General features: G+C 46.6%; 1 protein-coding gene across 1 annotated transcript; it reads left to right on the forward strand.

Annotated features, from left to right (window-relative positions):
* Window positions 1-20,277: 20,277 nt before the first annotated feature.
* LOC121546662 (M-phase inducer phosphatase 2) lies at window positions 20,278-57,734 on the forward strand. Its single transcript, XM_045207442.1, has 10 exons — window positions 20,278-20,779; window positions 21,602-21,684; window positions 22,053-22,104; window positions 27,258-27,299; window positions 27,651-27,969; window positions 28,152-28,343; window positions 29,267-29,449; window positions 32,813-32,974; window positions 41,408-41,752; window positions 57,531-57,734. Exons 1-10 carry the CDS (start codon window positions 20,565-20,567, stop codon window positions 57,669-57,671), a joined length of 1,734 nt encoding a protein of 577 aa, XP_045063377.1. The 5' UTR covers window positions 20,278-20,564; the 3' UTR covers window positions 57,672-57,734.
* The last annotated feature ends 14,355 nt before the right edge of the window (window positions 57,735-72,089 follow it).

The raw sequence follows: 72,089 nt of genomic DNA on the forward strand, positions 1-72,089 counted from the left end.
CCACGGGGGGCCAGTATGAAAAAATCAATAATAATAATGTATGCACTCACTAACTGTAAGTCGCTCTGGATAAGAGCTTCTGCTAAATGACTAAAATGTAAATGGTAATGAGACTCTGGTAACCTGTTAGCGAATGAGACTCTGGTAACCTGTTAGTGAATGAGACTCTGGTAACCTGTTAGTGAATGAGACTCTGGTAACCTGTTAGTGAATGAGACTCTGGTAACCTGTTAGTGAATGAGACTCTGGTAACCTGTTAGCGAATGAGACTCTGGTAACCTGTTAGTGAATGAGACTCTGGTAACCTGTTAGTGAATGAGATTCTGGTAACCTGTTAGCGAATGAGACTCTGGTAACCTGTTAGCGAATGAGACTCTGGTAACCTGTTAGTGAATGAGACTCTGGTAACCTGTTAGCGAATGAGACTCTGGTAACCTGTTAGTGAATGTGACTCTGGTAACCTGTTAGTGAATGAGATTCTGGTAACCTCTCATAATAGCCTCCTCCCAGGTGGTCTGGGGTTCTCCATATAAACAGCCTTTAATGGAGGTGAGAATTGGAGGGCTGGACTTTAACACCAGACCTGTATTGACGCTTCCTGTGGGAATCAAATGGCACCCTACTGCCTTTATAGTGCACTCATTTTGACCAGGGCCCATTAGTGAACTACTGTATGTAGGGAATAGGATTCCATTTGGGACACAGTCCATAAACCGCCTCCTGTAGGGCTCTGTAGTGAAAGGACAGAGGCAGCACCCTGGAGATGAGAGCCGAATGCTGAATGCTCTGTCCTTCTCTAACCAGGATTATACTGGAAGGCCATTTCCTCCCTTCGCATTCTCTGTTTGCTTGTAGTGTATCTCTTCCTCCTGGTGGGTTCATAGTGAAATGGAGCCGCTGCATTGTTCAGCTCCATGGAACAAAATGCAAACATCATATCTTCACCAGAAATATAGAGACCCCTATTCTGGACAGCATTGGATATTGGCCATGGATAAGAATGAGTTGAACGATGATCGGAAACTGCTAACCCCCCTATCTCTCTCTCTCTCTCTCTCTCTCTCTCTCTCTCTCTCTCTCTCTCTCTCTGTATCTCTCTCTCTCTGTCTCTCTCTCTCTCTCTCTCTCTCTCTCTCTCTCTCTCTCTCTCTCTCTCTCTCTCTCTCTCTCTGTCTCTCTCTTTCACTAACATGTATGCACATACACACACCTGATTGAAAGACAGCTGTCCTGTGTAAAATGCGGAGGTGGCAGACAATAGGGTGGGGAGGTGATGTGGTGTTACACTAATCCATTGAATGTGACAGAATACTGATAGAACTGAAAGAAGAGAAGACAAAGAGTCAAATTCTGACCCTGCTCATTGTGGTTCTGGAAAGATTTAATAGATTCATATCAAGTTGCACTTAGCATAGAGATCTGTGAATGATATGAATGAGCACTGTCTTTCCATAGACCCCAGCCTCTGTCCATAGCTAATTATCTTTCCATAGACCCCAGTCTCTGTCCATAGCTAATTATCTTTCCATAGACCCCAGTCTCTGTCCATAGCTAATTATCTTTCCATAGACCCCAGTCTCTGTCCATAGCTAATTATCTTTCCATAGACCCCAGCCTCTGTCCATAGCTAATTATCTTTCCATAGACCCCAGTCTCTGTCCATAGCTAATTATCTTTCCATAGACCCCAGTCTCTGTCCATAGCTAATTATCTTTCCATAGACCCCAGTCTCTGTCCATAGCTAATGATCTTTCCATAGACCCCAGTCTCTGTCCATAGCTAATTATCTTTCCATAGACCCCAGTCTCTGTCCATAGCTAATTATCTTTCCATAGACCCGTCTCTGTCCATAGCTAATGATCTTTCCATAGACCCCAGTCTCTGTCCATAGCTAATGATCTTTCCATAGACCCCAGTCTCTGTCCATAGCTAATGATCTTTCCATAGACCCCAGTCTCTGTCCATAGCTAATTATCTTTCCATAGACCCCAGTCTCTGTCCATAGCTAATTATCTTTCCATAGACCCCAGTCTCTGTCCATAGCTAATTATCTTTCCATAGACCCCAGTCTCTGTCCATAGCTAATGATCTTTCCATAGACCCCAGTCTCTGTCCATAGCTAATTATCTTTCCATAGACCCCAGTCTCTGTCCATAGCTAATGATCTTTCCATAGACCCCAGTCTCTGTCCATAGCTAATTATCTTTCCATAGACCCCAGTCTCTGTCCATAGCTAATTATCTTTCCATAGACCCCAGTCTCTGTCCATAGCTAATTATCTTTCCATAGACCCCAGTCTCTGTCCATAGCTAATGATCTTTCTATAGACCCCAGTCTCTGTCCATAGCTAATGATCTTTCCATAGACCCCAGTCTCTGTCCATAGCTAATGATCTTTCCATAGACCCCAGTCTCTGTCCATAGCTAATTATCTTTCCATAGACCCCAGTCTCTGTCCATAGCTAATTATCTTTCCATAGACCCCAGTCTCTGTCCATAGCTAATTATCTTTCCATAGACCCCAGTCTCTGTCCATAGCTAATGATCTTTCCATAGACCCCAGTCTCTGTCCATAGCTAATGATCTTTCCATAGACCCCAGTCTCTGTCCATAGCTAATGATCTTTCCATAGACCCCAGTCTCTGTCCATAGCTAATGATCTTTCCATATACCCCAGTCTCTGTCCATAGCTAATGATCTTTCCATAGACCCCAGTCTCTGTCCATAGCTAATTATCTTTCCATAGACCCCAGTCTCTGTCCATAGCTAATTATCTTTCCATAGACCCCAGTCTCTGTCCATAGCTAATGATCTTTCCATATACCCCAGTCTCTGTCCATAGCTAATGATCTTTCCATAGACCCCAGTCTCTGTCCATAGCTAATTATCTTTCCATAGACCCCAGTCTCTGTCCATAGCTAATGATCTTTCCATAGACCCCAGTCTCTGTCCATAGCTAATTATCTTTCCATAGACCCCAGTCTCTGTCCATAGCTAATTATCTTTCCATAGACCCCAGTCTCTGTCCATAGCTAATGATCTTTCCATAGACCCCAGTCTCTGTCCATAGCTAATGATCTTTCCATAGACCCCAGTCTCTGTCCATAGCTAATTATCTTTCCATAGACCCCAGTCTCTGTCCATAGCTAATGATCTTTCCATAGACCCCAGTCTCTGTCCATAGCTAATGATCTTTCCATAGACCCCAGTCTCTGTCCATAGCTAATGATCTTTCCATAGACCCCAGTCTCTGTCCATAGCTAATGATCTTTCCATAGACCCCAGTCTCTGTCCATAGCTAATGATCTTTAGGTGCACATAAACTGCTGCATCCCGCCGAGAGACAAAGGTGTCCCTTTGAGCCAATCAGGACACTAGGAAGATCAAATACCCTGTTTCCATGTCGAAAACTGCTGCATCCTGCCGAGAGACAAAGGTGTCCCTTTGATCCAATCAGGACACTACATTTACATTTACATTTTAGTCATTTAGCAGACGCTCTTATCCAGAGCGACTTACAGTTAGTGAATACATATATATATTTTTATACTGCCCCCCCCCCGTGGGAATCAAACCCACAACCCTGGCGTTGCAAACGCCATGCTCTATCAACTGAGCTACATCCCTGCCGGCCATTCCCTCCCCTACCCTGGACGACGCTGGGCCAATTGTGCGCCGCCCCATGGGTCTCCCGGTCACGGCCGGCTGCGACAGAGCCTGGATTCGAACCAGGATCTCTAGTGGCACAGTTAGCACTGCGATGCAGTGCCTTAGACCACTGCGCCACTCAGAGTATCAAATACCCTGTATCCATGGAGAAACACCAGACAGACTGATGTTCATGTTCATGTTCTACAATGATAGGTAACTACTAGCCTGTCTGTCATCAACACAGACAAGACCACAGACCTCACTACAGGCCTCACTACAGGCCTCACAACAGGCCTCACCACAGGCCTCACAACAGGCCTCACCACAGGCCTCACAACAGGCCTCACCACAGGCCTCACTACAGGCCTCACTACAGGCCTCACTACAGGCCTCACAACAGGCCTCACTACAGGCCTCACCACAGGCCTCACCACAGGCCTCACTACAGGCCTCACAACAGACATCATAACAGGCCTCACTACAGGCCTCACCACAGGCCTCACAACAGGCCTCATCATATTGCTGGACCCCAGGAAGAGTAGCTGCTGCCATGGCATAATCAATTATTATTTAGGAGGAAGATGGTGGTCAGTAGTTTGACATCAAACAGGACCACACAGGCTGAGCTGGCTAAAGGACCGCTTTTAGACATCTAGGGACATCTAGTGGCCGCAGTAAGAGAAGTCTAGGGTGCACCTCCTGCTACTCTTCATCCTAATGGCCGCAGTAAGAGAAGTCTAGGGTGCACCTCCTGCTACTCTTCATCCTAATGGCCGCAGTAAGAGAAGTCTAGGGGGCACCTCCCGCTACTCTTCATCTAGTGGCCGCAGTAAGAGAAGTCTAGGGGGCACCTCCTGCTACTCTTCATCCTAATGGCCGCAGTAAGAGAAGTCTAGGGTGCACCTCCTGCTACTCTTCATCTAGTGGCCGCAGTAAGAGAAGTCTAGGGGGCACCTCCTGCTACTCTTCATCTAGTGGCCGCAGTAAGAGAAGTCTAGGGTGCACCTCCCGCTACTCTTCATCTAGTGGCCGCAGTAAGAGAAGTCTAGGGGGCACCTCCTGCTACTCTTCATCTAGTGGCCGCAGTAAGAGAAGTCTAGGGGGCACCTCCCGCTACTCTTCATCTAGTGGCCGCAGTAAGAGAAGTCTAGGGTGCACCTCCTGCTACTCTTCATCCTAATGGCCGCAGTAAGAGAAGTCTAGGGTGCACCTCCTGCTACTCTTCATCCTAATGGCCGCAGTAAGAGAAGTCTAGGGGGCACCTCCTGCTACTCTTCATCCTAATGGCCGCAGTAAGAGAAGTCTAGGGTGCACCTCCTGCTACTCTTCATCCTAATGGCCGCAGTAAGAGAAGTCTAGGGTGCACCTCCTGCTACTCTTCATCTAATGGCCGCAGTAAGAGAAGTCTAGGGGGCACCTCCTGCTACTCTTCATCCTAATGCTCTAGAAGTCCTTCCCACACATTTATAAGCATTGGATTGATGTAAGCCTGGACTGGAGAGAGTTTCTCCATATTTCTTACACCACTTCTTTCCGTTGAAATCTGTGAAAGGAAGTGTACGAGTGCACACTTCGGGAGAGAGTATTGGCAGAGAGGTAGAGGCGAAGCGAGAGGTTTCACTCTCGCCAAAATCAGTCCAAAATAAGACCAATGCATTTCTTTGAAATGTAATGTCATGTAATATTTTAAATTGTAAGTAACTGCCTTAATGTTGCTGGACCCCAGGAAGAGTAGCTGCTGCCTTGGCAGGAACTAATGGGGATCCATAATAAACCCCAGGAAGAGTAGCTGCTGCCTTGGCAGCAGCTTATGGGGATCCTTAATAAATGCAAATACAAATGATGGGGTATTCTGTGTAGGTCGGTGAGAAAAAAAAGTAAATTTAATCAATTTTGAATTCAGGCTGCAACACAACAAAATGTGGAATAAGGCAATGGGTTTGAATACTTTCTGGAGGCACTGTATGTTTTGTTTTGCTGGATGTCTACCCCGCATTTCCCCGTAGTTAACTCACATGTTATTCACTTTTCAATGACCTGAAAGCTAGATAGTTGGAGTCTGTGTGTGTACTTCCGTTTGTGTACCACCGTAGGGTAAAGCAACGCACGAGTTGAAAATATTGATCGCATGCAGTACACAGAACGCACCGCAGCCTAGTGCGGCACCCCCAACTAGTGTTGCGGACTGCTCCATTGACAATGAATGACTTCCTCCAGAACCAATGCATCTGGTGGACACGAGGCTTCATCTCGATATCTGCAGTGCTGCTCGTAGCAACGTCATTTCGCTGAGTCTACCTTTAACTCACTGAGTATGGTTACATGCACACAATAATGTGATTATTGTGGATAGTCAGATTAATATAATAGTTTGATTTAAAAAAATAACGTTTACATGCTTTGCAAGATGAATGATTTCCCTAATAATCCTGTTTACATGGACACATCTGAAATCAGGCTACCTAACGGCACTCTGATAAATGCGGAAAATCACCAATAAAAATAAACGTTTTACTACAGCGACCATGTTATTTTAGGGAAGCATATTTGATTCTGAGTTCGGACATATAATGTTTGTATGTGAAAACTACTTCTAACGCCTCATGTCCACCAGATGCGTCAAACTCTTTGCGTTCTGGAGGAAGTCATTAATTGTCAATGGAGCAGTCCGCAACGCTAGTTGGGGGTTCAGCACTAGGCTGCGGTGTGTTCTGTGCACCACATGCGATCAATAATTTCAACTGGTGTGTTGCTTTACCATGAGGTGGTACAAATGGAAGTGCACACATGGGTATTATTCCAAAATGCATACTTGTGTTCTATCTAGAGCGTATCGCGAGTACGTAAGTCAACCATTATTTTTCAAGTGCGATTTCAAACATAAGAATGTGAAAAGGCAAGTATGTACTAAGTTTACCAGACGTTCTATAATCATACTTGCGAGGGAGGTCTGGAAAACAAAGCATCATGGGAGCATACTTTTCCGTTCCCTTCGCCAAGGATCTATCCCATAACAAATTGCGACGTAGCGAAAACTCCCAAAACGTTTGAATTAATGGCGGATTGAAGTCACCGCTTGGGAGAAAATGTTCCAGAGGAATAAGGAATAACTTTGTAAAATGTAAGTATTACGTTTATTTATTCACCAAAATATATTAGTTGCATCCAAAGAACACCATACCTACTGTGAAGCATGGGGGTGGAAACATCATGCTTTGGGGCTGTTTTTCTGCAAAGGGACCAGGACGACTGATCCGTGTAAAGGAAATAATTAATGGGGCCATGTATCGTGAGATTTTGAGTGAAAACCTCCTTCCATCAGCAAGGGCATTGAAGATGAAACGTGGCTGGGTCTTTCAGCATGACAATGATCCCAAACACACCGCCCGGGCAACGAAGGAGTGGCTTCGTAAGAAGCATTTCAAGGTCCTGGAGTGGCCTAGCCAGTCTCCAGATCTCAACCCCATAGAAAATCTGTGGAGGGAGTTGAAAGTCCGTGTTGCCCAGCGACAGCCCCAAAACATCACTGCTCTAGAGGAGATCTGCATGGAGGAATGGGCCAAAATACCAGCAACAGTGTGTGAAAACCTTGTGAAGACTTACAGAAAACGTTTGACCTGTGTCATTGCCAACAAAGGGTGTATAACAAAGTATTGAGAAACTTTTGTTATTGACCAAATACTTATTTTCCACCATAATTTGCAAATAAATTCATTAAAAATCCTACAATGTGATTTTCTGGATTTTTTTTCTCTCATTTTGTCTGTCATAGTTGACGTGTACCTATGATGAAAATTACAGGCCTCTCTCATCTTTTTAAGTGGGAGAACTTGCACAATTGGTGGCTGACTAAATACTTTTTTTCCCCACTGTAAATGTTGAATTCAAATGTTGAGTCACTGTGGATTATCAGGCCGCTTGTCAAGGTGAGTCAGTTAGCTCGTCGGACACGATGGCTAGCTAGCAGGCGATCTCGCCCTGGTTATCAGTTGTTTAGGGACGAACAACTAAATTAACTAATCGTAAAATCAGCAGTGTCAATTGTGAAGACCTGGACAGTTTTTTAATTCCTGAATTGGTGAACTTGCTAGCCAGCTAATGACAAATATGGCTAATCGTTTTTTTCCTGTTTGTTTTCAGGACAGATGGCAACTGATGTGTTCATTTCACTCCATGGCATTGGCAGGACAAAACAGTTGTGCCCGACTGGTTTGGAGGTAAGACATTTTAACAACATCTGATTAAAAACCTAGGAAATGCAGCCAGCTGTGTTGTGTTCATTCTAGGCTCGCTAGCCAGCCAAGTTATTTGTGCATTCTAACATGATCAGTCAATACATGCATGCGGTGTCTGTTTACCTAACGTTAGCGAACTTTCTAATTGTCACTTCCCCTCCCCTCGTGTTTCACCATTGCATTTAAAGAAAATGTTTCAAATAATGAAATGATCAATTAGTAGTAAATCTGTGACAACTTGATCAAACCTATCGATATGCAAAACTGTTTACAAAACCATTACACGTTAACAAAGGTAGTTGTGGTTAACAGCAACTTGAACCAGCACTGACAGTGAGGTTTTCTCCCCCCTTGTGTCTGCTCTGCGCATCCCACCCTATCACCCGGACAGATGGAAACAACTTGGGAACCTCCTGTCCACCAGGAAAAACCCCCCTATCCCAGGAGTTTATTCAGCAGTGTGCAGCATCACTATATTAGACGTAGATCCACTCGTTATTCTCTATCATGTAGGATTGTCAGCTCATTGTAACTTAATGAAGCTCATTCTAAAATACAGACGTGGGTGATTTCTGCCCCCAGGGTACTGCACAGTGTGCACGTTTTTATTCCTGCCCTGCACAAACACCATGTTCAACTATTCATCGTCTACTATCTAGACCACAATTAGTTGAATGAGGTGTTAGTGAAGGGCTGGAACAAAAACCTTTAAACTCATGTCCTGTGTATAAAAAAACTCTGAATGTCATGATAATTTGCCATCATGTACTGAACAAGCTTATGAATGTTGGAGGTGAATCTCCTTGATGCCCGTCACTTAGGAATGTATTATTATCCTGTATTATACTGTATTATTATTATCCTGTATTATACTGTATTATTATCCTGTATTATACTGTATTATTATTATCCTGTATTATACTGTATTATTATCCTGTATTATACTGTATTATTATCCTGTATTATACTGTATTATTATTATTATCCTGTATTATACTGTATTATTATTATTATCCTGTATTATACTGTATTATTATTATCCTGTATTATACTGTATTATTATTATCCTGTATTATACTGTATTATTATTATCCTGTATTATACTGTATTATTATTATCCTGTATTATACTGTATTATTATTATCCTGTATTATACTGTATTATTATTATCCTGTATTATTATCATGCTGTATTATCCTGTATTATTATTATCCTGTATTATTATTATCCTGTATTATTATTATCCTGTATTATCCTGTATTATTATTATCCTGTATTATACTGTATTATTATTATCCTGTATTATCCTATATTATTATTATCCTGTATTATACTGTATTATTATTATCCTGTATTATACTGTATTATTATTATTATCCTGTATTATACTGTATTATTATTATCCTGTATTATACTGTATTATTATTATCCTGTATTATACTGTATTATTATTATCCTGTATTATACTGTATTATTATTATTATCCTGTATTATACTGTATTATTATTATTATCCTGTATTATACTGTATTATTATTATCCTGTATTATTATTATCCTGTATTATCCTGTATTATTATTATCCTGTATTATTATTATCCTGTATTATACTGTATTATTATTATCCTGTATTATACCGTATTATTATTATCCTGTATTATACTGTATTATTATTATCCTGTATTATACTGTATTATTATTATCCTGTATTATACTGTATTATTATTATTATCCTGTATTATACTGTATTATTATTATCCTGTATTATACTGTATTATTATTATCCTGTATTATACTGTATTATTATTATCCTGTATTATCCTATATTATTATTATCCTGTATTATACTGTATTATTATTATCCTGTATTATCCTGTATTATTATTATCCTGTATTATCCTGTATTATTATTATCCTGTATTATACTGTATTATTATTATCCTGTATTATACTGTATTATTATTATCCTGTATTATCCTATATTATTATTATCCTGTATTATACTGTATTATTATTATCCTGTATTATACTGTATTATTATTATCCTGTATTATACTGTATTATTATTATACTGTATTATTATTATCCTGTATTATACTGTATTATTATCCTGTATTATACTGTATTATTATCATGCTGTATTATACTGTATTATTATCCTGTATTATCCTGTATTATTATTATTATCCTGTATTATACTGTATTATTATTATCCTGTATTATACTGTATTATTATCCTGTATTATACTGTATTATTATTATCCTGTATTATACTGACGCTATAATGTTTCTTCTATTCTACTGAGTCAGTTACTTTATGTTAATATTCTTATGTTTTATTTGTTCTTAGTGTCGTTGTCTCCCCACGGTTCTGGTTTTGAGGCTTGGGGCATCTGGGGGCTGCAGTTCGTCTGCAAGGAGAGAGACAGGCATAATATTACAATACTGTATTCATTTCATTGAATATATATTCCTGTTTGATATGCGTGCATATAATTAAATTGGACATGTTCTCCTTTATAATATGCCAGTGTTTGTTTTGTGTCAAATTAATTTAGGTTACATCAGGATGATCAAGGCCTTAATTTAACCTTTATTTAACTAGTCAAGTCAGTTAAGAACAAATTCTTATTTACAACGACGGCCTACGCCGGCCAAACCCGGACGACGCTGGGCCAATTGTGCGCCGCCCTATGGGACTCCCAATCACGGCCGGATTGTGATACAATTGTATTGCATCATATCACCTTTCAATAGTAGTTATTAATGCAGAAGGTGAATATAAAACCAAGCTATTTTGAACATCAGTGCCATTTAATAATATGAATGGGTGTTATAGTTGTATGAATTGATCACAATGCAAGCCTGCTCATTGGAAATAAAACACCAGCAGTCCTAATGCAATAGTAGCTTCACAGTGAAACACCACTATTCTGGCTATTTATCATTCTTAAACAGTAAGCAAAATAGCTATTTTTTCTTTTTTTGCTTCAGCCTCTGTACAATGCATGAAAGTTTACCTGTAGCAGCAGACCAAGCAATTCGCGATGGGAGGAGATAAAATTATTCTGGTCAGTTTAATTCACTAACATTAACAGGGACTGAGAAAATTGATTCCGTTACTTGTTTTTTTGTTATTCGTGTTAAATATTTCCGTTACTGGGATAGTTGTTCACTGAATTGCAACTAGTTGCTTACGCTGCTACATCGGCTACAATGTAAACCAACGTAGCTGGGTCATTCCTACATTGAGTTGACTTTTGGACCTCATAACTTTTTATGGGATTAAAAAATATATTTTTAATATTCTATCAGAAAAAGGACGTTTGACTTTCAGAAAAACATATGCAAATCAATTTATAACATTTTTGACATGCGTTTTTCTGGATTTTGTTGTTGTTATTCTGTCTCTCACTGTTCAAATAAACCTACCATTAAAATTATAGACTGAACATGTCTTTGTCAGTGGGCAAACGTACAAAATCAGCAGGGGATCAAATACTTTTTTCCCTCACTGTACATTTCTGTCATTTAGCTGACCCCTTGGTATTTTTCCTACTTTGTTGCCTTACAACCTGGAATTAAAATGGATTTTTGGGGGGTTTGTATCATTTGATTTACACAACATGCCTACCACTTTGAAGATGCAAAATATTTTTTTATTGTGAACCAAACAGAACTTGAGAGTGCATAACTATTCACCCCCCATAGTCAATACTTTGTAGAGACACCTTTTCAGTCTCTTGTGGCATGTCTTTATAAGCTTGGCACATCTAGCCACTGGAATTTTTGCTCATTCTTCAAGGCAAAACTGCTCCAGCTCCTTCAAGTTGGATGGGTTCCGCTGGTGTACAGCAATCTTTAAGTCATACCACAGATTCTCAATTGGATTGAGGTCTGGGCTTTGACTAGGCCATTCCAAGACATTTAAATGTTTCCCCTTAAACCACTCGAGTGTTGCTTTAGCAGTATGCTTAGGGTCATTGTCCTGCTGGAAGGTGAACCTCCATCCCAGTCTCAAATCTCTGGAAGACTGAAACAGGTTTCCCTCAAGAATGTCCCTATATTTAGCGCCATCCATCATAAATTTTAGTCTCATCTGACCAGAGTACCTTCTTCCATATGTTTGGGGAGTCTCCTACATGCCTTTTGGTGAACACCAATTGTGTTTGCTTATTTTTTTCTTTAAGAAATTGCTTTTTTCTGGCCACTCTTCCATAAAGCCCAGCTCTGTGGAGTGTACGGCTTAAAGTGGTCCTATGGACAGATACTCCAATCTCCGCTGTGGAGCTTTGCAGCTCCTTCAGGGTTATCTTTGGTCTCTTTGTTGCCTCTCTGATTAATGCCCTCCTTGCCTGGTCCGTGAGTTTTGGTGGGCGGCCCTCTCTTGGCAGGTTTGTTGTGGTGCCATATTCTTTCCATTTTTTAATAATGGATTTAATGGTGCTCCGTGGGATGTTCAAAGTTTCGGATATTTTTTTATAAACCAACCCTGATCTGTACTTCTCCACAACTTTGTCTCTGACCTGTTTGGAGAGCTCCTTGGTCTTCATGGTGCCGCTTGCTTAGTGGTGCGCCTTGCTTAGTGGTGTTGCAGACTCTGGGGCCTTTCAGAACAGGTGTATATATACTGAGATCATGTGACAGATCATGTGACACTTAGATTGCACATAGGTGGACTTTATTTAACTAATTATGTGACTTCTGAAGGTAATTGGTTGCACCAAATCTTATTTAGGGGCTTCATAGCGAAGGGTGTGAATACATATGCACGCACCACTTTTCCGTGATCTATTTTTTCTGAAACAAGTTATTTGTTTCATTTCACTTCACCAATTTGTCCATTACATGAAATCCAAATAAAAATCCATTTAAATTACAGGTTGTAATGCAACAAAATAGGAAAAACACCAAGGGGGATGAATACTTTTGCAAGACACTGTACATGTAGGTAGAGTTATTAAAGTGACTATGCATAGATAATAAACAGAGAGTAGCAGCAGTGTAAAAGAGGGGGGGAGGGGCAATGCAAATAGTCTGGGTAGCTATATACGATTAGATTTTCAGGAGTCTTATGGCTTGGGGGTAGAAGCTGTTTAGAAGCCTCTTGGACCTAGACTTGGCATTCCGGTACCGCTTGCCGTGCGGTAGCAGAGAGAACAGTCTATGACTAGGGTGGCTGGAGTCTTTGACAATTTTTAGGGCCTTCCTCTGACACCGCCTGGTATAGAGGTCCTGGATGGCAGGAAACTTGGCCCCAGTGACACCAAGGAACTTGAAGCTCTCAACCTGCTCCACTACAGCCGCGTGGATGAGAATGGGGGCGTGCTCGGTCCTCTTCTTTTTCCTGTAGTCCACAATCATCTCCTTTGTCTTGATCACGTTGAGGAAGAGGTTGCTGTCCTGGCACCACACGGCCAGGTCTCTGACCACCTCCCTATAGGCTGTCTCGTCGTTGTCGGTGATCAGGCCTACCACTGTTGTGTCATCGGCAAACTTAATGATGGTTTTGGAGTCGTGCCTGGCCATGCAGTCATGAGTGAACAGGGAGTACGGGAGGGGACTGAGCACGCAACCCTGAGGGGCCCCCGTGTTGAGGATCAGCGTGCGGATGTGTTGTTACCTACCCTTACCACCTGGTGGCGGCCCATCAGGAAGTCCAGGATTCAGTTGCAGAGGGAGGTGTTTAGTCCCAGGGTCCTTTGCTTAGTGATGAGCTTTGAGGGCACTATGGTGTTGAACGCTGAGCTGTAGTCAATGAATAGCATTCTCACATAGGTGTTCCTTTTGTCCAGGTGTGAAAGGGCAGTGTGGAGCGCAATAGAGATTGCATCATCTGTGGATCTGTTGGGGCGGTATGCAAATTGGAATGGGTCTAGGGTTTCTGGGATAATGGTGTTGATGTGAGCCATGACCAACCTTTCAAAGCACTTCATGGCTACAGACGTGAGTGCTACGGGTCAGTAGTCATTTAGGCAGGTTACCTTAGTGTTCTTGGGCACAGGGACTATGGTGGTCTGCTTGAAACATGTTGGTATTACAGACTCAGACAGGGAGAGGTTGAAAAAGTCAGTGAAGACACTTGCCAGTTGGTCAGCGCATGCTCGGAGTACACGTCCTGGTAATCCGTCTGGCCCTGCGGCCTTGTTGACCTGTTTAAAGGTCTTACTCACATCGGCTACGGAGAGCGTGATCACACAGTCGTACAGAACAGCTGATGCTCTCATGCATGCTTCAGTGTTGCTTGCCTCGAAGCGAGCATAGAAGTAATTTAGCTCGTCTGGTAGGCTCGTGTCACTGGGCAGCTCGCAGCTGTGCTTCCCTTCGTAGTCTGTAATAGTTTTCAAGCCCTGCCACCTCCAACGAGTGTCAGAGCCGGTGTAGTACGATTCAATCTTAGTCCTGTATTGATGCTTTGCCTGTTTGATGGTTCGTCGGAGGGCATAGTGGGATTTCTTATAACCTTCCGGATTAGAGTCCTGCTCCTTGAAAGCGGAAGCTCTACCCTTTAGCTCAGTGCAGATGTTGCCTGTAATCCATGGCTTCTGGTTGGGGTATGTACGTACAGCCACTGTGGGGACAACGTCATCGATGCACTTATTGATGAAGCCAGTGACTGATGTGGTGTACTCCTCAATGCCATCGGAAGAATCCCGGAACATATTCCAGTCTGTGCTAGCAAAACAGTCCTGCAGGTTAGCATCTGCGTCATTTACATTTTACATTTACGTCATTTAGCAGACGCTCTTATCCAGAGCGACTTACAGTTAGTGCATACATTATTCTTTTTAATTTTCATACCCCATGGGAATCGAACCCACAACCCTGGCGTTGCAAACGCCATGCTCTACCAACTGAGCTACATCCCTGCCGGCCATTCCCTCCCCTAACCTGGACGACGCTGGGCCAATTGTGCGCCGCCCCATTGGTCTCCCGGTTGCGGCCGGCTACAGCAGAGCCTGGATTCGAACCAGGATCTCTAGTGGACCACTGCGCCACTCAGGAGACCACTCGTCATCTGACCACTTCTTTATTGTCACTGGTCACTGGTGCTTCCTGCTGTAGTTTTTGCTTGTAAGCAGGAATCAGGAGGATAGAGTTATGGTCAGATTTGCCAAATGGAGGGCGAGGGAGAGCTTTGTATGCATCTCTGTGTGTGGAGTAAAGGTGGTCTAGAGTCTTTTCCCCTCTGGTTGCACATTTAACATGCTGGTAGAAATGAGGTAAAACGGATTTAAGTTTCCCTGCATTAAAGTCCTCGGCCACTAGGAGCGCCGCCTCTGGATGAGCGTTTTCCTGTTGGCTTATAGCCGTATACAGTTAATTGAGTGCGGTCTTAGTGCCAACATCGGTTTGTGGTGGTAAATAGACAGCTACGAAGAATATAGATGAAAACTCTCTTGGTAAATAGTGTGGTCTACAGCTTATCATGAGATACTCTACCTCAGGCGAGCAAAACCTTGAGACTTCCTTAGATATCGTGCACCAGCTGTTGTTTACAAATATACACAGACCGCCACCCCTTGTCTTACCAGAGGCTGCTGTTCTATCCTGCCGATACAGTGTATAACCCGCCAGCTCTATGTTAGTCATGTCTTCGTTCAGCCACGACTCGTGAAACATAACATATTACAGTTTATAATGTCCCGTTGGTAGGATATACAGTTGAAGACAGAAGTTTACATACACCTTAGCCAAATACATTTAAACTCAGTTTTTCACAATTCCTGACATTTAATCCCAGTAAAAATTCCCTGTTTTAGGTCAGTTAGGATCACCACTTTATTTTAAGAATGTGAAATGTCAGAATAATAGTAGAGATAATTATTTATTTAAGCATTTATTTCTTTCATCACATTCCCAGTGGGTCAGAAGTTTACATACATTCAATTAGTATTTGGTAGCATTGCCTTTAAATTGTTTAACTTGGGTCAAACGATTCGGGTACCCTTCCACAACCTTCCCACAATAAGTTGGGTGAATTTTGGCCCATTCCTCCTGACAGAGCTGGTGTAATTGAGTCAGGTTTGTAGGTCTCCTTGCTCGCACACGCTTTTTCAGTACTTCCCACACATTTTCTATAGGATTGAGGTCAGGGCTTTGTGATGGCCACTCCAATACCTTTACTTTGTTGTTCTTAAGCCATTTTGCCACAACTTTGGAAGTATGCTTGGGGTCATTGTCCATTTGGAAGACCCATTTGCGACCAAGCTTTAACTTCCTGACTGATGTCTTGAGATGTTGCTTCAAAATATCCACATAATTTTCCTTCCTCATGATGCCATCTATTTTGTGAAGTGCACCAGTCCCTCCTGCAGCAAAGCACCCCTACAGCACGATGCTGCCACCCCCGTGCTTCACGGTTGGGATGGTGTTCTTCGGCTTGCAAGCCTTCCCCTTTTTCCTCCAAACATAACAATGGTCAGTATGGCCAAACAGTTCTATTTTTGTTTCATCAGACCAGAGGACATTTCTCCAAAAAGTACGATCTTTGTCCCCATGTGCAGTTGCAAACCGTAGTCTGGCTTTTCTATGGCGGTTTTGGAGCAGTGGCTTCTTCCTTGCTGAGCGGCCTTTCAGGTTATGTCGATATCGGACTTGTTTTACTGTGGATATAGATACTTTTGTGCCTGTTTCCTCCAGCATCTTCACAAGGTCTTTTGCTGTTGTTCTGGGATTGATTTGCACTTTTCGCACCAAAGTACGTTCATCTCTAGGAGACAGAATGCGTCTCCTTCCTGAGCGGTATGATGGCTGTGTGGTCCCATTGTGTTTATACTTGCGTACTATTGTTTGTACAGATGAACGTGGTACCTTCAGGCGTTTGGAAATTGCTCCCAAGGATGAACCAGACTTGTGGAGGTCTACAAAAAAATGTCTGAGGTCTTGGCTGATTTCTTTAGATTTTCCCATGATGTCAAGCAAAGAGGCACTGAGTTTGAAGGTAGGCCTTGAAATACATCCACAGGTACACCTCCAATTGACTCAAATGATGTCAATTAGCCTATCAGAAGCTTCTAAAGCCATGACATCATTTTCTGGAATTTTCCAAGCTGTTTAAAGGCACAGTCAACTTAGTGTATGTAAACTTCTGACCCACTGGAATTGTGATACAGTGAATTATAAGTGAAATAATCTGTCTGTAAACAATTGTTGGAAAAATTACTTGTGTCATGCACAAAGTAGATGTCCTAACCGACTTTCCAAAACTATAGTTTGTTAACAAGAAATTTGTGGAGTGGTTGAAAAACGAGTTTTAGTGACTCCAACCTAAGTGTATGTAAACTTCCGACTTCAACTGTACGTGCCTGTAGTTCGTCCACTTTATTATCAAGCGATTGTATGTTGGCCAATAGTATCGATGGCAAAGGCAGATTAGCCACTCGTCGCCGGCTCCTTACCAAGCACCCCGATCTCCTTCCGCGATATCTCCTTTTCTTTCTACTGTGAATGACGGGGATGAGGGCCCTGTCGGGTGTCTGGAGCAAATCCCTCTCGTCCAACTCATTAAATAAAAATGATTTGTGAGTAATCGCTGTTCTGATGTCCAGAAGCTCTTTTCGGCCATAAGAGACGGTGGCAGCAACATTATGTACAAAATAAGTTACAAACAATGCGAAAAAACACACAAAATAGCACGGTTGGTTAAGAGTCCATAAAACGGCAGCCATCCCCTCCAGCGCCATTATCACAGATGCAACAATGTCAAAGATTTTACTGAGTTACAGTTCATATAAGGAAATAAGTTAATTGAAATAAATGCATTAGGCCCTAATCTATGGATTTCACATGACTGGGAATGCAGATATGCATATGTTGGTCACAGATACCTATAAAAAATGTAAGGGCGTGGATCAGAAAACCAGACAGTATCTGGTGTGACCACCATTTGCCTCATGCAGCGCGACACATCTCCTTTGCATAGAATTGATCAGGCTGTTGATTGTGGCCTGTGGAATGTTGTCCCACTCCTCTTCAATGGCAGTGCGAAGTTGGAACTGGAACACGCTGTTTTACACGTCGATCCAGAGCATCCCAAACATTTTCAGCTTCCAGGAATTGTGTACAGATCCTTGCAACATGTGGGTGTGATGGCGGCGGATGAATGGCACGACAATTGGCCTCAGGATCTCGTCACGGTATCTCTGTGCATTCAAATTGCCATCGATAAAATGCACTTGTGTTCGTTGTCCGTAGCTTATGCCTGCCCATACCATAACATCACCGCCACCATGGGTTACTCTGTTCACAACTTTGACATCAGCAAACCGCTCGCCCACACGACGCTCTCCGACACGACGCCATACACGTGGTATGCGGTGATGAGGCCGGTTGGGCGTACTGCCAAATTCTCTAAAAGGATGTTGGTGGTTTATGGTAGAGAAATGAACATTAAATTATCTGGCAACAGCAGTCAGCATGCCAATTGCATGCTCCATCAACTTGAGACATCTGTGGCATTGTGTTGTTTTACAAAACTGCACATTTTAGAGTGGCCTTTTATTGTCCCCAGCACAAGGTGCACCTGTGTAATGATCATGCTGTTTAATCAGCTTCTTGATATGCCACACATGTTAGGTGGATGGATTATCTTGGCAAAGGTGAAAGGCTCACTAACAGCGATGTAAACAAATTTGTGCACAACATTTTAGAGAAATAACCTTTTGTGCATATGGAAAATTTCTGGGATATTTTATTTCAGCTCATGAAACATGGGCCCAACACTTTACATGTTGCGTTCATATTTTTGTTCAGTGTATATCAATATTTGCGCATAAAGGAGTTTCCACCGCCATTTCTCGCATAATGAATTTTTCCCCCAATCCCCCACAAAAAAATCAAATTTCCAACGCGCAAATGATCTGTCTGCATTAATACATTTGTACTGAAACTTCCTGTTTCCATCACAGCTGTCTTGATTTTTAAAAATTTATATAGACGGTATGACTTTACTTGCATAAAAGCTGTGAATGGAAACGTTGTAATATAGAAAAAAAATGCATCTCTTTCTTCGACATATAGCTCGATCACCTTCACCGTTTTCAGCATAAACCCACCACCTATAGCAAACTGTGCCTATCGTTCTTTCTTTGCCATATGAATGGTCTTGCTGTGTGATTGGCTGTGTTGGTCATGTGGTTATTCTCAAACTGGCGCTTCAAATCTTCCGCGGGAAAAATGCGTTTATTATCCACGGAGACGAAGAGGAAGAGAGAGGCTCAACTCGGGGGGAAATCTGTCTCCCTCCACCAGGTGGCATTCATTCGTTGTTTCGCCCCACCAGGGCAAATCGTTTTTGTATGGAGATCAATGAGAGTGTTGAATTTGGTCAACAACAACAAAAATGAATGGCATATTTGCTACGTGAAGTTTATTTGATTTAATAGAAGTTTCGTCATGCTTAAATTTGTCACGAATGTACTGATATAAGTAGGACACGTGACATCCCGGCAACTTTGAGAAAAAACACCTTATATAGGAGTTGTCTCGAGATATCTATGCATATTAATGTCATGAGGCTCGTAGTATCGCGTCTCTCGCCATTAAATACAGGCGGTTGAAGTCAACAACCCTTATTGAATATTCAAAAATTGACAATAACAATTGTCTCCACCAATCCAAAGAAAGGATAGGCGGGAGCGATTCCCATTGTTATGGTGGAGAGACATGTTATCTTGTCAGTATAGCCATAATCTTTGTTACACGTCAGTGGAAATACGTCGCATTCTTGTTCTGCATCCGCCCCTCGAATGAAAGAATATGCATCTCATTGGCTACCTGTCATGACTATGCTGCTGTCATGAATTTGATTGGTTCGTAGACGAGTATGTCACGAAAATGACATCCCTTTCCATATTATTATTATTATATTATTATAAGCCATTTAGCGGACGCTTTTATCCAAAGCGACTTACAGTCATGTGTGCATACATTTTTACGTATGGTTGGTCCCGGGGATCGAACCCACTACCAAGCGCCATGCTCTACCAGCTGAGCTACAGAGGACCATGCTGAAAAGTCTAAACTGAATCCTTGGGACCTTCTAACTCTTACGTCACCCCATTGAAGTAGAAATTGAAAACGGTTAAGGTAAAGGTTATGATGAAGGTTATGGTTAATGTTAGGGTAAGGGTTAAGGTATGGACGTCCCAATGATCCCGAATAACACTAGCGATGTTCCTGCCAGACAACGCGCAGAAAGGGAAACGTCTCTGATTGGACGTGCAGGATGTACCGACTTCTCTGATTGGACGTGCAGGATGTACCGACGTCTCTGATTGGACGTGCAGGATGTAACGACGTCTCTGATTTGCCGAAAGCGTTGGTGCTCGTGAGCTTCTATTTTGAACATAAATACAGTCAGCTGCATTTTCTTTCTCAGAGTTGGGGCTGTCAGGGAGAGTACACGGCAGTGCAGCTCTCTGACAGGATTTAAAGTATGTACTTTTAGGCAAGATTATTATTATTTTTTTACTTTTGGTTTTCCAAGACGGGGTCTGCAAACAGCTTGCCATGGTTGTTTTGCCTTTATTACTCTTCACACTTATTCTGCAAATTTCCTCATTTGGTTAGCTAGCTTGATCTTTCGGCCTGTCTCCGTTCACCGATATTTTGGCCTTCCTGACAGGTATCTAAATTGAATTCGATTCAAGGAACTATCATTGGATTTACCTTGTAAGAATGGATTTTGTAAACGTTACCAACGATTTCAGCCCAATCACCACTCGCTTGACCAGCAGGTCCGACAGAATCTCAGGGCTTTCCTCGCTGTCGCTGCCCGACATGATGGCCTCTCCTTTCATCAAGAAGAATCTCTTCTCTCCTGGACCCACAACTGTACTGTCTCCGGTCACTAATCTGGCCCTAAACATGAACAATCTAGCTGGACTTGGGAGGTAAGAGTGTAATACAATGTATGTTGCTATGCTAGCTAGCTATGTTGTTTTCATGCTAGCTAACTTGAGTGTGAACGCTGCTTTGGGACACAACATCGGGAGTCTGTATTGGTTGGACTAACCTGAGTTGTGCGTTGTTCTAGTGGCTGGCGACAGAAAATAACCCTACCACAATATAGCCGGCTTCACCACAAAAACGTTTCCGGTCAACAAAGGCATATGTATAGTCTCTACGAACTCTAACTAGCTAGCTACAGTACTTACCAGATGTAAAGTGAAGTCCCTCGCGATCAAATAAACGTCTGAATCCAACTTTTGTCCAAAGTGCACCATATTCCTGCTGAGTTAGACAGTGGGCTGTCATTACTAGACCGCGCACTTCACGCAACATTTCCAAGTTCTACCACGGTCTAATTTACACAGCAGGAATATGGTGCGGTTTGGACGTGTATTTGATAGCGAGGGACACATTTCACTTTACATCAGGTAAGTAGAGTTCCTAGAGATTGTACATATGCATTTGTTGAAAGGAAACGGGGGTGAAGCGGTAGGGTTGTGGAAGGGTTATTTTTTTATAAGAATTAGTCCAAACCCGATCATTGGTCCAACCCGTCTTGCAACTAAACTAGAGTTTCTGTTGAACAAATCTAGGTACGTCCCTCCCTCCCCGTTTCGTTCGCTTCAGTTTAAAAAAACGTTTTGCAACAGAATCGGTTTAAATAATACTCCCCAGCTAGTTAGCTAGCTGTTTCAAGCTAATGAAAATTGCTTGTTTGCTGGTTGTTAAAAAGTTCCGTGATTATGTAACCTTTTCCTTTACAGCCAACAGTGTGATACTCCCAAGAGGAAACGTGTGCCCCTTCTGAAGATTCCCTCCTTCGCCTCCGACTGCTCCTCGGATGCTGGTAAGGCAACATATAATAAGATGTCTGCAAATGTTTCACCCCAATAAGTGTCAATAAAATGCCGGCAGTAGGAACTTAGCTTGCTATTTAAACGGTCAAATATATATATATATTTTAATGTGCAGCCCATATAGGCGTTATATTACCATGTCCTGTTTTTAATTATGCTGTTTCCAGTTGTGCAGTTTCACCACCTTCAACACGTGTAGGATTTTTTCTTTTTTTTGCCAGTACAGGACAATACAGGATAAAAGGCTAAATGTACATGATTTAATATTCACTCCTGTGTCAGCTTGTAGACCTGTGGGTAAATGTGTTATGATTTTAACTAGTCAACTGTTAACTATCAGATGAACATCTTCCTCCAGGTCTTGGTATGGATTCCCCCAGCCCCATGGATCCCATCCATGTTGAGGAGACGTAAGTGATAGTCCACTTGTCTGTCCCAATCAGTCTCTCTGGTCTAGTTGACCCTTTACTCCCTTCTGTCTTACTACCCCTCCTCATCCCTCCTCCTCCTCATCCCTCCTCCTCCTCATCCATCCATTCCTCCTCCTCCTCCTCATCCCTCCACCCCCTCCTCATCCCTCCTCCTCCTCATCCATCCATTCCTCCTCCTCCTCATCCCTCCATCCCTCCTCCTCATCCCTCCATCCCTCCTCCTCCTCATCCCTCCTCTCCATCCCTCCATCCCTCCTCCTCATCCCTCCATCCCTCCTCCTCATCCCTCCATCCCTCCTCCTCATCCCTCCATCCCTCCTCCTCATCCCTCCATCCCTCCTCCTCATCCCTCCTCCTCCTCCTCATCCCTCCTCTCCATCCCTCCTTATCCCTCCTCTCCATCCCTCCATCCCTCCTCATCCCTCCTCCTCCTCATGCCTCCACCCCCCCTTCATTGTCTCCTAGCAGTGGGCTTCATTGTCTCTCTGCTTGTCCAGTCTGTGGGTGGTCTTGGGGCCCTTCATGGCACTCGGGGTGAATATCCAGACATCTGCCATTGGATAAAATTAGAGACACTGAGCTAGAAAATGGTAATCATACATTACAGTTGAGGAACAATGGGAAAGTAATTCTGCATTGAAAGTTGATAAACTTGTAACCCCACTTTTGAGAAAATGGCCTGTGAATGTTTTGATACACCTACTGGAGAGCTCTTTGTCTACACCCATTCAGCATCGTTCACATCCTCTTAAACCTTAGCCCCACCCATCTCTGTAAGGATTCCCATGCGAGGCCATGTGCTAAACAGAGTGAGTAAGGTAGAGTAGTAAACAACCAAAGATTAAGACTAAAAGTGGTGAAAGTAGCAGCCTACGATAAGGAAAAACTCCAGGTAAAAATACACTTTATCTAGTCCTTGGCCTATATCCTAATCTGACTTTGGTACAGGTCATGTTGTTCTTCACATTACGGTCTCTGGTGAACACACACTATATCAAATAAAATCTAATTTGTCACACGCACAGGATACAGAAGGTGTAAACGGTACAGTGAAATGGTTATTTGCATAGTAGCAATATCAGAAAGTGTCCAGATAAAAATATTTTATAATTATTAGATTACGCTTACCCAGACACACTTGTCTAAACATTTATTTATTTATTTATTTTATTTCCCCTTTATTTAACCAGGGAAGCCAGTTGAGAACAAGTTCTCATTTACAACTGTGACCTGGCCAAGATAAAGCAAAGCAGTGCGATTAAAAACAACAACGCAGAGTTACATATGGGGTAAAACAAAACATAAAGTCAAAAAAATACAACAGAAAATATATATACAGTGTGTGCAAATGTAGTAAGTTATGGAGGTAAGGCAATAAATAGGCTATAGTGCAAAATAATTACAATTAGTATTAACACTGGAATGCTAGATGTGCAGAAGATGATGTGCAAATAGAGATACTGGGGTGCAAATGAGCAAAATAAATAACAATATAGGGATGAGGTAGTTGGGTGGGCTAATTTCAGATGGGCTGTGTACAGGTGCAGTGATCGGTAAGGTGCTCTGACAACTGATGCTTAAAGTTAGTGAGGGAGATAAGAGTCTCCAGCTTCAGAGATTTTTGCAATTCGTTCCAGTCATTGGCAGCAGAGAACTGGAAGGAATGGCTGCCAAAGGAGGTGTTGGCTTTGGGGATGACCAGTGAGATATACCTGCTGGAACGCAGACTACGGGTGGGTGTTGCTATGGTGACCAATGAGCTAAGATAAGGCAGGGATTTGCCTAGCAGTGATTTATAGATGGCCTGGAGCAAGTGGGTTTGGCGATGAATATGTAGTGAGGGCCAGCCAACGAGAGCGTACAGGTCACAATGGTGGGTAGTATATGGGGCTTTGGTGACAAAACGGATGGCACTGTGATAGACTACATCCAATTTGCTGAGTAGAGTGTTGGAGGCTATTTTGTAAATGACATCGCCGAAGTCAAAGATCGGTAGGATAGTCCGTTTTACGAGGGCATGTTTGGCAGCATGAGTGAAGGAGGCTTTGTTGCGAAATAAGAAGCCAATTCTAGATTTAACTTTGGATTGGAGATGCTTAATGTGAGTCTGGAAGGAGAGTTTACAGTCTAACCAGACACCTAGGTATTTGTAGTTGTCCACATACTCTAGGTCAGACCCGCCGAGAGTAGTGATTCTAGTCGGGTGGGCGGGTGTCAGCAGCGTTCGATTTGAAGAGCATGCATTTAGTTTTACTAGTGTTTAAGAGCAGTTGGAGGCTACTGAAGGAGTGTTGTATGGCATTGAAGCTCGTTTGGAGGTTTGTTAACACTGTGTCCAATGAAGGGCCAGATGTATACAAAATGGTGTCATCTGCGTAGAGGTGGATCTGAGAGTCACCAGCAGCAAGAGCGACATCATTGATATACACAGAGAAAAGAGTCGGCCCAAGAATTGAACCCTGTGGCACCCCCATAGAGACTGGCACAGGCCCAGACAACAGGCCCTCCGATTTGACACATTGAACTCTATCTGAGAAGTAGTTGGTGAACCAGGCGAGGCAGTCATTTGAGAAACCAAGGCTATTTAGTCTGCCAATAAGAATGCAGTGGTTGACAGAGTCGAAAGCTTTGGCCAGGTCGATGAAGACGGCTGCACAGTACTGTCTATTATCGATTGCGGTTATAATATCGTTTAGGACCTTGAGCGTGGCTGAAGTGCACCCATGACCAGCTCGGAAACCAGATTGCATAGCGGAGAAGGTACGGTGGGATTCTAAATGGTCGGTGATCTGTTTGTTAATTTGGCTTTCAAATACTTTTGAAAGGCAGGGCAGGATGGATATAGGTCTGTAACAGTTTGGATCTAGAGTGTCACCCCCTTTGAAGAGGGGGATGACCGCGGCAGCTTTCCAATCTCTGGGGATCTCAGACGTTACGAAAGAGAGGTTGAACAGGCTAGTAATAGGGGTTGCGACAATTTCGGCGGCTAATTTTAGAAAGAAAGGGTCCAGATTGTCTAGCCCAGCTGATTGATGGGTCATGTGAAATAAAAGCAATAACCACCACCCAGCCACATCTAGCCAAGTGGACGGGTCACTACTGTCTAGACATGGACACAATGAAGTCATTTAGCAGACGCTCTTATCCAGAGATGGCTTGATGGGTCATGTAATCATCTGGCGAAGTGGAGTCTTGTTTAGACATGTAGCTAGCAAACAATGAACGGGCATAATCCCAACTCCTACTATCAAAACCTCCTTTGGCCGCCATTCCTTCCAGTTCTCTGCTGCCAATGACTGGAACGAATTGCAAAAATCTCTGAAGCTGGAGACACTTATCTCCCTCACTAACTTTAAGCATCAGTTGTCAGAGCAGCTTACCGATCACTGCACCTGTACACAGCCCATCTGAAATTAGCCCACCCAACTACCTCATCCCCATATTGTTATTTATTTTGCTCATTTGCACCCCAGTATTTCTATTTGCACATAATCACTTGCACATCTATCATTCCAGTGTTAATACTAATTGTAATTATTTTGCCCCTATAGCCTATTTATTGCCTTACCTCCATAACTTGCTACATTTGCACACACTGTATATATATATTTTCTGTTGTATTTTTGACTTTATGTTTTGCTTTACCCCATATGTAACTCTGTGTTGTTTTTATCGCACTGCTTTGATTTATCTTTGCTAGGTCGCAGTTGTAAATGAGAACTTGTTCTCAACTGGCTTACCTGGTTAAATAAAGGTGAAAAAAAAAAGATTGTCTTAGCTGTAGTATGAATCTGCAGGTAGCTAAAGCTAACCAACTAGGGTCAATGTAAGCTAGCTAGCTAACATTAGGCTACAACTATACTGAACACAAATATAAACGCAACAATTTAAACGATTTTACTGAGTTACAGGTCATCTAAGGAAATCTGGCAACAGGTCTGGTGGACATTCCTGCAGTCAGCATGCCAATTGCACACTCCTTTAAACTTGAGAAATCTGTGGCATTGTGTTGAGTTACAAAACTCGGTTTCAAGTAATATTACTACACAGATCATAAAGGTAACGTTAGCTAGCGAGCTAGCAAGCTAACCTACGCTTGCTAGCTAACAGTACGCTTTAACTTGCAATGAAAACGACTTTCTGTCAAAATTAGAAACGTATAATATCTGAAAACGTAGCTAGACTCTTACCCGTATACATTTACCCGTATACATGGATGAACGCGTCACGGCAGACTGGAACCATTTCAACTCTTGTTTTGTTTGTAGCTACGTCTTGTTTGGCCAGCGTTGTGTCAAGTCACTCCGGTTCACACTGACCGTGGCGTGTGTAAAAAGTAGCCCATCACAACTTTTCCCAACTGATCTGTCGATAGCGCCTGCTAAATTCAGGGCATCAATGTTGTAGAGAAATGTTTGTAGTTCTCGATGGCTAAAGTTACGTTTAAAAAAAGCTGCGGTAGAAAAGATTATCAACACATACTGAGCAGCTCACGGTATAGACAGAAGCATGCTACATGGCAGACCAATCCCAACTCATCTCCCGGCATGTCCAGCCCATACATTATCTCAGCCAATCATGGCTGGTGGGAAGGTTCCTGTCTTTTTCCCTGGCTAAACTAATTTAACAATTTTTATTTGTATTTACAGATGGAATAGAAGTGTGTTATTAAGGCACATGAAAGTTCACGTGTTCCAGAAGGCATTTCTGCCCAAAAACGCATTTTGATAAAATAACAAATACGTTCAAATGCCTCCAGTGAAGGAGTGACGTGTGACATACGCCTAGTTTCCTGAAACGGGTCACTTCCTTTCTCTTCTGTCTGTCTGTACTCCCCCACTCTACTCAGCGCTCCTTTCCTCCCCTCGCTGCTTATTTAGCCTATAGGTGGGCATTGCTCTGCTCTGTTGCCCAGCGATAAGGAGAGGCCACCTCTTGCCCCTCTCTCTATACTCGGCTACAACCGTTGGTCCTCTGTCCTTCTTCAATAGAGCCAGCCAGGGTAGTTTAGTTTAGCTGCAGACCTCTTCTGGCCTGGCTAGTGGCGAAGGCTGCCAGGGTCCTTTCACTGTGTAGGGCAGGGATCTCAATAAATGGGTCTGTCACTGAATGTAAATGTTTGTCTCTGGCAGGTTTGAGAAGGCCATTCTCCAGTCTGGAAGAGTTGTCAATGAGTAAGTACTTAGTCCCTCGTGCTCAATGACCACTCAATTAATAGCTGTTTTTAAGACTCATTTGACCCTATATTGCTGTCTGGGGAGTGGTTTCCTCTCTTCTATGTTAATGATATTGATTTAGTGACTGGTCCATCCATGGTTACTGACGGTGTTGCTTAGTGACTGGTCCATCCATGGTTACTGACGGTGTTGCTTAGTGACTGGTCCATCCATGGTTACTGATGGTGTTGCTTAGTGACTGGTCCATCCATGGTTACTGACGGTGTTGCTTAGTGACTGGTCCATCCATGGTTACTGACGGTGTTGCTTAGTGACTGGTCCATCCATGCTCCTCTTCCCCACTTACAGAAAAATGCCAATCCGAAGAATCAACTCTCTGCCACTGCAGCTGCTGGACTTCAGCCCGGCTCTGAAGGGTCCGGTCCAAGAGAGCCAGGATCAGCACTTCTACGGGGACTTTGAACGGCTCGGCCCAGCCAAGGATGCAGCCACCTCCTCTGGGCACAGCGGTCACGGTGGACAGGGCAACAAGGAGAACCAGGAGGAGGGGTTTGAGTTTAAGAAGCCCACCAAGGCCATGTCCCCCTGCCGTATGAGGTCCTTCCATAGTGGAGGAGGACAGAACAAGGACGATGCCCGCTGGCCCAGCTCTGCCCCAGCACTCATGGTGGGTAGCACGGACACACACACACCTTTTAGCCAAGCCCCTCATGGTGGCTAATGCTTTGAGACTCGCACACACTTACTGACAGTCACACATCATCAATACATGACTGTGGTCCAGCGGTTGTGGTGACGTTCAGACGACATCCGTTAACCCTTCTGTTGCACCGATCTTTCTCCCTCTAGCTATCCTCGTCCCAACGCCTCAGCTCATTGGACGACAGAAGCCCCGTGTTCCTGCATCGCTGCACCCTTGACGATGACGACGGTTTCCTTGACGTTCTGGATGACTGTGAGCAGTGTGACATGCCCGTGGGGATGTCCAGCCTGCTGACCGCTCCGCTAGTGAGGGACGGCAACGCGGCAGGAGATGACTCGGTATGGATGTTTGGCCACCAGACATCTGGTTTTAGTCTGCCTGTCTTTGAGGTCAACCGAACCAGTCATTTTACATTTTAGTAGTTGAAAGGAAGTTTACCAAAAATCCAGAAATTCCAAAGAGATTCCATACATTGAAACCAGTTCAATGGAGTTGGCCCCCCCCTCTCTCCCCTCCCCTCTCTCCCCTCCCCCTCTCTCCTCCCCCCTCTCTCCTCCCCCCTCTCTCCTCCCCCCTCTCTCCCCTCCCCCTCTCTCCTCCCCCTCTCTCCTCCCCCCTCTCTCCTCCCCCCTCTCCCCTCCCCCTCTCCCCTCCCCCCTCTCTCCTCCCCCCTCTCTCCTCCCCCTCTCTCCTCCCCCCTCTCTCCTCCCCCTCTCTCCTCCCCCTCTCTCTCCTCCCCCCTCTCTCCTCCCCCTCTCTCTCCTCCCCCTCTCTCTCCTCCCCCTCTCTCCCCTCCCCCTCTCTCCTCCCCCCTCTCTCCCCTCCCCCCTCTCTCCCCTTCCCCCTCACTTACAACCAATACTACTTTTGACAAAAGTAGCTCATTCGGCCGTACGCTTTCAATAAAACCAACAAATTTGTCCACACTTCGGATTTCTGAATCATGAATTCACTGGCACCGGAGCAGAGCGAGGCCTGCATCCAGCAACGTCATGAGTCACGTGACCCGTTTTTGCAGCTGTGTCAGTACACTACCACATGGGGAGAGGCCAAACTAAACTAGTTTCAATGTATGGAATCACTTGGCAGATTCTGGGTAAACTTCTCCTTTAACTGTGGCTCTTATCCAGAGCAACACCGTCGGTGTTCAACTAGGTTCAGTAGGAACAAGTACCATAACGACCACTATCAGCACAGTCCGTGCCAGGGCGTGTCCACAGTAGCATCAAACTAACTTCGTCTTTGTCCTCCTCTTCCTCAGCCGGTGGTTGGCTGTCGGCCGCGGGGTCTGTTCCGCTCGCCCTCCATGCCCAGCCAGGTGGGCCGCGTCCCTCTGAAGCGCCCCCAGGACCAGAACACTCCGGTCAGGGTGAAGAGACAACGCAGCCTGGTGGAAACTCGTGCCACCACCATGGACCAGGACGACCGCTCTCCCAGCAAGATGGTACTTCCTGCTCAATGTCTCCACCCCCTACAGTCACCTGCTCCTAGTACTTCCTGCTCAATGTCTCCACCCCCTACAGTCACCTGGTCCTAGTACTTCCTGCTCAATGTCTCCACCCCCTACAGTCACCTGGTCCTAGTACTTCCTGCTCCTAGTACTTCCTGCTCAATGTCTCCACCCCCTACAGTCACCTGCTCCTAGTACTTCCTGCTCCTAGTACTTCCTGCTCAATGTCTCCACCCCCTACAGTCACCTGGTCCTAGTACTTCCTGCTCCTAGTACTTCCTGCTCAATGTCTCCACCCCCTACAGTCACCTGGTCCTAGTACTTCCTGCTCCTAGTACTTCCTGCTCAATGTCTCCACCCCCTACAGTCACCTGGTCCTAGTACTTCCTGCTCCTAGTACTTCCTACTCAATGTCTCCACCCCCTACAGTCACCTGCTCCTAGTACTTCCTGCTCCTAGTACTTCCTGCTCAATGTCTCCACACCCTACAATCACCTGGTCCTAGTACTTCCTGCTCCTAGTACTTCCTGCTCAATGTCTCCACCCCCTACAGTCACCTGGTCCTAGTACTTCCTGCTCCTAGTACTTCCTGCTCAATGTCTCCACCCCCTACAGTCACCTGCTCCTAGTACTTCCTGCTCAATGTCTCCACCCCCTACAGTCACCTGGTCCTAGTACTTCCTGCTCAATGTCTCCACCCCCTACAGTCACCTGCTCCTAGTACTTCCTGCTCAATGTCTCCACCCCCTACAGTCACCTGCTCCTAGTACTTCCTGCTCAATGTCTCCACCCCCTACAGTCACCTGGTCCTAGTACTTCCTGCTCCTAGTACTTCCTGCTCAATGTCTCCACCCCCTACAGTCACCTGCTCCTAGTACTTCCTGCTCAATGTCTCCACCCCCTACAGTCACCTGGTCCTAGTACTTCCTGCTCCTAGTACTTCCTGCTCAATGTCTCCACCCCCTACAGTCACCTGGTCCTAGTACTTCCTGCTCCTAGTACTTCCTGCTCAATGTCTCCACCCCCTACAGTCACCTGCTCCTAGTACTTCCTGCTCAATGTCTCCACCCCCTACAGTCACCTGGTCCTAGTACTTCCTGCTCAATGTCTCCACCCCCTACAGTCACCTGCTCCTAGTACTTCCTGCTCAATGTCTCCACCCCCTACAGTCACCTGCTCCTAGTACTTCCTGCTCAATGTCTCCACCCCCTACAGTCACCTGGTCCTAGTACTTCCTGCTCCTAGTACTTCCTGCTCAATGTCTCCACCCCCTACAGTCACCTGCTCCTAGTACTTCCTGCTCAATGTCTCCACCCCCTACAGTCACCTGGTCCTAGTACTTCCTGCTCCTAGTACTTCCTGCTCAATGTCTCCACCCCCTACAGTCACCTGGTCCTAGTACTTCCTGCTCCTAGTACTTCCTGCTCAATGTCTCCACCCCCTACAGTCACCTGCTCCTAGTACTTCCTGCTCAATGTCTCCACCCCCTACAGTCACCTGGTCCTAGTACTTCCTGCTCAATGTCTCCACCCCCTACAGTCACCTGCTCCTAGTACTTCCTGATCAATGTCTTTTCAGAGTGAAAAGAAGGAAGCCTGCACATACAAAATATTGGAAAATATGCATCCTGTTTGCAACAAGGCACTAAAGTAATACTGAAAATAATTTTGCAAAGCAATTAACTTTTGGTCCTGAATACAAAGTCTTATGTTTGGGGCCAATTATAATACAACACATTACCGTGTACCACTCTCCATATTGTCAAGCATAGTGGTGGCTGCATCATGTTATGGGTATTGTTGTGTTACGAACCGGCTCGTAGCCCGTAACAAAGAGGGAGACAACACAGAGATAAAGGAATCACAAACATATTTATTAAATAAAGTAAACTATATCCAAGTAACAATGGTGTGAGTAGTCAGCAGTGGAAGTGTGCATAGATGGTGATAATGAGGGGTGTTGAGAAGCCCCCAAAATGCCACAACCAAAAACAAGTGTTTCTGTGTGGAGAGAGTCTCCTCGACGTACGGGGGAAAGGTGTATTTATCCCCGGGACACACCCGAGCCCAGGTGTGTCCCATTTAGCTGACGACCCTCCTGGCTCCGCCCACCGACATACTATTTAAGGAAAACAAGAGCAAAGAGAAAGATTTCGGAAGACAGTGGGAGGGGCGTCGCAGAGTGGGAGGGGCGTCGCAGAGTGGGAGGGGCGTCGCAGAGTGGGAGGGGCGTCACACTTGTAATCGTTAAGGACTGGGAAGTGTTTCAGGATTACATTTTTTTAAACTGAATGGCGCTAAGCAAAGGCAAAATCCTAGAGGAACCTGGTTCAGTCTGCTTTCCACCAGACACTGGGAGAGGAATTCACCTTTCAGCAGGACAATAACCTATAACACAAGGCCAAATATACACTGGAGTTGCTTACCAAGAAGACAGTGAATGTTCCTGAGTGGCCGAGTTACGGTTTTGGGATTAAATCTATGTCAAGACTTGAAAAATGTCTGTCTAGCAATGATCAACAACCAATTTGACAGAGTTTGAAGAATTTTGAAAAGAATAAAGGGCAAATGTTGCACAATCCAGGTGTGGAAAGCTCTTAGAGGGGGGGGGGTGCAACTCAATATTAGGAATGTGTTCATAATGTTTGGTATACTCTGTGTGTTATTTTACAAATGTTAGAATTTTTCTTCCACTTTGACAGAGTATTTTGTGTAGATCGTTGACAAAAAATGACAAAATCCATTTTAATCACACTTTGTAACACAACAAAATGTGGAAAATGTCTAGGGGTGTGAATACTTTCTGAAGTCACTGTACATTACCATTTGCTGCTGTTATTCTACATTACCATCTGCTGCTGTTATTCTACATTACCATCTACTGCTGTTATTCTACATTACCATCTACTGCTGTTATTCTACATTACCATCTACTGCTGTTGTTCTACATTACCATCTACTGCTGTTATTCTACATTACCATCTACTGCTGTTATTCTACATTACCATCTACTGCTGTTATTCTACATTACCATCTACTGCTGTTATTCTACATTACCATCTACTGCTGTTATTCTACATTACCATCTGCTGCTGTTATTCTACATTACCATCTGCTGCTGTTATTCTACATTACCATCTACTGCTGTTATTCTACATTACCATCTACTGCTGTTATTCTACATTACCATCTACTGCTGTTATTCTACATTACCATCTACTGCTGTTATTCTACATTACCATCTACTGCTGTTATTCTACATTACCATCTACTGCTGTTATTCTACATTACCATCTACTGCTGTTATTCTACATGAGCCCCTGAAATGACCAAACCCTCTCCTCTCGCCCCCATCCAGGTGTGTTCCGAGCACCACATCCAGCGCTCCAAATCGTTCTGTAACCACACAGAGATTGAGAAGCTGCTGGACAAGGAGCTGATTGGAGATTTCACCAAACCCTTTGTCCTGTCCACCGTGCAGGGAAAACACCAGGACCTCAAATACATCACTCCTGAGATGGTGGGTGTTGGCTCCCATCACCCTTTCATTTCTTTACCAGGGTAGTTTGGCTTGTTCTGTCCTTTTTACCTGAGATGGTGAGGAACAGTGTTTAGCTGTAACCACGCCCCCTAAAAATATGACGCATGAAAAAAAATATTTCTGACGAGGCGCATTTCGAAGATGATAGAACAGTCCACATTTACTTTTCCTCTGCAAACAAAATGGGTAATGAATAGAAAAATCGGACAACCCCGTAGTAGAATAGTTGATCTATTTAGCTAGTGGGCTTGTTGTGTTCTATGAGAGAAATATTCCTCTCCAGGCGCATTGATGTTACGAGGGAGAGCGACATGCATTCTGACAAGCAGTTGATGCACAACAATTCTTGCAATTGCGGGGAAATCCGCAGTTTTAATTACCTTTTGTTAAAAAGATTGGATCCCAGATTTCCGTTCCTCGTTTATTTATTTCTCAATTCCTAAATATGCGCGAACTGCAACATTAAGAAAAAGCGGCGGTTTAAGCGTTTTTCTCGCTCCGCAATTCGCCGTGAGTGCACAGGGGAGAGTGGGGCTAAATATATGACTGGTCAATTGTAACTTGAAGTAAAACGCCTCCCTACCTCAGTTTTTGGAGTGACTTAAAAAATAGTGTTGGTGAAAAATGGTGACATTTAAGTGGTTTCTGTGAGAAGGCAAGTTACCCTAATAGGAAAGGCTACATTATATTTGCTGTGTTTTTATGCAGGTTGTCTTGGAACCTAAAATTCATCAATATGATGCTAACTAGTTAAAAGATCACGTCTGGGATCTAGCTAATGATTAGCCCAATAGGGTAAATGCAGATGGGCAGCCCCTAGCCAGCAGATCGAACCCCCAGTTTACAGACGCCCTGGAGCGAGGTATGGCTCTGAACATGTACCCCAATCCAGGGATGAAAGTACGCTGTACTGGAGCGAGGTATGGCTCTGAACATGTACCCCAATCCAGGGATGAAAAGTACGCTGTACTGGAGCGAGGTATGGCTCTGAACATGTACCCCAATCCATGGATGAAAAGTACGCTGTACTGGAGCGAGGTATGGCTCTGAACATGTACCCCAATCCAGGGATGAAAAGTACGCTGTACTGGAGCGAGGTATGGCTCTGAACATGTACCCCAATCCAGGGATGAAAAGTACGCTGTACTGGAGCGAGGTATGGCTCTGAACATGTACCCCAATCCAGGGATGAAAAGTACGCTGTACTGGAGCGAGGTATGGCTCTGAACATGTACCCCAATCCAGGGATGAAAGGTACGCTGTACTGGAGCGAGGTATGGCTCTGAACATGTACCCCAATCCAGGGATGAAAAGTACGCTGTACTGGAGCGAGGTATGGCTCTGAACATGTACCCCAATCCAGGGATGAAAGTACGCTGTACTGGAGCGAGGTATGGCTCTGAACATGTACCCCAATCCAGGGATGAAAAGTACGCTGTACTGGAGCGAGGTATGGCTCTGAACATGTACCCCAATCCAGGGATGAAAGGTACGCTGTACTCGGACTTGTCCCATTATCCCAACTTTTCCACTGAGAAGATTGAACGACTGCTAGTGGAGATTATATTTTTACATGGTGTCTGCCACAGGAGGTTGGTGGTACCTTTTTAATTGGGAGGACGTGCTCGTGGTAATGGCTGGAGTGGAATGGGGACGGGCTCATAGTAATGGCTGGAGTGGAATGGGGACGGGCTCGTGGTAATGGCTGGAGTGGAATGGGGACGGGCTCGTGGTAATGGCTGGAGTGGAATGGGGACGGGCTCGTGGTAATGGCTGGAGTGGAATGGGGACGGGCTCGTGGTAATGGCTGGAGTGGAATGGGGACGGGCTCGTGGTAATGGCTGGAGTGGAATGGGACGGGCTCGTGGTAATGGCTGGAGTGGAATGGGACGGGCTCGTGGTAATGGCTGGAGTGGAATGGGGACGGGCTCGTGGTAATGGCTGGAGTGGAATGGGGACGGGCTCGTGGTAATGGCTGGAGTGGAATGGGGACGGGCTCGTGGTAATGGCTGGAGTGGAATGGGGACGGGCTCGTGGTAATGGCTGGAGTGGAATGGGGACGGGCTCGTGGTAATGGCTGGAGTGGAATGGGGACGGGCTCGTGGTAATGGCTGGAGTGGAATGGGGACGGGCTCGTGGTAATGGCTGGAGTGGAATGGGGACGGGCTCGTGGTAATGGCTGGAGTGGAATGGGGACGGGCTCGTGGTAATGGCTGGAGTGGAATGGGGACGGGCTCGTGGTAATGGCTGGAGTGGAATGGGGACGGGCTCGTGGTAATGGCTGGAGTGGAATGGGGACGGGCTCGTGGTAATGGCTGGAGTGGAATGGTATGAAATGCATCACACACATGGTTGCCATTCCATTCGCTCAGTTCCAGCCATTAGGGAACCTAGCTAGGTTTCCATTCAATTGGCGAAAGACTCTCATGCGACTATTCTAAAATCTGCATAAAAACAATATGCCCATTTTCCCACCAGAGATGTTTCCGACACACCTACTCATTCAAGGGTTTTTCTTTATCTTAACAATTTTCTACATTGTAGAATAATAGTGAAGAGATCAACTATGAAATAACACATATGGAATCATGTAGTAACCAAAAAAGTGTTAAACAAATCAAAATATATTTGATCTTCTTCAAAGGAGCCACCCTTTGCCTTGATGACAGCTTTGCACACTCTTGGCATTCTCTCAATCAGCTTCACCTGGAATGCTTTTCCAACAGTCTTGAAGGAGTTCCCTCATATGCTGAGCACTTGTTGGCTGTTTTTCCTTCACTCTGCGGTCCAACTCATCCCCAACCATCTCAATTGGGTTGAAGTCGGGGGATTGTGGAGGCCAGGTCATCTGATGCAGCACTCCATCACTCTCCTTCTTGGTCAAATAGCCCTTACACAGCCTGGAGGTGTGTTGGGTCATTGTCCTGTTGAAAAACAAATGATAGTCCCACTAAGCCCAAACCAGATGGGATGGCGTATCGCTGCAGAATGCTGTGGTAGCCATGCTGGTTAAGTGTGCCTTGAATTCTAAATAAATCATAGACAGTGTCACCAGTAAAGCACCCCCACACCATAACACCTCCTCCTCCATGCTTTACGGTGGGAACTACACATGCGGAGATCATCCGTTCACCCACACCGCTTCTCACAAAGACACAGCGGTTGGAACAGAAAATCTCAAATTTGGACACCAGACCAAAGGACAGATTTCCACCAGTCTAATGTCCATAGCTCGTGTTTCTTGGCCCAAGCAGGCCTCTTCTTCTTATTGGTGTCCTTTAGTAGTAGTTTCTTTGCAGCAATTTGACCACGAAGGCCTGATTCACACAGTCCCCTCTGAACAGTTGATGTTGAGATGTGTCTGTTACTTGAACTCTGTGAAGCATTTATTTGGGTTGCAATCTGAGGCTGGTAACTCTAATGAACGTATCCTCTGCAGCAGAGGTAACTCTGGGTCTTCCATTCCTGTGGCGGTCCTCATGAGATCCAGTTTCATCATAGCGCTTGATGGTTTTTGTGACTGCACTTGAAGAAACCCCCCCGGAAAATGTCAAGAACTTTGGAAACCATCAAGCGCTATGATGAAACTGGCTCTCATGAGGACCGCCGCAGGAAAGGAAGACCCATCGATGGATGCGGTGGATTGAAACCGATATCTCTAGCTTAAACTGACCGATTTTTCTATGGGATGTTACTGAGCGCCGGTGCGTCAATCGACTAGGGGGTTGTGACCGCTGCATGTATACAGTATGTATTGAAAAGTCATTGATTGCATTTATATTTAAATAGCGCCTTTCCACCTGCAGCTTTGCGTAGCCACTTGGCAGAGGTGCTGCTGGATGGAAGAGCTACAGTGCCTTGCAAAGGTATTCAGACCCTGTGGATTTATTCTCATTTTAGTTTTACACAGTGGGATAAAAATCAAATGGATCTCACTAACTGGATAAGAGCGTCTGCTAAATGACTAAAAATGTAAATGTAAAATGTATGCTTGACATCGGCAAATACTGGGGAGTTTTTCAGGATACAAAGAAACTGGATGGAGCTAAGCACAGGCAAAATCCTAGAGGAAACCCTGGTTCAGTCTGCTGTCCACTAGACACTGGGAGACTAGAGGAAAACCTGGTTCAGTCTGCTGTCCACCAGACACTGGGAGACTAGAGGAAAACCTGGTTCAGTCTGCTTTCCACCAGACACTGGGAGACTAGAGGAAAACCCTGGTTCAGTCTGCTGTCCACCAGACACTGGGAGACTAGAGGAAAACCTGGTTGTCTGCTTTCCACCAGACTACTGGGAGACTAGAGGAAACCCTGGTTCAGTCTGCTGTCCACCAGACACTGGGAGACTAGAGGAAAACCTGGTTCAGTCTGCTTTCCACCAGACTACTGGGAGACTAGAGGAAAACCTGGTTCAGTCTGCTTTCCACCAGACACTGGGAGACTAGAGGAAAACCTGGTTCAGTCTGCTGTCCACCAGACACTGGGAGAGGAATTCACCGTTCAGCAGGACAATAACCTACAACACAAGGCCAAATATACACTGGAGTTGCTTACCAAGAAGACAGTGAATGTTCCTGAGTGGCCTAGTTACAGTTTTGACTTAAATCTACATGAAAATAATAAATAAAAAATCTATGGCAAGACTTAAATTGCTGTCTAGCAATGATCCCTAACATCTTGACAGAGATTGAATAATTTTTTTAAGAATAATGGGCAAATATTGTCTAGGTATGCAAAGCTCTTTTTAGACTTCGATGCCAAAAATGTTGTTAACATGTCTTGGCTCAGGGAGCTGAATAATTATGCAATGACTATTTTAGTTATTACATTTGTATTCATCTTAAATATATATTTATTCCACTTTGATAGAGTATTTTGTGTAGATTGAGTGACGACAAAATTACCATTAAATCAATTTTAATCCCACTTTATAACACAACTGTGAAGAAATCCAAGGGGTCTGAATACTTTTGCAAGGCACTGTATGGAAGAGCTATGCTGTATGGAAGAGCTGATCGTCAGTACTGGAACATGGAAGAGCTATGCTGTATGGAAGAGCTGATCGTCAGTACTGGAACATGGAAGAGCTATGCTGTGTGGAAGAGCTGATCGTCAGTACTGGAACATGGAAGAGCTATGCTGCGTGGAAGAGCTGATCATCAGTACTGGAACATGGAAGGGCTATGCTGTATGGAAGAGCTGATCGTCAGTACTGGAACATGGAAGAGCTGATCATCAGTACTGGAACATGGAAGGGCTATGCTGTGTGGAAGAGCTGATCATCAGTACTGGAACATGGAAGAGCTGATCATCAGTACTGGAACATGGAAGAGCTATGCTGCGTGGAAGAGCTGATCATCAGTACTGGAACATGGAAGGGCTATGCTGTATGGAAGAGCTGATCGTCAGTACTGGAACATGGAAGAGCTGATCATCAGTACTGGAACATGGAAGGGCTATGCTGTATGGAAGAGCTGATCATCAGTACTGGAACATGGAAGAGCTGATCGTCAGTACTGGAACATGGAAGAGCTGATCATCAGTACTGGAACATGGAAGAGCTGATCGTCAGTACTGGAACATGGAAGAGCTGATCATCAGTACTGGAACATGGAAGGGCTATGCTGTGTGGAAGAGCTGATCATCAGTACTGGAACATGGAAGAGCTGATCATCAGTACTGGAACATGGAACATCATCAATGCAGCATTAGCCTTATTTAGCTAATTAATGTTGGGTTATGAATAATAAGCTTCTAACTTATAGCCTCTGTCTCTTGGCCAATATGCAAGTGCCTGAGCTCCGCTGGCCTCTCTCCTTAAACACTCCTTAGCTCTTGGGGGTCCCATGCAAGAAAAGCTAGAATAGTTTGCTGGAAGAAAAAAAAGTTGTTGTTGCATTTCTTATACCAACAGACTTTTTAATGCAGAATGTTAAATACAGCAGCAAATAGAACTCACGGGTAGCTGGAAAGAAAAGCGAACACCCGCGATGGCGATAGGCTAAAGCAGTTTATTTATTCAGACCGGTAAATAACATGTAGACGGCGTTCTCTTCTCTACATCTAATTCTAGTCCTGTATTAAAGGATGTCATTAGAATGATGAAGACAACGCAACTTATTTCATTTAACTGTTGAAAATGAGGAAGGAATGAAGCAACAATAGAGAGAAAGAGGAAGTAGGCTAATAGCATTAGGGGAAATATTATGAAAGGTAAATATGCGTCAGCCTACTAATTATACAAATAGGCCCTATTATATTTCCAAATTAAAATCTAATTCTCTAGCCTATATTTGTAACTTTGTAGGCACCAGAATCACATGTTCTCTTCTGCTTTATCATGGTTTGAACGATGTGTGCAATTCCAGTCCATATAATACAGTACAGTAATACAGTTCACATTTAAAAAGATTAGCCTACTGGAGCTAGTTTCATTTATTTACCCAAAAGCGCATATAGCTAGCTACATCTATGGACTTTATATAGCTAGCTACATCTATGGGCTTTTATATAGCTAGCTACATCTATGGGCTTTATATAGCTAGCTACATCTATGGGCTTTATATAGCTAGCTACATCTATGGACTTTATATAGCCAGCTACATCTATGGGCTTTATATAGCTAGCTACATCTATGGGCTTTATATAGCTAGCTACATCTATGGGCTTTATATAGCTAGCTACATCTATGGGCTTTATATAGCTAGCTACATCTATGGGCTTTATATAGCTAGCTACATCTATGGGCTTTATATAGCTAGCTACATCTATGGGCTTTATATAGCTAGCTACATCTATGGGCTTTATATAGCTAGCTACATCTATGGGCTTTATATAGCTAACTACATCTATGGGCTTTATATAGCTAGCTACATCTATGGACTTTTCTGTTTTTCTGCCGTGTGTAATGTGCAGTAGCCTGTTCATATGTATTGGATAACATGTTTTGGGCTTGGGCTCATTAAATGTTGTTATTGTGTAGGGCTCACAAAATGTATTTAATACAGTGCATTTGGAATGTATTCAGACCCCTTGAGTTTTTCCACATTTTGTTACGTTACAGCCTTATTCTAAAATGGATTAAATATTTTTTTTCTCAGCAATCTACACACAATACCCCATATATGACAAAGCGGAAAAAGGTTATTTAAATGTTGTGCAAATTTATTAAAAATAGAAAAAAGATTATTTACATAGGTATTCAGACCCTTTGCTATGCGACTCGAAATTGAGCTCCGGTGCAGCCTGTTTCCATTGATCATCCTTGATGTTTCTACAACTTGATTGGAGTCCACCTGTGGTAAATTCAATCGATTGGACATGATTTGGAAAGGCACACCTGTCTATGTAAGGTCCCACAGTTGACAGTGCATGTCAGAGCAAAACCCAAGCCATGAGGTCGAAGGAATTGTTCGTAGAGCTCCGAGACAGGATTGTGTCGAGGCACAGATCTGGGGAAGGGTACCAAAACATTTCTGCAGCATTGAAGGTCCCCAAGAACACAGTGGCCTCCATCATTCTTAAATGGAAGAAGTTTGGAACCACCAAGCCTCTTCCTAGAGCTGGCCGCCCGGCCAAACTGAGCAATCGTGGGAGAAGGGCATTGGTCTGGGAGGTGACCAAGAACCCAATGGTCATTCTGACAGAGCTCCAGAGTTCCTCTGGGGAGATGGGAGAACCTTCCAGAAGGACAATCATCTCTGCAGCACTCCACCAATCAGGCCTTTATGGGTAGAGTGGCCAGACAGAAGCCACTCCTCAGTAAAAGGCACATGACAGCCCGCTTGGAGTTTGCCAAAAGGCACCTAAAGACTCTCAGACCATGAGAAACAAGATTCTCTGGTCTGATGAAACCAAGATTGAACTCTTTGGCCTGAATGCCAAGCGTCACGTCTGGAGGAAACCTGGCACCATCCCTACGGTGAAGCATGGTGGTGGCAGCATCATGCTGTGGGGATGTTTTTCTGCGGCAGGGACTGGGAAACTAGTCAGGATGGAGGGAAAGATCTGTTTTTGCTTTATCATTATGGGGTATTGTGTTTACATTGAGGAAAAAAATCTATTTAATCCATTTTAGAATAAGGCTGTAATGTAACAATGTGGAAAAAGTCAAAGGGTCTGAATAATTTCCGAAGGCACCGTATGGCTCATCAGGCTCAGGTAGCATCCGGTTTGGATGTTCATGCTCATCAAAGCTCTAATCAAATCCAGACACATTTATATGCTTTATAATGCTTTTGAATGACACTTCCGGTTTTGGTGGGAAATACCGGGTTACCTGGGAGAAAAGTGATTTATTCTTGGGATGGAACATTTTGTAAAATACAGAGAAAATATTCAACCCTAGTATGAATACTTTCTGAAGGCACTGTAGTTATTTAACAGTTATCTAACGTGTCTGTCTGTTCCTCAGATGGTGTCAGCTCTGAGCGGTCAGCTGGACCATCTTGTGGAGAGGATCATGGTGATTGACTGTCGCTACCCGTATGAGTTTGACGGGGGTCACATCAAAGGAGCCCTGAACCTCCACCAGGAGGAACAGATTGAGGAGTACCTCCTGCGCAGCCCCATCGCCCCCCTCTCCCCCGACCGCAGGGTCCTCCTCGTCTTCCACTGTGAGTTCTCCTCCGAGCGGGGTCCCAGGATGTGTCGCTTCGTACGCGAGAGGGACAGGACGATGAACCAGTACCCTAACCTGCACTACCCAGAACTCTACATCCTCAAGGGAGGCTACAAAGAGTTCTTCCATCACTTCCAGGTAAAACACACTTCCCCCTTCACAATCATAGATGACTGAAAACGTTTTGACTACGATCTCTTAGACTTGGAATCAGATGTGTACTCATTGAAATGATCATTACCATTTGTAAGTAGCCATGTGATATTTATTTCTATAACAAAAGAAATGCAATTAGGATATAGAGTTAACTAGTCTACAGAGTTTGGCTACTAGACATTTACTCAAATGTGGTCAATGTATTTGTGGAGACCCCTATACTAGTGTGAATCTAATCTATTGGATAGTGGTTGGTCTGGTCTGTCTGTTAGATAGTGGTTGTAACTGGTCTGTCTGTTAGATAGTGGTTGTAACTGGTCTGTCTGTTAGATAGTGGTTGTAACTGGTCTGTCTGTTAGATAGTGGTTGTAACTGGTCTGTCTGTTAGATAGTGGTTGTAACTGGTCTGTCTGTTAGATAGTGGTTGTAACTGGGCTCTCGCTCTGTGTCTGTTAGATGGCACCTAGATTTTCTACACAGATTCTGTCAGACCTGGGCCCTGACAGAAAATCTCAGTGAGACAAAAATAATGGTGTTCCAAAAAAGGTCCAGTTGCCAGGACCACAAATACAAATTCCATCTAGACACCGTTGCCCTAGAGCACACAAAAAATGCTACATACCTCGGCCTAAACATCAGCGCCACAGGTAACTTCCACAAAGCTGTGAACGATCTGAGAGACAAGGCAAGAAGGGCCTTCTATGCCATCAAAAGGAACATAAAATTTGACATACCAATTAGGATCTGGCTAAAAATACTTGAATCAGTTATAGAACCCATTGCCTTTTATGGTTGTGAGGTCTGGGGTCCGCTCACCAACCAAGAATTCACAAAATGGGGCGAACACCAAATTGAGACTGCATACAGAATTCTGCAAAAATATCCTCTGTGTACAACGTAAAACACCAAATAATGCATGCAGAGCAGAATTTGGCCGATACCCGCTAATGATCAAAATCCAGAAAATATGCAATTTGGTGTTTGTCCCATTTTGTGAATTCTTGGTTGGTGAGCGGACCCCAGACCTCACAACCATAAAGGGCAATGGGTTCTATAACTGATTCAAGTATTTTTAGCCAGATCCTATTTGTCGAATTTGGAATTTAATGTTCCTTTTGATGGCATAGAAGGCCCTTCTGGCTGACAGGGGGTTGCTCAGAGGGGTTGGGATCCCCAGGGCTTGGGGTTCTTCATTTGTTTGTCCTGCTGTGGTGTGGAGACTTTGGTCAGGATCTGAGGTGGGCTGTTCTGCTGGCTTCTCTGCGGGGTTGGCCAGCTCTCTAATGGGTTGTTCTCTGTCACACGTCATCGTTCTCACCTTCTCCTCCAGCACTCTGATCCTCTCCTCTAGTGCCCTGTTCTTCTCCTGCTCCTGCTCTTTCTCCTGTTGATGTTGTCTCACCACAGTCCAGAGTGCAGACATGTCTCTCTTTACCTGCAGCTCTCCAGGTCTAGTTAAGGGGGTGTTGTTGTGCTGGTCTGTTGTCTGGGTCTGTGCTGACTGGAGTGTGTTCACCTGCTGTTCCAGCTCCACCTGCCTTACCTCCAGCTGGGTGAATTTATCCTTCATTTCAATGAGGGAGTAGTACTCTTGTGCTGGGAAGTTGACATTCCGCTTGGGGTTGCTCGTCTGTGGGGTTATTTAATGAAGAGGTCTGGTCTGACCCGCTCGGGGTGGGGGTATCTTTCTCAAGGGAGAGCTTCTCCTGCTGAGCTATTTCTTTGATTATGTGAAAGTCCAGTTGAAGCTGTTTGGGGTTGCCCTGTACCAATACTATTCCAGACTTGTACAGATTTATATTAGCTGACTCAGTCCTTGTTCTCTAGTATCCTGAGTCCCCCCCTCTTGACAGAGGGGCTAATATAGCACTGTGCCATGCCAGGGGATGGTCTGTGTGGAAGATAAGGTTGCTTATGTTCCCATTTTTATAAAAGTCAGCAAAAAGTGTCTCTTGATATCCCATAAGGAGCTTCATTTTGTACTTTTTTCGTGTCTTATCATTCTTTACATACAGAGGGTACTGTATTTTAATTACCTCGACAGCGGGAGGGTGCTTCTAAGGCCTCTCCATTTGGTTGTGGTAGACTGTGTGACTCTTCTGCCATTGTTGGGCTCAAGGGCTTTGACACCTCTCACTTCACACGTCAGTGCTAATTGAAGTTGTATCTCTTTGTACTAGCAAGCTTGGTAGCCTTAGCATTCAGTCCTTATAAAGTAAAATATATAATTGTAAAGTATTTTTCTTCTTGGTTTTTGAAAGTAAAAAAATAGCTTCAGACTAAACATGACTCACTCAGTTCCAGGTTGGATGGTGTTTTCAGGTTTCTGTTTGTTTGCCAGAGCATTTGCTGTATAGTTTGGGAATAGTCATCCTTGGTAGTAGAAAGCCTTCCAGGTAATTCCGTCCAAAATCAGGTTGTAGGTTTGGAGTTTTGGTTTGGAGTGAAGGTTATGTTGTGGAGGGTAGCATCCTGTATACGTCTCTGCCAAAAAATCCAAGTGTATCTAACTCCAAATCTATATTTATTGTAAAAACATGCTGAAAAATGCAGGAGCAATGTCTTTGACCTCTCTCTCTCTCTCTCTCTCTCTCTGTCTCTCTCTCTCTCTCTCTCTCTCTCTCTCTCTCGCTGTGTCTCTCTCTCTCTCTCTCTCGCTGTGTCTCTCTCTCTCTCTCTCTCTCTCGCTGTGTCTCTCTCTCTCTCTCTCTCTCTCGCTGTGTCTCTCTCTCTCTCTCTCTCGCTGTGTCTCGCTCTCTCTCTCGCTGTGTCTCTCTCTCTCTCTGTCTCTCTCTCTCGCTGTGTCTCTGTCTCTCTCTCTCTCTCTCTCTCTCTGTCTCTCTTCTCTCTCTCTCTCTCTCTCGCTGTGTCTCTCTCTCTCTCTCTCTCGCTGTGTCTCTCTCTCTCTCTCTCGCTGTGTCTCGCTCTCTCTCTCGCTGTGTCTCTCTCTCTCTCTCTGTCTCTCTCTCTCGCTGTGTCTCGCTCTCTCTCTCGCTGTGTCTCTCTCTCTCTCTCTCTCGCTGTGTCTCTCTCTCTCGCTGTGTCTCTCTCTCTCTCTCTCGCTGTGTCTCGCTCTCTCTCTCGCTGTGTCTCTCTCTCTCTCTGTCTCTCTCTCTCGCTGTGTCTCGCTCTCTCTCTCGCTGTGTCTCTCTCTCTCTCTGTCTCTCTCTCTCGCTGTGTCTCTGTCTCTCTCTCTCGCTGTGTCTCGCTCTCTCTCTCGCTGTGTCTCTCTCTCTCTCGCTGTGTCGCTGTCTCTCTCTCTCTCTCTCTCGCTGTCTCTCTCTCTCTCTCTCGCTGTCTCTCTCTCTCTCGCTGTCTCTCTCTCGCTGTCTCTCTCTCTCGCTGTCTTTCTCACTGTGTCGCTGTCTCTCTCTCTCGCTCTGTCTGTCTCTCTCACTGTCTCTCTCTCTCTCGCTGTCTCTCTCTCTCTCTCTCGCTGTGTCTCTCTCTCTCGCTGTGTCTCTCTCTCTCTCTCTATCACTGTGTCGCTCGCTCTCTCGCGGTCTCTCTCGCTGTCTCTCTCTCTCTCTCGCTGTCTCTCTCTCGCTGTCTCTCTCTCTCTCGCTGTCTCTCTCTCTCGCTGTGTCTCTCGCTGTGTCTCTCTCTCGCTGTGTCTCTCTCGCTGTCTCTCTCGCTGTGTCTCTCTCTCTCTCTCTATCACTGTGTCGCTCGCTCTCTCGCGGTCTCTCTCGCTGTCTCTCTCTCTCTCTCTCGCTGTCTCTCTCTCGCTGTCTCTCTCTCTCTCGCTGTCTCTCTCTCTCGCTGTGTCTCTCGCTGTGTCTCTCTCTCGCTGTGTCTCTCTCGCTGTCTCTCTCTCTCTCGCTGTCTCTCTCGCTGTGTCTCTCTCTCGCTGTCTCTCTCGCTGTGTCTCTCTCGCTGTCTCTCTCGCTGTCTCTCTCTCGCTGTCTCTCTCTCTCTCGCTGTCTCTCTCTCTCTCTCGCTGTCTCTCGCTGTCTCTCTGTCTCGCTGTCTCTCTCGCTGTGTCTCTCTCTCACTGTGTCTCTGTCTCTCTCTCTCGCTGTGTCTCTCTCTCTCTCGCTGTGTCTCTCTCTCTCTCGCTGTGTCTCTCTCTCTCTCTCTCTCGCTGTGTCTCTCTCTCTCTCGCTGTCTCTCTCGCTGTCTCTCTCGCAGTCTCTCTCTCTCTCGCTGTCTCTATCTCTCGCTGACTCTCTCTCTCTCTCGCTGTGTCTCTCTCTCTCTCTCTCTCCTCTCGTTGTCTCTCTCTCTCGCTCTGTCTCTCTCTCTCGCTCTTTCTCTCACTGTGTCTCTCTCTCTCTCTCTCTCGCAGTCTCACTGTCTCTCTCGCTCTCACACTGTCTCTCTCGCTCTCTCTCGCTGTCTCTCTCTCTCTCTCTCGCTGTCTCTCTCTCTCTCGCTGTCTTTCTCACTGTGTCGCTGTCTCTCTCTCTCACTGTGTCTCTCTCTCTCACTGTGTCTGTCTCTCTCACTGTGTCTCTCTCTCGCTCTCTCTCTCGCTGTGTCGCTGTCTCTCTCTCTCGCTGTGTCTCTGTCTCTCTCACTGTGTCTCTCTCTCACTGTGTCTCGCTCTCTCTCTCTCTCGCTCTCTCTCTCTCTCGCGCTGTCTCTCTCTCTCTCGCTGTCTCTCTCTCTCTCTCGCTGTCTCTCTCTCTCTCTCGCTGTCTCTCTCTCTCGCTGTGTGTCTGTTAGATAGTGGTTGTAACTGGTCTCTCCCTCTGTCTCTGTGTCTGTTAGATAGTGGTTGTAACTGGTCTCTCCCTCTGTCTCTGTGTGTCTGTTAGATAGTGGTTGTAACTGGTCTCTCCCTCTGTCTTTGTGTCTGTTAGATAGTGGTTGTAACTGGTCTCTCCCTCTGTCTGTGTGTCTGTTAGATAGTGGTTGTAACTGGTCTCTGTCTCTGTGTGTCTGTTAGATAGTGGTTGTAACTGGTCTCTCCCTCTGTCTGTGTGTCTGTTAGATAGTGGTTGTAACTGGTCTCTGTCTCTGTGTGTCTGTTAGATAGTGGTTGTAACTGGTCTCTCCCTCTGTCTGTTAGATAGTGGTTGTAACTGGTCTCTCCCTCTCTGTCTGTTAGATAGTGGTTGTAACTGGTCTCTCCCTCTGTCTGTTAGATAGTGGTTGTAACTGGTCTCTCCCTCTGTCTCTGTGTGTCTGTTAGATAGTGGTTGTAACTGGTCTCTCCCTCTGTCTGTGTGTCTGTTAGATAGTGGTTGTAACTGGTCTCTGTCTCTGTGTGTCTGTTAGATAGTGGTTGTAACTGGTCTCTCTCTGTCTGTTAGATAGTGGTTGTAACTGGTCTCTCCCTCTCTGTCTGTTAGATAGTGGTTGTAACTGGTCTCTCCCTCTGTCTGTGTGTCTGTTAGATAGTGGTTGTAACTGGTCTCTCCCTCTGTCTCTGTGTGTCTGTTAGATAGTGGTTGTAACTGGTCTCTCCCTCTGTCTCTGTGTCTGTTAGATAGTGGTTGTAACTGGTCTCTCCCTCTCTGTCTGTTAGATAGTGGTTGTAACTGGTCTCTCCCTCTGTCTGTGTGTCTGTTAGATAGTGGTTGTAACTGGTCTCTCCCTCTGTCTCTGTGTGTCTGTTAGATAGTGGTTGTAACTGGTCTCTCCCTCTGTCTCTGTGTGTCTGTTAGATAGTGGTTGTAACTGGTCTCTCCCTCTGTCTCTGTGTCTGTTAGATAGTGGTTGTAACTGGTCTCTGTCTCTGTCTCTGTGTCTGTTAGATAGTGGTTGTAACTGGTCTCTCCCTCTCTCTGTGTGTCTGTTAGATAGTGGTTGTAACTGGTCTCTCCCTCTGTCTCTGTCTGTTAGATAGTGGTTGTAACTGGTCTCTCCCTCTGTCTCTGTGTCTGTTAGATAGTGGTTGTAACTGGTCTCGCCCTCTGTCTTTGTGTCTGTTAGATAGTGGTTGTAACTGGTCTCTCCCTCTGTCTCTGTGTCTGTTAGATAGTGGTTGTAACTGGTCTCGCCCTCTGTCTTTGTGTCTGTTAGATAGTGGTTGTAACTGGTCTCTGTCTCTGTCTGTTAGATAGTGGTTGTAACTGGTCTCTGTCTGTTAGATAGTGGTTGTAACTGGTCTCTCCCTCTGTCTCTGTGTGTCTGTTAGATAGTGGTTGTAACTGGTCTCTCCCTCTGTCTCTGTGTGTCTGTTAGATAGTGGTTGTAACTGGTCTCTGTCTCTGTGTGTCTGTTAGATAGTGGTTGTAACTGGTCTCTCCCTCTGTCTCTGTGTGTCTGTTAGATAGTGGTTGTAACTGGTCTCTCCCTCTGTCTCTGTGTGTCTGTTAGATAGTGGTTGTAACTGGTCTCTCCCTCTGTCTGTGTGTCTGTTAGATAGTGGTTGTAACTGGTCTCTCCCTCTGTCTGTGTGTCTGTTAGATAGTGGTTGTAACTGGTCTCTCCCTCTCTCTGTGTGTCTGTTAGATAGTGGTTGTAACTGGTCTCTGTCTCTGTGTGTCTGTTAGATAGTGGTTGTAACTGGTCTCTGTCTCTGTGTGTCTGTTAGATAGTGGTTGTAACTGGTCTCTGTCTCTGTCTGTTAGATAGTGGTTGTAACTGGTCTCTCCCTCTCTGTCTGTTAGATAGTGGTTGTAACTGGTCTCTCCCTCTCTGTCTGTTAGATAGTGGTTGTAACTGGTCTCTCCCTCTGTCTGTTAGATAGTGGGTTTAACTGGTCTCTCCCTCTGTCTCTGTGTGTCTGTTAGATAGTGGTTGTAACTGGTCTCTCCCTCTCTCTGTCTGTGTCTGTTAGATAGTGGTTGTAACTGGTCTCTCCCTCTCTGTCTGTTAGATAGTGGTTGTAACTGGTCTCTCCCTCTGTCTGTTAGATAGTGGTTGTAACTGGTCTCTCCCCCTCTGTCTGTTAGATAGTGGTTGTAACTGGTCTCTCCCTCTGTCTGTGTCTGTTAGATAGTGGTTGTAACTGGTCTCTCCCTCTGTCTGTTAGATAGTGGTTGTAACTGGTCTCTCCCTCTCTGTCTGTTAGATAGTGGTTGTAACTGGTCTCTCCCTGTGTGTCTGTTAGATAGTGGTTGTAACTGGTCTCTCCCTCTCTGTCTGTTAGATAGTGGTTGTAACTGGTCTCTCCCTCTCTGTCTGTTAGATAGTGGTTGTAACTGGTCTCTCCCTCTCTGTCTGTTAGATAGTGGTTGTAACTGGTCTCTCCCTCTGTCTGTTAGATAGTGGTTGTAACTGGTCTCTCCCTCTGTCTCTGTGTGTCTGTTAGATAGTGGTTGTAACTGGTCTCTCCCTCTCTGTCTGTTAGATAGTGGTTGTAACTGGTCTCTCCCTCTCTGTCTGTTAGATAGTGGTTGTAACTGGTCTCTCCCTCTGTCTGTTAGATAGTGGTTGTAACTGGTCTCTCCCTCTGTCTCTGTGTGTCTGTTAGATAGTGGTTGTAACTGGTCTCTCCCTCTCTCTGTCTGTGTCTGTTAGATAGTGGTTGTAACTGGTCTCTCCCTCTGTCTCTGTGTGTCTGTTAGATAGTGGTTGTAACTGGTCTCTCCCCTCTCTGTCTGTGTCTGTTAGATAGTGGTTGTAACTGGTCTCTCCCTCTGTCTTTTAGATAGTGGTTGTAACTGGTCTCTCCCTCTCTGTCTGTTAGATAGTGGTTGTAACTGGTCTCTGTCTCTGTCTGTGTGTCTGTTAGATAGTGGTTGTAACTGGTCTCTGTCTCTGTCTGTGTCTGTTAGATAGTGGTTGTAACTGGTCTCTCCCTCTCTCTGTTAGATAGTGGTTGTAACTGGTCTCTCCCTCTGTCTCTGTGTGTCTGTTAGATAGTGGTTGTAACTGGTCTCTGTCTCTGTCTGTGTGTCTGTTAGATAGTGGTTGTAACTGGTCTCTCCCTCTCTCTGTTAGATAGTGGTTGTAACTGGTCTCTCCCTCTCTGTCTGTTAGATAGTGGTTGTAACTGGTCTCTCCCTCTCTGTCTGTTAGATAGTGGTTGTAACTGGTCTCTCCCTCTGTGTCTGTTAGATAGTGCTTGTAACTGGTCTCTCCTCTCTGTGTGTTAGATAGTGGTTGTAACTGTTCTCTCTCTCTCTCTGTGTGTCTGTTAGATAGTGGTTGTAACTGGTCTCTCCCTCTCTGTCTGTTAGATAGTGCTTGTAACTGGTCTCTCCCTCTGTGTGTTAGATAGTGGTTGTAACTGGTCTCTCCCTCTGTCTCTGTGTGTCTGTTAGATTGTGGTTGTAACTGGTCTCTCTCTCTGTCTGTTAGATAGTGGTTGTAACTGGTCTCTCCCTCTCTGTCTGTTAGATAGTGGTTGTAACTGGTCTCTCCCCTCTCTGTCTGTTAGATAGTGGTTGTAACTGGTCTCTCCCTCTGTCTGTTAGATAGTGGTTGTAACTGGTCTCTCTCTCTGTCTGTTAGATAGTGGTTGTAACTGGTCTCTCCCTCTGTCTGTTAGATAGTGGTTGTAACTGGTCTCTCCCTCTGTCTCTGTGTGTCTGTTAGATAGTGGTTGTAACTGGTCTCTCTCTCTGTCTGTTAGATAGGTGGTTGTAACTGGTCTCTCCCTCTGTCTCTGTGTGTCTGTTAGATAGTGGTTGTAACTGGTCTCTCCCTCTCTGTCTGTTAGATAGTGGTTGTAACTGGTCTCTCCCTCTGTCTCTGTGTGTCTGTTAGATAGTGGTTGTAACTGGTCTCTCCCTCTCTGTCTGTTAGATAGTGGTTGTAACTGGTCTCTCCCTCTGTCTGTTAGATAGTGGTTGTAACTGGTCTCTCCCTCTGTCTCTGTGTGTCTGTTAGATATTGGTTGTAACTGGTCTCTCCTCTCTGTCTGTTAGATAGTGGTTGTAACTGGTCTCTCCCTCTCTGTCTGTTAGATAGTGGTTGTAACTGGTCTCTCCCTCTGTCTGTTAGATAGTGGTTGTAACTGGTCTCTCCTCTGTCTCTGTGTGTCTGTTAGATAGTGGTTGTAACTGGTCTCTCCCTCTCTCTGTCTGTGTCTGTTAGATAGTGGTTGTAACTGGTCTCTCCCTCTGTCTCTGTGTGTCTGTTAGATAGTGGTTGTAACTGGTCTCTCCCTCTCTCTGTCTGTGTCTGTTAGATAGTGGTTGTAACTGGTCTCTCCCTCTGTCTTTTAGATAGTGGTTGTAACTGGTCTCTCCCTCTCTGTCTGTTAGATAGTGGTTGTAACTGGTCTCTGTCTCTGTCTGTGTGTCTGTTAGATAGTGGTTGTAACTGGTCTCTGTCTCTGTCTGTGTCTGTTAGATAGTGGTTGTAACTGGTCTCTCCCTCTCTCTGTTAGATAGTGGTTGTAACTGGTCTCTCCCTCTGTCTCTGTGTGTCTGTTAGATAGTGGTTGTAACTGGTCTCTCCCTCTCTCTGTTAGATAGTGGTTGTAACTGGTCTCTCCCTCTGTCTGTTAGATAGTGGTTGTAACTGGTCTCTCCCTCTGTCTCTGTGTGTCTGTTAGATAGTGGTTGTAACTGGTCTCTCCCTCTCTCTGTCTGTGTCTGTTAGATAGTGGTTGTAACTGGTCTCTCCCTCTGTCTGTTAGATAGTGGTTGTAACTGGTCTCTCCCTCTGTCTCTGTGTGTCTGTTAGATAGTGGTTGTAACTGGTCTCTCCCTCTCTCTGTCTGTGTCTGTTAGATAGTGGTTGTAACTGGTCTCTCCCTCTGTCTCTGTGTGTCTGTTAGATAGTGGTTGTAACTGGTCTCTCCCTCTCTCTGTCTGTGTCTGTTAGATAGTGGTTGTAACTGGTCTCTCCCTCTGTCTTTTAGATAGTGGTTGTAACTGGTCTCTCCCTCTCTGTCTGTTAGATAGTGGTTGTAACTGGTCTCTGTCTCTGTCTGTGTGTCTGTTAGATAGTGGTTGTAACTGGTCTCTGTCTCTGTCTGTGTCTGTTAGATAGTGGTTGTAACTGGTCTCTCCCTCTCTCTGTTAGATAGTGGTTGTAACTGGTCTCTCCCTCTGTCTCTGTGTGTCTGTTAGATAGTGGTTGTAACTGGTCTCTCCCTCTTTCTGTTAGATAGTGGTTGTAACTGGTCTCTCCCTCTGTCTGTTAGATAGTGGTTGTAACTGGTCTCTCCCTCTGTCTCTGTGTGTCTGTTAGATAGTGGTTGTAACTGGTCTCTCCCTCTCTCTGTCTGTGTCTGTTAGATAGTGGTTGTAACTGGTCTCTCCCTCTGTCTGTTAGATAGTGGTTGTAACTGGTCTCTCCCTCTCTCTGTCTGTGTCTGTTAGATAGTGGTTGTAACTGGTCTCTCCCTCTGTCTGTTAGATAGTGGTTGTAACTGGTCTCTCCCTCTCTGTCTGTTAGATAGTGGTTGTAACTGGTCTCTGTCTCTGTCTGTGTGTCTGTTAGATAGTGGTTGTAACTGGTCTCTGTCTCTGTCTGTGTGTCTGTTAGATAGTGGTTGTAACTGGTCTCTCCCTCTCTCTGTTAGATAGTGGTTGTAACTGGTCTCTCCCTCTCTGTCTGTTAGATAGTGGTTGTAACTGGTCTCTCCCTCTGTGTCTGTTAGATAGTGCTTGTAACTGGTCTCTCCCTCTCTGTGTGTTAGATAGTGGTTGTAACTGGTCTCTCCCTCTCTCTGTGTGTCTGTTAGATAGTGGTTGTAACTGGTCTCTCCCTCTCTGTCTGTTAGATAGTGCTTGTAACTGGTCTCTCCCTCTGTGTGTTAGATAGTGGTTGTAACTGGTCTCTCCCTCTGTCTCTGTGTGTCTGTTAGATTGTGGTTGTAACTGGTCTCTCTCTCTGTCTGTTAGATAGTGGTTGTAACTGGTCTCTCCCTCTCTGTCTGTTAGATAGTGGTTGTAACTGGTCTCTCCCTCTCTGTCTGTTAGATAGTGGTTGTAACTGGTCTCTCCCTCTGTCTGTTAGATAGTGGTTGTAACTGGTCTCTCTCTCTGTCTGTTAGATAGTGGTTGTAACTGGTCTCTCCCTCTGTCTGTTAGATAGTGGTTGTAACTGGTCTCTCCCTCTGTCTCTGTGTGTCTGTTAGATAGTGGTTGTAACTGGTCTCTCTCTCTGTCTGTTAGATAGTGGTTGTAACTGGTCTCTCCCTCTGTCTCTGTGTGTCTGTTAGATAGTGGTTGTAACTGGTCTCTCCCTCTCTGTCTGTTAGATAGTGGTTGTAACTGGTCTCTCCCTCTGTCTCTGTGTGTCTGTTAGATAGTGGTTGTAACTGGTCTCTCCCTCTCTGTCTGTTAGATAGTGGTTGTAACTGGTCTCTCCCTCTGTCTGTTAGATAGTGGTTGTAACTGGTCTCTCCTCTGTCTCTGTGTGTCTGTTAGATATTGGTTGTAACTGGTCTCTCCCTCTCTGTCTGTTAGATAGTGGTTGTAACTGGTCTCTCCCTCTCTGTCTGTTAGATAGTGGTTGTAACTGGTCTCTCCCTCTGTCTGTTAGATAGTGGTTGTAACTGGTCTCTCCCTCTGTCTCTGTGTGTCTGTTAGATAGTGGTTGTAACTGGTCTCTCCCTCTCTCTGTCTGTGTCTGTTAGATAGTGGTTGTAACTGGTCTCTCCCTCTGTCTCTGTGTGTCTGTTAGATAGTGGTTGTAACTGGTCTCTCCCTCTCTCTGTCTGTGTCTGTTAGATAGTGGTTGTAACTGGTCTCTCCCTCTGTCTTTTAGATAGTGGTTGTAACTGGTCTCTCCCTCTCTGTCTGTTAGATAGTGGTTGTAACTGGTCTCTGTCTCTGTCTGTGTGTCTGTTAGATAGTGGTTGTAACTGGTCTCTGTCTCTGTCTGTGTCTGTTAGATAGTGGTTGTAACTGGTCTCTCCCTCTGTCTCTGTGTGTCTGTTAGATAGTGGTTGTAACTGGTCTCTCCCTCTCTCTGTTAGATAGTGGTTGTAACTGGTCTCTCCCTCTGTCTGTTAGATAGTGGTTGTAACTGGTCTCTCCCTCTGTCTCTGTGTGTCTGTTAGATAGTGGTTGTAACTGGTCTCTCCCTCTCTCTGTCTGTGTCTGTTAGATAGTGGTTGTAACTGGTCTCTCCCTCTGTCTGTTAGATAGTGGTTGTAACTGGTCTCTCCCTCTGTCTCTGTGTGTCTGTTAGATAGTGGTTGTAACTGGTCTCTCCCTCTCTGTCTGTGTCTGTTAGATAGTGGTTGTAACTGGTCTCTCCCTCTGTCTCTGTGTGTCTGTTAGATAGTGGTTGTAACTGGTCTCCCTCTCTCTGTCTGTGTCTGTTAGATAGTGGTTGTAACTGGTCTCTCCCTCTGTCTTTTAGATAGTGGTTGTAACTGGTCTCTCCCTCTCTGTCTGTTAGATAGTGGTTGTAACTGGTCTCTGTCTCTGTCTGTGTGTCTGTTAGATAGTGGTTGTAACTGGTCTCTGTCTCTGTCTGTGTCTGTTAGATAGTGGTTGTAACTGGTCTCTCCCTCTCTCTGTTAGATAGTGGTTGTAACTGGTCTCTCCCTCTGTCTCTGTGTGTCTGTTAGATAGTGGTTGTAACTGGTCTCTCCCTCTTTCTGTTAGATAGTGGTTGTAACTGGTCTCTCCCTCTGTCTGTTAGATAGTGGTTGTAACTGGTCTCTCCTCTGTCTCTGTGTGTCTGTTAGATAGTGGTTGTAACTGGTCTCTCCCTCTCTCTGTCTGTGTCTGTTAGATAGTGGTTGTAACTGGTCTCTCCCTCTGTCTGTTAGATAGTGGTTGTAACTGGTCTCTCCCTCTGTCTCTGTGTGTCTGTTAGATAGTGGTTGTAACTGGTCTCTCCCTCTCTCTGTCTGTGTCTGTTAGATAGTGGTTGTAACTGGTCTCTCCCTCTGTCTGTTAGATAGTGGTTGTAACTGGTCTCTCCCTCTCTGTCTGTTAGATAGTGGTTGTAACTGGTCTCTGTCTCTGTCTGTGTGTCTGTTAGATAGTGGTTGTAACTGGTCTCTGTCTCTGTCTGTGTGTCTGTTAGATAGTGGTTGTAACTGGTCTCTCCCTCTCTCTGTTAGATAGTGGTTGTAACTGGTCTCTCCCTCTCTGTCTGTTAGATAGTGGTTGTAACTGGTCTCTCCCTCTCTGTCTGTTAGATAGTGGTTGTAACTGGTCTCTCCCTCTGTGTCTGTTAGATAGTGCTTGTAACTGGTCTCTCCCTCTCTGTGTGTTAGATAGTGGTTGTAACTGGTCTCTCCCTCTCTCTGTGTGTCTGTTAGATAGTGGTTGTAACTGGTCTCTCCCTCTCTGTCTGTTAGATAGTGCTTGTAACTGGTCTCTCCCTCTGTGTGTTAGATAGTGGTTGTAACTGGTCTCTCCCTCTGTCTCTGTGTGTCTGTTAGATTGTGGTTGTAACTGGTCTCTCTCTCTGTCTGTTAGATAGTGGTTGTAACTGGTCTCTCCTCTCTGTCTGTTAGATAGTGGTTGTAACTGGTCTCTCCCTCTCTGTCTGTTAGATAGTGGTTGTAACTGGTCTCTCCCTCTGTCTGTTAGATAGTGGTTGTAACTGGTCTCTCTCTCTGTCTGTTAGATAGTGGTTGTAACTGGTCTCTCCCTCTGTCTGTTAGATAGTGGTTGTAACTGGTCTCTCCCTCTGTCTCTGTGTGTCTGTTAGATAGTGGTTGTAACTGGTCTCTCTCTCTGTCTGTTAGATAGTGGTTGTAACTGGTCTCTCCCTCTGTCTCTGTGTGTCTGTTAGATAGTGGTTGTAACTGGTCTCTCCCTCTCTGTCTGTTAGATAGTGGTTGTAACTGGTCTCTCCCTCTGTCTCTGTGTGTCTGTTAGATAGTGGTTGTAACTGGTCTCTCCCTCTCTGTCTGTTAGATAGTGGTTGTAACTGGTCTCTCCCTCTGTCTGTTAGATAGTGGTTGTAACTGGTCTCTCCCTCTGTCTCTGTGTGTCTGTTAGATATTGGTTGTAACTGGTCTCTCCCTCTCTGTCTGTTAGATAGTGGTTGTAACTGGTCTCTCCCTCTCTGTCTGTTAGATAGTGGTTGTAACTGGTCTCTCCCTCTGTCTGTTAGATAGTGGTTGTAACTGGTCTCTCCCTCTGTCTCTGTGTGTCTGTTAGATAGTGGTTGTAACTGGTCTCTCCCTCTCTCTGTCTGTGTCTGTTAGATAGTGGTTGTAACTGGTCTCTCCCTCTGTCTCTGTGTGTCTGTTAGATAGTGGTTGTAACTGGTCTCTCCTCTCTCTGTCTGTGTCTGTTAGATAGTGGTTGTAACTGGTCTCTCCCTCTGTCTTTTAGATAGTGGTTGTAACTGGTCTCTCCTCTCTGTCTGTTAGATAGTGGTTGTAACTGGTCTCTGTCTCTGTCTGTGTGTCTGTTAGATAGTGGTTGTAACTGGTCTCTGTCTCTGTCTGTGTCTGTTAGATAGTGGTTGTAACTGGTCTCTCCCTCTCTCTGTTAGATAGTGGTTGTGGAACTGGTCTCTCCCTCTGTCTCTGTGTGTCTGTTAGATAGTGGTTGTAACTGGTCTCTCCTCTCTCTGTTAGATAGTGGTTGTAACTGGTCTCTCCCTCTGTCTGTTAGATAGTGGTTGTAACTGGTCTCTCCCTCTGTCTCTGTGTGTCTGTTAGATAGTGGTTGTAACTGGTCTCTCCCTCTCTCTGTCTGTGTCTGTTAGATAGTGGTTGTAACTGGTCTCTCCTCTGTCTGTTAGATAGTGGTTGTAACTGGTCTCTCCCTCTGTCTCTGTGTGTCTGTTAGATAGTGGTTGTAACTGGTCTCTCCCTCTCTCTGTCTGTGTCTGTTAGATAGTGGTTGTAACTGGTCTCTCCCTCTGTCTGTTAGATAGTGGTTGTAACTGGTCTCTCCCTCTCTGTCTGTTAGATAGTGGTTGTAACTGGTCTCTGTCTCTGTCTGTGTGTCTGTTAGATAGTGGTTGTAACTGGTCTCTGTCTCTGTCTGTGTGTCTGTTAGATAGTGGTTGTAACTGGTCTCTCCCTCTGTCTGTTAGATAGTGGTTGTAACTGGTCTCTCCCTCTCTGTCTGTTAGATAGTGGTTGTAACTGGTCTCTCCCTCTGTGTCTGTTAGATAGTGCTTGTAACTGGTCTCTCCCTCTCTGTGTGTTAGATAGTGGTTGTAACTGGTCTCTCCTCTCTCTGTGTGTCTGTTAGATAGTGGTTGTAACTGGTCTCTCCTCTCTGTCTGTTAGATAGTGCTTGTAACTGGTCTCTCCCTCTGTGTGTTAGATAGTGGTTGTAACTGGTCTCTCCCTCTGTCTCTGTGTGTCTGTTAGATTGTGGTTGTAACTGGTCTCTCTCTCTGTCTGTTAGATAGTGGTTGTAACTGGTCTCTCCCTCTCTGTCTGTTAGATAGTGGTTGTAACTGGTCTCTCCTCTCTGTCTGTTAGATAGTGGTTGTAACTGGTCTCTCCTCTGTCTGTTAGATAGTGGTTGTAACTGGTCTCTCTCTCTGTCTGTTAGATAGTGGTTGTAACTGGTCTCTCCTCTGTCTGTTAGATAGTGGTTGTAACTGGTCTCTCCCTCTGTCTCTGTGTGTCTGTTAGATAGTGGTTGTAACTGGTCTCTCTCTCTGTCTGTTAGATAGTGGTTGTAACTGGTCTCTCCCTCTCTGTCTGTTAGATAGTGGTTGTAACTGGTCTCTCCCTCTGTCTGTTAGATAGTGGTTGTAACTGGTCTCTCCCTCTGTCTCTGTGTGTCTGTTAGATAGTGGTTGTAACTGGTCTCTCTCTCTGTCTGTTAGATAGTGGTTGTAACTGGTCTCTCCCTCTGTCTGTTAGATAGTGGTTGTAACTGGTCTCTCCCTCTGTCTCTGTGTGTCTGTTAGATAGTGGTTGTAACTGGTCTCTCTCTCTGTCTGTTAGATAGTGGTTGTAACTGGTCTCTCCCTCTGTCTGTTAGATAGTGGTTGTAACTGGTCCCTCTCTCTGTGTGTGTAGATGCAGTGTGAGCCCCAGGGGTACCGACCCATGGACCACCAGGACTTTAAAGAGGACCTGAAGAATTTCCGACTGAAGAGCAGGACCTGGGCCGGGGAGCGCAGCAAGAGAGAGCTGTACAGCAGGCTGAAGAAGCTATGATACCCCCCTACCATACTGCCCCCCTAACCCCCTACCATACTGCCCCCCTAACCCCCTACCATACTGCCCCCCTAACCCCCTACCATACTGCCCCCTACCATACTGCCTCCTACCATACTGCCCCCCAACCCCTACCATACTGCCCCCCTACCATACTGCCCCCCTAACCCCCTACCATACTGCCCCCTACCCCCTACCATACTTTGCCCCCCCAACCACCATACTGCCCCCCTACCCTCTACCATACTGCCCCCTACCCCTACCATACTGCCCCCCAACCCCTACCATACTGCTGCCCCTAACCCCTACCATTGCCCTAACCCCTACCATACTGCCCCTACCATACTGCTCCCTACCCCTACCATACTGCCCCTAACCCCCTACCAATGCCCCCTAACCCCCTACCATACTGCCCCCCCTACCATACTGCCCCTAACCCCCTACCATACTGCCCCCCTAACCCCCTACCATACTGCCCCCCTAACCCCCTACCATACTGCCCCCTACCCCCTACCATACTGCCCCCCTAACCCCCTACCATACTGCCCCCTAACCCCTACCATACTGCCCCCCTACCCCCCTACCATACTGCCCCCTACCCCTACCATACTGCCCCCCTACCCCCTACCATACTGCCCTAACCCCCTACCATACTGCCCCCCTACCCCCTACCATACTGCCCCCCTACCATACTGCCCCCCTAACCCCCTACCATACTGCCCCCCTACCATACTGCCCCCCTAACCCCCTACCATACTGCCCCCCTACCATACTGCCCCCCTACCATACTGCCCCCTAACCCCCTACCATACTGCCCCCTAACCCCCTACCATACTGCCCCCCTAACCCCCTACCATACTGCTCCCTAACCCCCAGAGATACCTGTACAGCAGGCTGAAGAAGCTATGATAACCATACTGCCCCCCAACCTCACCATACTGCCCCTACCATACTGCCCCCCTAACCCCTACCACACTGCCCCTAACCCCACCAACTGCCCCCTAACCCCCTACCATACTGCTACCCTACCATACTGCCCCCCTAACCCTACCATACTGCCCCCCTACCATACTGCCCCTCTCACCCCCCTACCATACTGCCCCCCTACCATACTGCCCCTACCATACTGCCCCCCTACCATACTGCCCCCCTACCATACTGCCCCCCTACCCCTACCATACTGCCCCCCTACCATACTGCCCCCCTACCATACTGCCCCCCTAACCCCTACCATACTGCCCCCACCAACTGCCCTCACCATATGCCCTCTACCCTACCATACTGCCCCCAACCCCTACCATACGCCTCCTACCATACTGCCCCCCAACCCTACCATACGCCCCCCTAACCCCTACCATACTGCCCCCTAACATACTGCCCCTACCATACGCTCCCCTACCATATGCTCCCCCAACCCCTACCATACTGCCCCCTACCCCCTACCATACTGCCCCTAACCCCCTACCATACTGCCCCCAACCCCCTACCATACTGCCCCCCTACCATAGCCCCCCCACCCCCTACCATAGCCCCCTAACCCCACATACTGCCCCCTACATATGCCCCCCTAGCCCCTACCATACTGCCCCCTAACCCCCTAGCATTATGCCCCCCCTACCATACTGCCCACCAAAGCCCTAACCCCTAATACTGCCCCCAATACTGCCCCCTACCATACTGCCCCCTACCCCCTACCATACTGCCTCCTAACCCCCTACCATACTGCCCCTACCATACTGCCCCCTACCCCAACCATACTGCCCCCTACCCCCTACCATACTGCCCCACCATACTGCCCCCTACCATACTGCCCCCTAACCCCCTACCATACTGCCCCCTACCATACTGCCCCTAACCCCTACCAACTGCCCCCTAGCCCCTACCATACTGCCCCCCTAACCCCCTACCATACTGCCCCCTACCCCCTACCATACTGCCCCCTACCCCTACCATACTGCCCCCTACCCCTACCATACTGCCTCTAACCCCTACCATACTGCCCCCTAACCCCCTCACCATACTGCCCCCCCTAACCCCCACCATACTGCCCCCTACCCCCTACCATACTGCCCTCTAAATGCCCCTACCCCTACCCCCTAACCCCCTACCATACTGCCCCTACCCCTACCATACCCCCCTACCCCCTACCATACTGCCCCCCTACCCCTACCATACTGCCTCTCCCTAACCCCCTACCATATGCCCCCTAACCCCCTACATAGCCCCCCTAACCCCTACCATACTGCCCCTACCCCTACCATACTGCCCCCCAAACCCCCCACCATACTGCCCCCCACCCCTACATACCCACCATACTGCCCCCTACCCCTACCATACGCCCCCTAACCCCTACATACTGCCCCTACCCCACATACTGCCCCCAACCCCCACATACTGCCCCCTACCCCCTACCATCTACTGCGCCCCTACCATACTGCCCCACTCCCCTACCATACTGCCCCCTACCCCTACATACGCCCCCCAACCCCCTACCATACTGCCCCCTAACTCCCTACATACTGCCCCTACATAGCCCCCAACCCTCACATACTCCCCTAACCCCCTACCATATGTCCCCCTAACCCCCTACCATAGCCCCTAACTCCCTACCATACTGCCCCCCCTAATACGCCACCTACCATACTGCCCCCAAACCTACCCTCTAATACTGTCCACCCCCTACCATACTGCCCCTAACCCAATAGCCCTAACCCCCACAACAAACCACAGCCCACAAACAACCCCCACATACTGACCTACATATGCCCCCTAACCCCCTAATACGCCCCCCAATAGCCCACCATACTGCCCCCCTAACCCCCTACCATAGCCCCCCTACCATACTGCCCCCTACATATGCCCCTAACCCCCCACATAGCCCCCCACATACTGCCCCCCAACTACCAATCCTACCATACTCCCCCTACCATACTGCCCCCAACCCCCTACATATGCTCCCCGACCATACGGCCCCCCCAACCCCCTACCATACGCTACCCCAATAGCCTCACCCCTACATATGCATACAATAGCCAATACGCCCCCAACCCCACCAAGCCCAACCTACCATACCCCCCACCTAAAGCCCCCTAACCTACCATACTGGCCCCACCCTACATAGGCTCCCTAATACCCCAACCCCTAAAGCCTATCTACCATACTGCCCCCCTACCCCCTACCATACTGCCCCCCAACCCCCTAATACTGGCCCCTACCATATGCCCCCTAACCCCCTACCATACTGCCCCCAACCCCCTACCATATGCTCTCTACCATACTGCCTCTAACCGCTAACATACTGCCCCCAAAAACTGCCCCTAAACGCCCCACATAGCCCCCCACATATGCCCCCAAACGCCCCCTACCATACTGCCCCCAACCCACATAGCACCCACCATATGCCCCTAATATGCCCCCCTACCATACTGCCCACCATACCCAACCCCTACATAGCCCCCAACCCTACATATGCCCCTACATACGAACCACAAGTCCCCACCCCACCAAGCCCCCTAACCTACATAGCCCCTACCCCCACATACTGCCCCCTACCACTACTGCCCCCCTAACCCCCCCACCATACGCCCCACCCCCGACCATACTGCCCCCTACTCCCAACTCATACTGCCCCCTAATATGCCCCCTAACCCCTACATATGCCCCCATCACCATACCCCAATACCCCACATACTGCCCCTAATACCAATACCCCACCATACGCCCCTACCATACTGCCCCCTACCATACTGCCCCCTACCATACTGCCCCCTACATACCACCCACCATACGCCCCTAGCCCTAATAGCCCTACCCAAACTCCACAAACCCTACCATACTCCAAGTATGCCCCCCACCCCCTACCATAGCCACTCATACTGCCCTACAAAAATAGCCCCAAACCCCAATACTGCCCCCACCCCTAATATGCTCCCCACTCCCTAATACTGCCCCCACCCCTACATATGCCCCCTACTCCCCTACCATACTGCCCCCTACCCCTACCATACTGCCCCCTAACCCCTACATACGCCCCCAACTGCCCCTAACCCACATACTCCCCCAACCCCAATAGCCCCAACCCAACGCCCCTACATACGCCCCCTAACCCCCTACCAATGCCCACAACGCCCCCTAACACCCCTACCATACTGCCCCCCAACCACAACGCTCCCCACCAAACACCAAACCCCCCAATAGCCCAACCCCACATACTGCTCCCTACCCCTACATACTGCCCCACTCCCTACCATACTGCCCCACATACTGCCCCCAACCCCTACCATACGCCCCCTACCCCCTACCATACTGCCCCTCCCACCATATGCCCCCACCCCCCACATACGCCCCCTAACCCCCTACCATACTGCCCCCCCAACCCCACAACACCCCTACCATACGCCCCCCAACCCCTACATACTGCCCCACCCCTACATAGCCCCCAACCCACATACGCCCTAACCCCCCTACATAGCCAACCTACATACGCCCCAACCCCCAATACGCCCCCCACATACTGCCCCCCACCCAAAGCCCCAACCCCACAAGCCCCCCTACATACTGCCCCCCAACCCCCTACCAATGCCCCCCTAACCCCTACCATACTGCCCCCCCACCATACGACCCCCCAACCACCAACTGCCCCCTACCATACTGCCCCCCTAACCCCCTACCATACTGCCCCCACCCCTACCATACTGCCCCCTAACCCCCTACATACTGCCCCCCTAACCCCCCTACCATACTGCCCCCTACCATACTGCCCCCCTACCATACTGCCCCCTAACCCCTACCATACTGCCCCCCTAACCCCTACCATACTGCCCCCTAACCCCTACCATACTGCCCCCCTAACCCCTACCATACTTGCCCCCTACCCCTACCATACTGCCCCTACCATACTGCCACCCCTACCATACCCTCTAACCCCCTAACCATACCTTACCCCCTAACCCCACCATACTGCCCCCCCTCTACCATACTGCCCCCTAACCCCCTACCATACTGCCCCCTACCATACTGCCCCCTAACCCCCTACCATACTGCCCCCCTAACCCCCTACCATACTGCCCCTAACCCCTACCATACTGCCCCCCTAACCCCTACCATACTGCCCCCTAACCCCTACCATACTGCCCCCTACCCCCTACCATACTGCCCCCCTACCCCCTACCATACTGCCCCCCTACCCCCTACCATACTGCCCCCCCTAACCCCCTACCATACTGCCCCCAACCCCTACCATACTGCCCCCTTACCCCCTACCATACTGCCCCTAACCCCCCTACCATACTGCCCCCTACCATACTGCCCCTAACCCCTACCATACTGCCCCACCCCCTACCATACGCTCTAACCCCCCTACCATGCCCCTACTCCTACCATACTGCCCCTGCCCCCTACCATACTGCCCCCACTATACTGCCCCCTACCATACTGCCCCCCTAACCCCCTACCATACTGCCCTCCACTACCCCTACCATAGCCCCCTAACCCCCTACCATACTGCCCCCTACCCCCTACCATACTGCCCCCCCTAACCCCTACCATACTGCGCCCAACCCCTACCATACTGCCCCCAACCCCTACCATACGCTTTACCATACGCCCCCTACCCCCTACCATACTGCCCCCCCCTACCATACTGCCCCCTACCCCCTACCATACGCCCTCTACCCCACCATACTGCCCCCCTAACCCCCTACCATACTGCCCCCCCACCCCCTACCATACTGCCCCCCTACCCCTACCATACTGCCCCCTACCCACTACCCCCCTACCATACTGCCCCCTACCCCTACCATACTGCCTCCCCAACCCCTACCATAGCCCCCCCCACCATACTGCCCCTACCATACTGCCCCCCAACCCCCTACCATACTGCCCACCCCCCTACCATACTGCCCCCCTAACCCCCCTACCATACTGCCCCCCTACTGTGCCCCCTACCATGCACCATACTGCCCCCCTAACCCCTACCATACTGCCCCCCTAACCCCCTACCATACTGCCCCCTACCCCCTACCATACTGCCCCCCTAACCCCCTACCATACTGCCCCCCTAACCCCCTACCATACTGCCCCCCTAACCCCCTACCATACTGCCCCCCTAACCCCTACCATACTGCCCCCCCTACCCCCTACCATACTGCCCCCTACCCCTACCAACTGCCCCTACCATACTGCCCCTAACCCCTACCATACTGCCCCCTAACCCCTACCATACTGCCCCCCTAACCCCCTACCATACTGCCCCCCTAACCCCTACCATACTGCCCCCTAACCCCCTACCATTTGCCCCTAACCCCTACCATACTGCCCCCTAACCCCCTACCATACTGCCCCCTAACCCCCTACCATACTGCCCCCTAACCCCTACCATACTGCCCCCCCTACCCCCTACCATACTGCCCCCCTACCCCCTACCATACTGCCCCCCTACCATACTGCCCCCCTAACCCCCTACCATACTGCCCCCTAACCCCCAGAGAGATATATATATATATATATATATGTATCCATACATACTAGATGACTGATAGCGGGGTGCCACCATCTTAGCACTGCTCACCATTATAATTCTTTGGGGACGTTACAGAAATGCATTTATTAATGTGTACATTTTGTTTTTGACACATTTTAAATTATATTATTTCAGATAAACATACAAATAAAAAATGAAGTGTAATTTTTTGAAAGTTCTGTTACTGTCCCCACTACAACAAAACACAACTTAAATACTGTCATATTCTCATTGAAACATTTAATTAATGGTGTCTAGAATTCCATTAATTCCTATGGAGGACAGCTCCTACTGGGGGGTACCAATATGGCCGCTACTGGGGGGCACCAATATGGCCGCTACTGGGGGGCACCAATATGGCCGCTACTGGGGGGCACCAATATGGCCGCTACTGGGGGGTACCAATATGGCCGCTACTGGGGGGCACCAATATGGCCGCTACTGGGGGGTACCAATATGGCCGCTACTGGGGGGTACCAATATGGCCGCTACTGGGGGGTACCAATATGGCCGCCTGGTGGCTCCAAAGCCTCTCACTGGCCAATACATAGCATCAGCAATCCAGGGTTTATATACGTCATTGACCCATACCCTGCTTCTTACCCTAACCACCCCTAGCTAAGAGACCTGTACAGCCTCCTCAAGCTATAAACCCCACCATACCACCACTATACCTCCTTGCCCCCCCCACCATACCACCACTATACCTCCTTGATCCCCCCCCCACCATACCACCACTATACCTCCTTGACCCCCCCCCACCACCATACCACCACTATACCTCCTTGACCCCCCACCATACCACCACTATACCTCCTTGACCCCCCCCCATACCACCACTATACCTCCTTGACCCCCCCACCATACCACCACTATACCTCCTTGACCTCCCACCATACCACCACTATACCTCCTTGACCCCCATACCACCACTATACCTCCTTGACCCCCCACCATACCACCACTATACCTCCTTGCCCCCCACCATACCACCACTATACCTCCTTGCCCCCACCATACCACCACTATACCTCCTTGACCCCCCCATACCACCACTATACCTCCTTGACCCCCCCACCATACCACCACTATACCTCCTTGCCCCCCACCATACCACCACTATACCTCCTTGACCCCCCACCATACCACCACTATACCTCCTTGACCCCCCACCATACCACCACTATACCTCCTTGACCCCCCCACCATACCACCACTATACCTCCTTGACCCCCCATACCACCACTATACCTCCTTGACCCCCCCACCATACCACCACTATACCTCCTTGACCCCCCCACCATACCACCACTATACCTCCTTGACCCCCCCACCACCATACCACCACTATACCTCCTTGACCCCCCATACCACCACTATACCTCCTTGACCCCCCCACCATACCACCACTATACCTCCTTGACCCCCCCACCATACCACCACTATACCTCCTTGACCCCCCACCATACCACCACTATACCTCCTTGACCCCCCCACCATACCACCACTATACCTCCTTGACCCCCCCCCACCACCATACCACCACTATACCTCCTTGACCCCCCCACCATACCACCACTATACCTCCTTGACCCCCCACCACCATACCACCACTATACCTCCTTGACCCCCCACCATACCACCACTATACCTCCTTGCCCCCCCACCATACCACCACTATACCTCCTTGACCCCCCCCCACCACCATACCACCACTATACCTCCTTGACCCCCACCATACCACCACTATACCTCCTTGACCCCCCACCATACCACCACTATACCTCCTTGCCCCCCCCCCACCACCATACCACCACTATACCTCCTTGACCCCCCACCATACCACCACTATACCTCCTTGCCCCCCCACCATACCACCACTATACCTCCTTGCCCCCCCACCATACCACCACTATACCTCCTTGACCCCCCCATACCACCACTATACCTCCTTGACCCCCCCACCATACCACCACTATACCTCCTTGCCCCCCCACCATACCACCACTATACCTCCTTGCCCCCCCACCATACCACCACTATACCTCCTTGCCCCCACCATACCACCACTATACCTCCTTGCCCCCACCATACCACCACTATACCTCCTTGACCCCCCCACCATACCACCACTATACCTCCTTGACCTCCTACATGCTGTGTGTTGCATCAGTCATACGAGAGGTCTAACCCGTCTCTGGCAGAGTACCAGGACTTCCACTGCCATGTTTACCCAAGTCACATGAATTTGTGTTGTGAATACCACCCTGTTTTATTAAGCACTTCATTTAAAACCTTTCTTACATGGCGGTGAGGTGCTTTTTTCATGTTTTGGATTTTGAGTTCCCCCTGTGTGCATTTTGTTGTGAGTTTAAAATAATGAGAATTGTTGAAAGCCTTTCCCTCTGCTATCACCATCAGCCTGTTTTAAAATGTGTATTGTGGCAACTTCTATAATATGTATACAACTTGTATAGGTTTTGATTGATAATCAAATGATAAGTTTTTGATAATCTGAAATATCTCTGGGGCATTTCCTCCTCACTCTGACCAAAAGAAGAACTTTGAACTTTGCAAACTTCCTTCCCAGCGTTCTCCTTGCAGTGAGATGTGTTCCTCTGTAGCTCAGCTGGTAACGCCAGGGTAGTGGGTTCGATCCCCGGGACCACCCATACACAAAAAAACAATTTATGCACGCATGACTGTAAGTGGCTTTGGATAAAAGCGTCTGCTAAATGGCATATTATTGTTATATTATTAGATGTTCCAATGCTGCCGGTTGGCTAGTAGTCAGAGGCCCTAGTGCAGAGGTCCCCAATGACGTTCAGCCGTGAGCAGATTAGGTATATCTTTTCCAATCCAACCTTTTTATGCGAGTAAAGTACATGTCAGATAGAATCATGTAATGACAGGCCTGATGAATACATCGTTTAAAAATCGTTCCAAATGTCGACAAAACAAAATACGGTAGACAAGGTGGGATCTTTTTGTGTCGGTAAAATTAATTATGTGAGAAATGTCGATGGAAATGCTTTTATGCGAGTATTGATATGATAACCATCATATAGAAGTAAACATGGAGGCGATATGGTGTGAGGTCATCCCACTACGGCTCAGGAAACCATGCAGTTTATTAGGCTACTGATTTAACAAGTTATGATGAACTTCACAGGGTGGTGAAAGTGCACGGTGATGAGCTTGATGCTCCTTTCCAATAAAAATCTAGGGTCTTATCCTGGTGACATGATGATCGATGCTTGGCTGCCGTTAGTCAAATAAAAAAGATCTCTCTCTTTTGTCCATAATAATCTGCGGTCTAGCCAGCAGCTCTGTATCTGCACCCTGTTGGCTAGAGCGCCTGTGCCAACAGCAGAATGAGGACTCTCACTACATAACGTTTTTTTTTTGTTTTTTTTGTGAGGAAACCATCCGAGTTTTTAAAATGCCATGGAAACCTATTTATCTTGTTTGTTTTTCGCTACAGGGGAATTTAATCGCAAAAGGTATTTTTATGTGCACTATGTCATCAAGCACAGCCTTTTTTTTTCTGCAACAGGTCAATCGACGGTTGGCTGCCGTTTTGACAAATACAAGTAATTTATCCCGTGTGGCTCAGTAGAGCATGGCGCTAGCAACATCAGGGTTGTGGGTTTGAAACGTATATGAACAATGTAAGTGTAAATTGCTTTGGATAAGAGCATCTGCTAAATGACTAAAATATGTAAAAATGTAATCTGTCACCAATTGGATGGAAAGCTATAGTGTTCTAAATCACTGCAAATTGACAGCAATAAAATCCCCAAACAGATCGTTTTAGAGAAAAACAGAATCATTTCAAACCTTGATGACGTTGGGATATGATCACATATGGCTCTCTATTTATGGAATACTTTAACAGATTTCTGAATTTAAAATAACTTGGAGCTCATTTCCTGGTGATTTTTAGGCTTTTATGTCGAATAATGAAAATTGTATTAATCTTTTTTTTTTTTTTTTTTGCTCAGAATTCGGGAACCCTATTCCCTAAATAGTGCACTCCTTATGGGCCCTGGTCAAGGGGGAATAGGATGCCATTTGGGATGCACACCTCCATGTATTTGTTGCAGTTTTCACAGAGAGCCTCTTCTTCTGTGTGAAGTGTGTTTGTTATGGAAGTGGTGTGAGTTCAGTGTGATGGCTTGATGTTTTTTTTTTTTTTTTTACTAAGTAGAGTTGCTGAAATAAATCTAATTTATTCCTGGATGCAGTTTTATCCTTTAGAAAAAAATTGCTTTCTACTAAGATCTTTTCAAATATGTTTTTTCTAGATTTACATTTCTGAATTTACGTCTGAATTGCATAAGACTAAACAGTGTTTTCCCTGAAGAGGTAGTTTGACCGTGCCTTGTTGCAGAGGTAGTTTGACAGTGCCTTGTTGAAGATGTAGTTTGACCGTGCCTTGTTGCAGAGGTAGTTTGACCGTGCCTTGTTGCAGAGGTAGTTTGACAGTGCCTTGTTGCAGAGGTAGTTTGACCGTGCCTTGTTGCAGAGGTAGTTTGACAGTGCCTTGTTGAAGAGGTAGTTTGACCGTGCCTTGTTGCAGAGGTAGTTTGACAGTGCCTTGTTGCAGAGGTAGTTTGACCGTGCCTTGTTGCAGAGGTAGTTTGACCTTGCCTTGTTGCAGAGGTAGTTTGACCTTGCCTTGTTGCAGAGGTAGTTTGACCGTGCCTTGTTGCAGAGGTAGTTTGACAGTGCCTTGTTGAAGAGGTAGTTTGACAGTGCCTTGTTGCAGTCTGTGGCCGTGTCTGATATCTGCCTACTACTTAAACTGCATACTGTGTACTAATCATACTACATACTATTTAACATGCACTGTTTAGTATGCAGTATGCCACAGCCTAAATGTATTACTTTTGGTGCGTTGGAGACAACTGGGAACTCTGTAATAAAACAGGTCAGACTGGGGAAAATGGTGACATCGGTGATCTACAAGTTGGAGCTCTTGATGATGCCCGAGTTTCTGACTTGGGGAAAAACAAGTGCCCTGTTGTCTTGAACCAATGTCTTGAACGCACCATCAGTTACGGCTTCACAAGGAGACACCTTGACGAAAACATGCTGCCTGCCTGACCCCGGACTTACTCCAGAGACGATCTTTGCTTGCTCTCCCTCTTTGAACACTTCCCGCCGATGACTACTCAACCCATGAACTTTCCTACCCTCTCATGACCTTTCATCTATCTCATGAATGATGTTGTTTTCTAAATTGCTTGTCTTTTTTGTTGCTTTAAAGCACTTTGAGATTGTAATACATAATTTTCTATTACATACGATCCAGGAAAGGATTGTCTGTAGCCCCACTCAGTGACCTTTCACTACGCAGGAGTGTTGTTGTTTTGGGCTAACGTTAGCTAAGTAGCTAGCATTTGGAACGATGAGTGTACTGTAGGCCTGTGCATGTATCCATTGAAGAGGATTGAGAGGTGCAGTAGAGGAATACAGTGCTGAGGCAGAGGGCTCGTAATGAGGAACGACTGGCTACTGATCTGAACTGTGTGTGGTTTTGCTGTCTGGAGCCCAGAGTGGGGCCATACATTGTGAAGGAGGTCCTGTGGTTACATGACTCTGGCTGCTGCCCAGCTACACAGATAGAACAGCTAGCCTTCTGCTAGATTTTCACCGGACTTCAACCATCTCCCTGACCACCTTCCCCTGATCAAGCCATGAACTGACCCTCTCCATCTCCCTGACCACCTTCCCCTGATCAAGCCATGAACTGACCCTCTCCCTCTCCATCTTTGGAGGATGCATGCACTCAAAGGCTTGGCCTCGATTGGTTGACCTTGCCCTCGAAGAGGCAAGATGAGCGGTAATCTTGGTAGATGGGAAATATACATTTACATTTACATTTACATTTTAGTCATTTAGCAGACGCTCTTATCCAGAGCGACTTACAGGAGCAATTAGGGTTAAGTGCCTTGCTCAAGGGCACATTTACGTCATTTAGCAGACGCTCTTATCCAGAGCGACTCACAAATTGGTGCATTCACCCTATAGCCAGTGGGATAACCACTTTACAATTTTTTTTGGGGGGGGTAGAAGGATTACTTTATCCTATCCCAGGTGTTCCTTAAAGAGGTGGGGTTTCAAATGTCTCCGGAAGGTGGTGAGTGACTCCGCTGTCCTGGCGTCGTGAGGGAGCTTGTTCCACCATTGGGGTGCCAGAGCAGCGAACAGTTTTGACTGGGCTGAGCGGGAACTATGCTTCCGCAGAGGAAGGGAGCCAGCAGGCCAGAGGTGGATGAACGCAATGCTCTCGTTTGGGTGTAGGGACTGATCAGAGCCCGAAGGTACAGAGGTGCCGTTCCCCTCACTGCTCCATAGGCAAGCACCATGGTCTTGTAACGGATGCGAGCTTCAACTGGAAGCCAGTGGAGTGTGCGGAGGAGGGGGGTGACGTGAGAGAACTTGGGAAGGTTGAACACCAGACGGGCTGCGGCATTCTGGATGAGTTGTAGGGGTTTAATAGCACAGGCAGGGAGGCCAGCCAACAGTGAGTTGCAGTAATCCAGACGGGAGATGACAAGTGCCTGGATTAGGACCTGTGCCGCTTCCTGTGTAAGGCAGGGTTGTACTCTCCGAATGTTGTAGAGCATGAACCTGCAGGAGCGGGTCACCGCCTTGATGTTAGCGGAGAACGACAGGGTGTTGTCCAGGGTCACGCCAAGGCTCTTCGCACTCTGGGAGGAGGACACAACGGAGTTGTCAACCGTGATGGCGAGATCATGGAACGGGCAGTCCTTCCCCGGGAGGAAGAGCAGCTCCGTCTTGCCAGGGTTCATCTTGAGGTGGTGATCCGTCATCCATACTGATATGTCTGCCAGACATGCAGAGATGCGATTCGCCACCTGGTTATCAGAAGGGGGAAAGGAGAAGATTAGTTGTGTATCGTCAGCGTAGCAATGATAGGAGAGGCCATGTGAGGATATGACAGAGCCAAGTGACTTGGTGTATAGGGAGAAAAGGAGAGGGCCTAGAACTGAGCCCTGGGGGACACCAGTGGTGAGAGCACGTGGTGCGGAGACAGCTTCTCACCACGCCACTTGGTAGGAGCGACCGGTCAGGTAGGACGCAATCCAGGAGTGAGCCGCGCCGGAGATGCCCAGCTCGGAGAGGGTGGAGAGGAGGATCTGATGGTTCACAGTATCAAAGGCAGCAGACAGGTCTAGAAGGACAAGAGCAGAGGAGAGAGAGTTAGCTTTAGCAGTGCGGAGAGCCTCCGTGACACAGAGAAGAGCAGTCTCAGTTGAATGACCAGTCCTGAAACCTGACTGGTTTGGATCAAGAAGGTCATTCTGAGAGAGATAGCAAGAGAGTTGGCTAAAGACGGCACGCTCAATAGTTTTGGAAAGAAAAGAAAGAAGGGATACTGGTCTGTAGTTGTTGACATCAGTGGGATCGAGTGTTGGTTTTTTGAGAAGGGGAGCAACTCTCGCTCTCTTGAAGACGGAAGGGACATGGCCAGCGGTCAAGGATGAGTTGATCAGCGAGGTGAGGTAGGGGAGAAGGTCACCGGAGATGGTCTGGAGAAGAGAGGAGGGGATGGGGTCAAGCGGGCAGGTTGTTGGGCGGCCTGCAGTCACAAGTCGCAGGATTTTATCTGGAGAGAGAGGGGAGAAAGAAGTCAAAGCATAGGGTAGGGCAGTGTGAGTAGGACCAGCAGTGTCATTAGACTTAACAAACGAGGATCGGATGTCGTCAACCTTCTTTTCAAAGTGGTTGACGAAGTCATCCACAGAGAGAGAGGGGGGAGGATTCAGGAGGGAGGAAAATGTGGCAAAGAGCTTCCTAGGGTTAGAGGCAGATGCTTGGAATTTAGAGTGGTAGAAAGTGGCCTTAGCAGCAGAAACAGATGAAGA

Source organism: Coregonus clupeaformis, chromosome 25, assembly GCF_020615455.1.
Source record: "Coregonus clupeaformis isolate EN_2021a chromosome 25, ASM2061545v1, whole genome shotgun sequence".
NCBI lineage: Eukaryota > Metazoa > Chordata > Actinopteri > Salmoniformes > Salmonidae > Coregonus > Coregonus clupeaformis.

What these genes read in the sequence shown, in the direction of transcription:
- LOC121546662 (XM_045207442.1), top strand. Translation starts at nt 20,565, where the DNA reads ATGGATTTTGTAAACGTTACCAACGATTTCAGCCCAATCACCACTCGC. An exon ending in TCTGGAAGAGTTGTCAATGA is followed by an intron (nt 27,300 to 27,650) that starts GTAAGTACTTAG and finishes CCCCACTTACAG; the next exon opens with AAAAATGCCAATCCGAAGAA. An exon ending in ACGCGGCAGGAGATGACTCG is followed by an intron (nt 28,344 to 29,266) that starts GTATGGATGTTT and finishes CCTCTTCCTCAG; the next exon opens with CCGGTGGTTGGCTGTCGGCC.